The 54,928-nt window shown below is 42.5% G+C and overlaps 2 protein-coding genes across 4 annotated transcripts; both read right to left on the bottom strand.

Moving 5' to 3' along the window:
- Nucleotides 1-374: 374 nt before the first annotated feature.
- Nucleotides 375-9,219, bottom strand: mmaa (metabolism of cobalamin associated A). 3 transcript variants are annotated; one of them, XM_030092862.1, is made up of 7 exons: nt 9,190-9,219; nt 7,753-8,158; nt 6,887-7,009; nt 6,530-6,700; nt 5,714-5,799; nt 4,526-4,675; nt 375-1,456 (listed from the first exon to the last, which is right to left on the bottom strand). In XM_030092862.1, the coding sequence occupies exons 2-7, from the start codon at nt 8,156-8,158 to the stop codon at nt 1,172-1,174; spliced, it is 1,221 nt and encodes a 406-aa protein (XP_029948722.1). In that variant the 5' UTR covers nt 9,190-9,219; the 3' UTR covers nt 375-1,171. The 3 variants fall into 3 exon arrangements, with proteins under 3 accessions (XP_029948722.1, XP_029948723.1, XP_029948721.1); XM_030092863.1 differs by having other exon boundaries at nt 9,196-9,217; XM_030092861.1 differs by having other exon boundaries at nt 9,065-9,201.
- A 4,260-nt stretch (nt 9,220-13,479) lies between these two features.
- On the bottom strand, nt 13,480-31,296 carry smad1 (SMAD family member 1). The gene is made up of 7 exons (XM_030094611.1): nt 31,167-31,296; nt 22,385-22,932; nt 18,064-18,327; nt 17,851-17,967; nt 16,230-16,451; nt 15,803-16,059; nt 13,480-14,819 (listed from the first exon to the last, which is right to left on the bottom strand). Exons 2-7 carry the CDS (start codon nt 22,782-22,784, stop codon nt 14,676-14,678), a joined length of 1,404 nt encoding a protein of 467 aa, XP_029950471.1. The 5' UTR covers nt 22,785-22,932; nt 31,167-31,296; the 3' UTR covers nt 13,480-14,675.
- Nucleotides 31,297-54,928: the final 23,632 nt, after the last annotated feature.

Raw genomic sequence — 54,928 nt, 5'->3', positions numbered from 1 at the left:
GTCACACTGCAGCCTGCTTCACCCTGAACACAGCAGCCTGTCTCTTTAAAGTAATAAAGTAGCTGCGGTGGAGTTATGAGCGTGCCACTTGCCTTTGTCTTGGGTCCTCTGGTGGTGTCCGGGAGTGCAGTGCATTATGAAGTTAATTCTGAAAATATTAAAGTGTGTTTTGCCTGAATTAGAAGCAGGCGGCACAGCTGACTCATTCGGGGGATAGCTGCTACTGACATTTCTGGCTCCAGAGAGCAGAGGAGAAATTTCATTAAATCTTTGACAAATCTCAGGACTAATATTCGTAGAGGTAACATTAATCACTCCCCCCCATTTTTTTCATATTGCGAGCAAACACAAGGAGAAAGAAAAGACCGGCCAACTGCACTGACAGATTTAATGTTATTCACTTATCTTCTTCAGATCCACATCATTCTTCACCGTAAAATTGTGAACAGAAAAATGTCCTGTTGCTTTTCGAAGAAATTCGTTATTGGAACAACATCCATCCACAGACAAGTGAGCGTATTAAACCCAGCTCCCCAAATACCTGACCTATTCACTAATACTTGTGTTTGTGGGTCGTGTATAGCATGCATGTCCATAAAGACGGTGGGGGAGCTGATCGCAGGTCATACGTCCCGTCCGTACAATATTTATGGCACCACCTCACACTTTAATGAGCCCGTTCATAAAAGTGAAGGTTATTGTACAAACTATTCTCCGATTGTCACAACATGACCTTTACAGTCCTCTTCTGCTAATCTCATTAAAACAGTTCACGAGGGTCCGTCCTGCTCCCCTCCTTGAAAGCCGTCTCACAATGTGCTTCATAATACGCAGCATTTCATCTCTCCGGCCGCAGATGAAGTGTTTCATTCCTGCCAGGAGCTGAGAGCGTCTTGAAGGCGTGGAGGAGAACTGACGGCCGTCGGCACGCCCCCCCCCCTCTCTCTCTCTCTCTCTCGCGGATTGGATTAAAGTGTTCAGGAAGTGAAGTTCCTGCAGAGGTGTGACTTCTATCTGCTTTAAATTTTAAATCAACTGTAAAAAGAGCCGGGCCGCTTCTTTTTTTGCGCAGACCAAAGAGTCAAGGTCACAGACGCTCCGTCCTGCTTTCTTTGGCAGCGAGAGGCTCAGATCAGCGGAGATGTTTCATCTCAAACAGTCTCGGTGTGCGCTACGACGAGGAGAAGGCTCTGAGGAGCATGTCAGCGGCCAGGCCTGGAGAGACGACCCCCTGGGTGACCCTCTCCTCCAGGCGGGGCAGAGCCTCTCTGACCCCGGGGTGACTCTGGAAGTGGCTGAGGACGTTCTCCTGGATCAGGTTCCACATCCACACCTTCTGCTGGGCCCGCCGCCGGCGCTGCAGCTCCCCGCTGGCCAACATGCCGTCCCGGTACGACTCGATCTTAGCCCAGACCTCCGGGATGCCCTCGTTGGTGTGTGAGGAGGCGCGCACCACCTGAGGATGGATGGAGGAGGGGGAGGAGGGGGGAGGGGACAGGTGTAAACTCAGGCTCACTCGGACCAGATCCACTCCCACACTCCACTCCCGGTGTTTTATGGACTCATGTTCCATCCATGTGTGGAATTAAGTCCAGAGTAAGAAGGTTCTTCCTTTAAGATACTTTACAACTCATGCATAGTCGTGGAAAAATGTTCTATTAGGGGGAAAATCATGTGCAGTACTCTGGATGTTAAAGAGCAGCGCTGCAATAACCGTTACAGCCAAGATGCATGTGAAACGTGCCTTTTTAATAAGATCAATTTCAGTTTATAATCAAGAATATAAAGAATAAGGTATCTCAAAATGTTAGACTATTTCAAAGGATCAGTTGTTTTCAATATTTTTTTTCAAACCGGAGAACTCCCTTCATGCGTTCACAAGCTTTATTTTAATAAATGGGCAGATTGCATGTGGTGAGCTGCGGCTGAGTTTTACAGGTGGTACACTTTTATTTTTTTGATTTTTTTTGCAAGTGCTGTCACGTCACCGTGGCGAAGCGTCCGTCCCCCAAGTAACGCGGCGTTCACGCGAGCGATCTGGGGATAAATGTCACTTACGCGTTTAATGCTTCAACAAGTGACTGCGCGTCTGCCTGCGGAGCTGGCGACACGTTCAAGAACACATGATGAAATTCAGGGTAACGTTCCGTTTCAAAGCCGGCGCAGGCTGAGAGGAGCACAAAGGAACCGAGGCATCCATTCAGATGTGTGCCCATGAAAGAGCCGACTTAAAAGTTAAGCCAATGTATATATTTAATATGTCATTACACACAAGTGGATAAAGGAGAGAGAAAGGCAGTTTGAGGGAGGGAAGACAAGAAAAGACGACAGTGTTTTGTGTAAAATAAAGCCCTCTGATCCTCTGCTGGGAGATAACATGACAACTCAAGATGATATTTAGCAGCTTGTTAAAATATCAGGTCTGTGATCAGCGGCTAAGTGTAAATCCCACATTAAGAGAATTACAACTGGATCTGAAGTCTGATGCAAAAACTAATATTCGACCTTTCAGTGACTGATTGCAGTGAAATTGTTATTTTTAACTACTTTACACATTAAATATGTGTTAAACAGGAGGGGGGAGTGGTGGACACACAAGACTGCTTCCACAAAGCTATTAATTATTAGCTTGTCTTTACAAAATTATGCAAATTGAAAAGGAAACCAGGAGGAGGGGCCGACAGGGTGATGCAGAGGTTAGCACCGTCACCTCGAAGCCAGAACGTTCTCACTTCCTGTATGAGATTGTATGAGTCTGTGTGGGTTTTTTCTCCAGTACAGGAGTGTGCATGTGAAGTTAACCACAAATAAATAAATACAGAGATGCTGAATCTACTAACAACGATCACACATAGCATCCAGATTGTGTTGGATGGTGGACTTTCTTAGAAATTTTGCCTTGAAAGACTTAGTTGCTCAACATAGGAGATAAGAAACATTAATAGAGACAGTGTTTCACTTTGAAAGTGAAGGTAAGGTGGATAGATCCTTGAACTGCAAACATTATGGGGAATAAAAACTCATTTCATCCATTTTTGAATATGGCTGCAATATAATAGAATGTGGAAAAAGTGAAGCGCTTTGAATCCTTTCCAGATTCAGTCCGTACTTCAGTCATACAAATACGAGTTTCAGACTCTACTTAGGCTTTTCATACCACATCATTCATAATTACAAGCAAACGTTTCCTTCCTGGTTCGTTCAGAATTCACGCAAAAGCCAAAAGATTTCCTCCAGTATTTTAAATTCCTACAATCATGGCCTCTTAACTAAGAAGTCATCAAACTGCTTAACATCACGCCTCGTTTTTGAAACGACGTCAAAGTTCTCGAACAGAAAAACAGGAGAAGTATCCATTAAATGAAAGAGAGCAAAAATATCAATGGAAGGAAGAAACGGGATGAAGAAGTGTGTCAGGAATGCTTTTGGGAATAAAGCAGCTCTAATGCATTGTGTGTGAGTCACACACTGCCTGAATCATACTCTGACAGGTACAATTGGTTGAGTGCCCCTTTAAGACCGGGACTTTGGCAGAGAAACTTTTAGGGTTACTTGAGGTTAACTTGATTATGGGTGATTTGTAAGTGGCACTCGAAATTTGTTGGAACTTCGTAATCTTTTGGGGAGGAAAATCAATTTATCAAGGGACAGAAAATGAATCTGCCACTATTAATAGTCTTTCTGAAGCAAAAAAAAAACCCAAAAAACCTATGCTGATTCTTGCTCCTCTGCTGCGAGGTTTTGCTGTTCCTGCCTGAGAACATGATTTTATAATCAATGTTTCGGAGTTTTTATCTGTTAAACAAACAGCAAAACCTATTTAAAGAAGATGTGCTGTGTTTCTGGAACTTTGAATACTTTTTTAGAAGAGGCCAGGAGGAAACAAGAGGCTAAATCAAATCTGAGTGGTACTGTAGACCAAACAGACAGACTCTATGTGAACAAGAAAGGCGAGGGGAGGATAAATAGAGCGGGGGGGGGCGGCTATAAGAGAAACCTATCAGCTTTATGTGCATGTGCGGGTTTCTAATCAGTGAAATGCATGACGCAGCAGCCGAGCATTCAGAGCCGCGAAGGGGGGGGGGGGGGGGTTAATGAGGGGCGGGAGGTGGGGGTATTTCCTGGCGGCGTGCCCAGTGGGCAGATGCTCTACTGGGCTGGGAAAACAAAGGGACAAGGCCAGGCAGGCGAGTGGGTGAGACGGGACACGGGGGGTGGTGGGGTGGTGGTGTGGGGGGTGAGACACTGCAGCACGGAGGCCGTGACGGTATGACGACATCATCCTCATCCTCATCCTCATCCCTCCCCCTCTTCGTCCCCTGTCAGACGACCTCTCCGTGGGATGCTTGTCGGGTCCATGGAGCAATAAAACCTCCGCCGCCACGGCCCGCTGGGTCAAACTTCCAACACTGGTCAATCATCTTTTTTCCTTTTTTTTTGTTAAAGCAAAGAAATTCTTTTTCTGTTCCCTCGCCACACACACACACACACACACACACACACACACAAACAGAGACAGGCACACCTTTGGATTCCAGGCCTTGGATCTCTTGCGGAGCAGCTTCAGCGCGCTGGTGTACTCGGCCTGGATCCTCCTGGCCGGCACCACCAGGTCACCGTCAGACTTCGTCACCACCACCAAGTCGGCTCGCTCAATGATGCCCCTCTTGATCCCCTGGACAGAGATTGGAGAGGAAGGTCGTTAAGTGTTCAGAACACTGTAAATAAATGTGACGTCTGGACGCCCGGCGTCCGGGCGGATCTGCGTGTGGAGTGATGGATGGACGGCGCTGCAGGCAGGTGTCTTCGGGGCTGCCACTTTATTTGGAGCAAGCCAATGCAATCCTAAATTGGCGCCTCCTCTCCATTAATCACTAATGTCTCCTTCTGTCAGGTTCAAAACAAGAAAAATTGTTGAGCTCGAGCCACATTTCGCAACTTGGAAGGAGATGCAGTGATTTTTCTCTAATTAAGTCGTAGTAAATATATAAACATATGATATTAGTTACACTCCACATTGCTCATGGTTGGGAACCAAACTGTAAATCTGATCTGCTCATCTTCCATATATTCACTGAAATAATGATAGAAATCAGTGCAGTTTTTTGCAGTTGTTCCACAATGTGTTGAAAACAATTAGTATAATTAAAACAAATGCCACTTCAGCTACCTAATGCCCCACAATCATCCCCATAATATTAATCAAAATGAGTTATGCTAATGAAATCCATTAATTTAGCTAATTAATAAAGTGATTAGCATATGGGATTTGTCTGCATGTTTATCCTCATAAAAATGCAGCCATGAAAGCAAATCGGCTTGTTCTTCAAAATGTAGAGTCCAGTTTGATAATATATATGAACATTATGTTAATGAATAATATGACTGATTAACACCATTTATTTTAGGGAATCAAATGAGAAACGAAATCTGAATTTCCCTCAAATGAAACATTTTAATTTAAATTTTTACATACTTTTAAGCTCAAAATTAGATTTTCTTTTGAAATATATTGCTCTTATGACATCCTAACTCACAATAAAATTACATATTATTCTTCAATTTCAACAAATTCACATTGAATAATCTGAATATTATATATTCGATCTTTGAAAGTCATCACCCGGCCCTGCGAGTCTTTTTCTGGTTGCTGTTCATGATGAGGCTGGACTTTAATGGCCTTGTTGCTTCTTGTGATCTTTTATTCACTAACCTGGAGTTCATCGCCCCCTGCTGGTGGGATCAGCAGCACAAACATGTCGACCATGTCTGCCACTGCAAACTCTGACTGACCCACGCCTGAGAGGAACAGAAAACAGCATCAGTTTGATACGAAACCAAAAACAACTTAAAAATCCTCCTAATAAAACTGATTAATCACTTGAACACTGTGTTGCACAGTTCAATACAAAACGTGCTTTTTCTTTTTTACAACGCTGAATGAACAGTTTAAAGGTAAAAGAAATTAAAAGGTATTAAGAAAAATGTGGATAGAGATGTGCTCAATAGTTTAAAATGTCTTTGCTTGAGCTTTCATGAATGCAGAATTCCTCCCAGTGAAGCAGCGGTTAGCCTTGAGATGCAGAGCAGCAGCGGGAGGTTTCAGATCTCACACACCTCGACCAAATCACGTCTGTTTTCAGAGAAACTTACAGACTCAATGAGGACAGTCACTACAAATGACATGAAATAAAGACAAAAAAAAAATTAAGAAAAATGTATTCTCATATGTTTTCTATGCATTTAAATAGAGAAATGTATATTTGGTGCTACTGAGCAGGCATGACCTGATGTGGTTTAACTTGTTTTAGACTTTGTTTAATACGGATATCAAACCTTTCGGTTGAATATGCAGCTTTGTGGACGAACATAAAGAAAACGTTTCACTGCATAAAATTAACTTTTCGGAAGAAACAAGTGAAATTCCAGTTCTGATAATGTTTGAATAACAGAAAGTAAACTGCATGACTTCATCCAGAAAATATTTGGTCCAATCAGCCAAAACACCACGTCCATCATCCAGTCTTACCTACAGTCTCCACCAGCACAATGTCGTATCCTGCCCCCTCACAGAGGACGATGGCCTCACTGGTCGTTCTGGTGACACCACCGAGTGTTCCTGAAGCCGGTGATGGTCTGATAAAAGCGCTCATGTCTCTCGAGAGTTCAGTCATACGAGTCTTATCACCCATCAGAGACCCTGCAAACACAGCGATGAGTCAGTGTGTGGCATGAATTCAGAGTAACTATCCAATGACTTCAGCCCGGGTCGTATGTCAATAAATACAATGCAGATAATCAAAAATTACGTGTGTATGTGTGCGTGCGTGCGTGCGTGCGTGCGTGCGTGTGTGTGTGTGTGTGTGTGTGTGTGTGTGTGTGTTACCTCCTGTAGTGCAGGAGGACGGATCAACAGCCAGGACCGCCAACTTATGTCCACGTCCGGTCAGCATCTTTCCCACCACCTCAATGAAGGAGGACTTTCCTGCTCCGGGGGGGCCGGACAGGCCTGAGGAATCAGCCAGATTAGCAACACGTCACAATTATAGAAATATAACTTCATCAAGAAGACGTTCACAGATGTGGATAAAACCATGTTGAACAAAGATGGGCCATTCCCTTCTTGGACGATATTTGATGAATCAATTGCTCCAGCTCTGGAAGATGCATGAAAAAAGTATCGATGAGAAACTCACAGATAAATAATATTGTGTTGTGTGTGTGAGCAGACTGGCTTATCTAGTTGCTGCTTTCCATGTTTCCTGCCAAACTAAAAACTCAGTAAAGTTTAACACATTGTCAGTAAAACCACCAGAGTACGCCATCATGGAAGTTTGAGACAGAAAAGATTGTTCTTGTTTCTATAACATGTGTGTGCCGTATGTTTGTGCCATGTTTTAGTCAGCTCTGGAAATGCACACTAACTAGAAGTGCCTTTGTTTCTTTACAGGTTTTCAAAAGATTACAAAAACTGGAAAAATAAGTGTTTTTGGAGTTTACTGTTAGCAGTAATCCCAAAACTGTGAATATGAATGTTTCATTTTGTAAACCATATATATAAAGGTCTTAAAAGTCCTTCAAACTCTGGTATCATGGTTGTTTCCAAGACTGTATTTATGCACCGATGACATCTCTATGTTCCTCAGCCATGATCAGCTGCTGTACGTCTATCTACACACCAGAATTTAGAAAGACCAATCTACAAGCTCAGAAAAACAATCTTTGCAAGCTTTGTTTATGTTTTCCACACACCTACTCTGAAGGCCACGGGCTTCCCTCCGTTTCGGCCCTCCTGCTCCCTCCTGTAGGCCAGCACCCTCTGCAGCAGCACCTGGGCCAGCTCCTTCTTTCTGGGGTGCTGCGTCTCCACCAGGGTGATGGACTCAGCCAGAGACGCTCGCTGCCCTCCGATCAGCCCGTCGTACAGTTTGTTCAGCAGTCTCTGCTCCGGCCCGTTCAGCTCCTGGAAGTGCGGGCTGACGGCCGTGCTCACAGCCCTCCTGTGCTGGCAGCTGTGGCTCAGGACGATGCTCTGGTAGCCCCGCGCTCTGCAGCCCCGCTTGGTGACTGGGAAGGCAGTGATTGGAGAGGTGAAGGAAGAAATGTGGCGGAGGAGAGAAAGGCCGTCCCGTCCCATTTTGTGACAAACGTGAGACATCTAGATGGAAAAAACATAACAATCAATGAATTTGTTTTCTTTTTTTGTCACTGGTTATGTGTGGTATGACTGGAAATTGGTAAGTTTTGGCAAGAAAATGAGGATGGGTGGAATAGCACAAGTCCTGCTTGCACTGTCACATTAAATTATACAGCACATTGTGTTTCCTACAGCAGTCAGAGAGGATTCCAACAAGACTCTCCTGAAGTGAGACTATGCCGATTATGGCAGATTCCATGTTGTTAATCTGGAATTTTATATCTGTACTATTTCTGATCAGTTTGAATACTAAGCAGTCTGTTAGTAGTGTTCAAATCGTAGTCACTTAGCATGGAACAGTTTATTAACAAGTGGAAAACTCTAAAATAAAATATCTGTCACTTTGAATATTTGTTTAAAATTGGGTACGCATAACCATACCAGCACACGCTATCTCCCCAAAAAGAGAGTTACTGCTGCTATGGCAGGCTGGTAAAATTATGCTTTTCTCGCATAAACACTCAATACTATTGACTCCTTTTTACATGACCATTGCATTAGGCCTGTGTGCTAAAGAGTGACATGAAGACGGTGTCCAAAGAGTCAGTTTACAAAAGAAGTTACCAGCTGAGAGAGCAGCTGCAGGCAGAGTACATGCACTGAGGTAAACAAACAAACAAACAAAAAGACTATAGTTCTGCACATAATGCTGAGATCATGAACGACTGTTATTATATCGTTTTTATGCCTTAATGGGGCAACTATATGCAACACAAAGAGAAGGAATAACGCCAAAGTAAAGACGCAAACCGCGGATTTTACGGACTTCAGCTCTTTAGCATTAGCCGTTTCTCCAGCGGAGACATGCACAGTGATCTCTGCTCTGTCAAAGTTACAAGTGCTGCCGTTTGATCGGTGAAGTCTCACCTGCCGTCACGCGAACGTTTATATATATCAGGTAAGCCCGTAACCTCGCTTTTATGTCCACATGCCATGCAGGTGGGACAAAATATTAGCAGAAAAATATGATAAAGTTCATGCTGAACACTCACACTGACCTCCACTCGACTTCATTCATTCACTTCCGGTTTGCACTGACGTAACAACCATTGGGTAATAACACACGAGACACGTTTCCAAGATTAAAAATAAATAATAAGGTTGAATAGCTTCAGAAAATACCGAGCTTGATATATGAGTTGCTATGTTGAACCTATTTGGTCCAATATTTTATATAAATTAACATAAAAAAAGGAGAATCCTGCAGTGGTATTTGTTGACCAGCAGGTAGCAGCACCTCCACAGGAGGCTTACACTGTTCTGATTGAAAATAGGAAATGCATTTTTAAAACCTCATTTCAAATGTTCCTTCTTTAATTAACAGCCAGTTAGGTATATGAGGTACATAATAACATGGCACTTATGTGTAAATGTAAAGGTGATCCTTTGTAGCGTCCAGACTGCATCAAACAGTACAGGTGTAAATACTTTAATTCTATCACTTAACTCTCATGTTTATTGCATGGATTTAGCCTGCAGGATGAATCAGAGGTTAAAACTCTTGTCTCACATATGGAACATCTGTGGTTTTCATTATGCTGCTGGTGGAAAGACAATTTCTGCTTTAATATAGAATCAGAGGCGGAGCATGGGTCTCAGTACAGAGGGGGCGGAGCATTCTCGACGGGCCCTTACGATAGTAATTTTACCATTCAAACAATCCCTCATGCTACCATCAAACAACACACTAATGCTCACTTTTATTGAGCCAAGCAAACCTATATGCTTCAGAAAGCAGAATAAAGCCACAAACCAGTTCACAAACTTGTTCTGAAGAACAAATACACATACGCACGCAGATTGACGCCTGTCAATCTCAGAGCGTCCGCTGTCCATGGTGCTGAAAAATCAGATAAAAACTCACAGGCTAAATCTGTACCATCTTTGATACAGCTTAAATATAAAATGAACACAGCTGGTAAAAAATTACACAATCTATTCAGATAGATACAGACAGCTATCTATATGTTTTGGAATTCAAGTATATTAGAAAAAAAAATAGACTCAGCGGTCTCTTACAGTTGAGAGCAACACAAGGCACATTCAAATAGGCAGGTGTTTAAGACCACGGCATTCTGAAAAAGATAATATTTTTGAAGGTTTCACTGACTCACCAGTGGCTCCGATGTTAGGTTTTGGGTAGTACCGCTAGCGGCTAGCATAGTGTTTAGCATACTGTTTAACTTCCCTCCAAACAGTTCAGATCAAGTGCAAAGAAAAAAACTCGTTCATGCCGCACAGCCAATCAGCGCTGGCTTACAGCTCTGATGCGTTCATGGACAGTCGTAATGTAAGAACTGGCAAATTGGAGCCCACAATCATAAGCATATACCTTCTCGCACACACTGCACATTTTATTATAATAATTTATTTACGAGTAAATGTGAACACATCACATGAAACGGGGCCCTATGACCTTGTGGGCCCTGGGGCGACCGCCCCCTTGCCCCCACTCTGGCTCCGCTACAGTGTAGAATAGTATTCCAGGTTAACTCCTGGAAGAGAAACACCTTTATATTGTATATTAAGTCTCACTTTACGTGACTCCAAGCTGAACTGTCCTATTAAATTACATTTTTCTCCTCTCAACTTAAAAACCACTTGAATACAAACAGGTAGGCTTTTATTCTGAACCCGATGTAATATATCACATATTCCACTTTTTAAATATGTAATATCTGAACATTTTCAAGAGTAGAGTCATATGAATAATTCATTTTCACCTACCTGTGTGAAGCAAAACATAACTCTGAGGATGTATTGGTGACTAAACTGTGTGTATATGTTGTGAATGTGGGTCATTGTGTAGTGGTTAGCGTTCTCTCTGCACAGTAAATAATAATTGGTGGAAAATTTAAAAAAAAAAAACAACTAAAATACAGTTCTACACAAAATCATAAAACAACAAAAAAAAATAAGGCAGAGACTATTGACTATTGGCAGAACATGGACTAGCAGTCTTTCTAGGTTGAGCCTCTTTCAGATAGGATCGCCTCGACCAACCTTTGACCCTCAGTTGGATAAAGTGGGATAGAGGATGGAAGGATATTGAGAATATAAATGATGGGAGGATGCTCTGTCTGTGTCAGCCTTGAGATGGACCAGCAAACCTGACCAGAGTATCTGCCACTTTTGTCCTGGTATTGACCAAAATGAACTGCAGCTCTGGTCAGGATACAGCCAAGGTAAAACATAAGTGAGTGATCCGAATCGCTAAACCTTGAAACAAGACAGTTTGACCCTCTCTGTAGCTGGATGGTTAAGGCAGCACAACAGCAACAAAGGCGTGTAGTTTGCTGTGGATCAAGGCAGGATATCAGCGGAGAGTCAGTCTGAAATGACAATGCTCATTGTGCAGACAGAAAACATTCATCTTCATCCCCTCTTGGTTATATGAACATGATATCACCAGACTATTTCAAAGAATATTGTCTTTGAAGGCCGATCCAAAGAGTTTTAATTAAAAAGGTTCAAATTGATTGAGCACTGGCAAAACATTTAGTACAGCCATGAGACATGGACAGTCAATTCCAGTAATAAATAAAACCATAAAAAAAACAAGAATGACTGAAAATACATAAAATCCAAATCTATAAAAATAGATTTTATAATCAAAATGTCCCATGTTTATCTGTTCTATTTGTCAGGGCTATAAGGTAAAACGATTTGAGCATTTCCTGACAAATTAAACAAATTTATGACATGCATTTTTTTGACAAAGTGTGTCCTGTTGGATGAATCCCCCTCACAGAGCTTGAACTCACATTACACCACCAACACTCCAATGAAAAGCAATAATTTTTAGTTGAATGACACAATGATGTTATCAGCTGTTGGGCTTCATCAACAATAAAAACCACATATTATCTTCTGTAAGTTAAAGTTTAGCACGCAAGCTTTTTTTTTTTTTTGAACTGTTACTTCATTACATTTAAGATAAATCCAGTTCTGAGATTTTCAATGAATGAATAGTTTATAAAGGAGTGTCTGCAGCAGGGTTTCTGGAAGTTATTCGGTCTTCCAGGATCTCTGCTCCACCTGACATTTTGCTCTCTGGAATCTGGGAACAACGTGCAACCTCTTGGGAGGCAGCAGCACAAACCACTGTGCAACCGTACCACCCACGTCACACAGCCAACTGAAACTGCTGCACGCACAAACACACTCAATCCAGCCCGTGACTTCCAGGAGACCTTCTGGGAAGATGGTAATCATGGTTCCAGTTTTGTCACAGTGGGCTTCATAAAACAAAGGAAAGCCCATGGTTTTATGTATTTCCATGCAATTTACTGGAAAATACAGAGATTCTCAACACCAGAAGAGTTGGCTTTAACTTGCTCTTGTAATTGTTGGGCTCTTTAATTGAAGGTCTACATCAAAACACGCCGTTTTTCATGACTTCATAAGGAATTACACTGACTTATCTTCATTTCCTGGAGACTTACCCGAGCCGCTGACGGCAAAACTCTAAACTCAATTGCAAACAAGTCAGCCCATTTAAATAGGGTCCTTCAAATTTCCTTTTAGCCCCCAAAAGGAAGGTGCGTGTGCGCACATGCACACACAAAAGACGGAGAGAACTCATTTCCTTCTGGGGACACTGTATTGACTGTAAGTACACTTGCAGCCTTACTCCAAACCTCAGCCTGCAGTTCGGGTTATGACCCGCAGCCACTTTCAAACCAGAACTTTTCTGTTAATCTGGTATGTGCTTGAAAAACGTTTTCACATAAAAATTTGTACATCTCTCTGAGGCAAACATGCTTTTGTCCTGGTGCTATGTTGTGCTGATGGTTGAAGTATCAGGATCTGGCAGGTCACAGCCAGAACAAGTCACCGGTTCGTCACAAAGAGGCGGAAAATCATGCATTCACATTTCAACCTGCACAAAACCAGAGGCGCTGGAGAAAAGAGCAGTCACAGGATTAACATTTTTCGATCAATTTGTCAGAAATGACAGAGAAACATTGCAATTAATGAAAGAAATTTATTGAATCTTCCAGTAGAGACTTGATATTCATGGAATAAAACTGCTTTTCTGGGAGTTTTTCTTCTTTTTTTTTTACTGAGCAAAACAAAATAGGAGAAAACAAACACGAACAAAAAAAAATGCAACATGTAAAAGTGCAGACAAACAAAAAAAAAGTTCAAAATACAAAAAGAATGTAAAGAGTATACAAGTTTCATAGCAAAGAAGATTGCTCAAAGCATAAAAGAATTGAACGGCAAAATCTGCATTTTATTTAAAAAAAAAACATATCAGTAACTTCAGCAACTGATGCCTTTCTCAGTCAAGAATAAAAATTTTAATGCTCAACATTTTCCCATAAGAATCTTTTGATTTTTTTTTTTTTAAACAAGTTTTGCTCAGTCAATGTGATAAGAGAAAGAGGCACGGCTGAGGGAATATTTCTGTCCCGACTCTGACTCCAGATTTGACACATCTGATGGTTTACAGCGAAGGGACAAACAAACTCGCCTCTGCTTGACGTCCTGATCAGCTACCAGTCTTCAACGTGGAACACTACACTAACCAAACAATGCTTTGCAAAACCAGACTGCACAGCACATATTCTAATAGTGAATATATCTAAACACTATTCTTTTTATCATCTTAAAATTTATTTGAAACACAAGATGAGCAACACTTAGTCTTTTTTTTTTTTCTTTTCTTTTTGTCTGAAATGCCCTTTTAGTGCCATGCCCCCTCACTGGACCCCCGCCCTGAACGCTCAAACGCCCCATAATTCTGCCCTTGCTTCATTTATATGAAATTTGACTTTGATGTCAGAAATCCTTCACACTGCTTTACTTTATTAGTTGAAAGCTACTTTTTTTTGTGAAAGACATTTAAGTATGTAAAGATGATTAAAATCTGTCAGTCATACCGTCCTTGCTACCTTTCTGGTTTGTTAAGTGCATTTCATGCCAATCTCACTGTCGCCAGAAAAAATAATAAAAAAAAAAAACCCCAACAAACCAGCAGCTGACTGCAATCAGTGATGTGGAATGTCCCATAATTATTGTAACTACACACATTTTACAGGTGGACTTCCCAGGGAATATTTAGATGCAAACTACTTATGAGTCAGGATATTAGAACAATGAAGGGAGAAAAAAAAAAAAAACCAAAGTCATGGGAGCAAGATCAGAGAGGATGCTTGCGTCAGGATGAGTGTGATGGTCTAATTATTACAGTTGGTCACAAAGATCAAGTATCTTCCAGTTGCATCACGCTCACTTTGCTCACTCCTCTCTCCCAGTCTGTGAATGTGCCCAATTCAGACGTCCTTCAAGTAGAGAACAAACCTACTCGGTTAGCATCCTCGCGGCTCCCAGACCGCTTTGTGTTTCAGTCGCAACGCCCGTCAGTTCGGGACTGAAACACAAGCCGGTCTGGGACCGGCTCGCGCTATTTCTTGCTACTTAGACCGAAATGCTGGGGTGTGGACAGCCACGGGGCCGAGGACAGTGAGGCCTAGGAGACGGAGGAGATGGGGTTGTGGGGGGAGCCCATCTGGGTTAGCACCTTATCCAGCCACTGCAGCGGGCCGTGCAGGTGGATCTCGATCCAGCAGGGCGTGCTGGTCACATCTTGGCGGTGGTACTCTGCTCCCCATCCCTGAAACACAGGAAGATTGCCATTCATTCTGGTGTGTGTACATCAAAAACAAATGAAAATAGCAAGTAATGACCCAACGTACAGGTCTCAAAAAACCTGGAAAGATAATCACTTTATCAGATGCTTCTACTTTCATAACATTCAAAGTTTCTAGTGTATGAAATAATCTATTGTTTTGAGATACTGTCTTTTGGTTTTTCTGGATTTCTAAACAAACATTATAAACATAGAAAAAGCTCCGAAGAGAAGTTTATGTGTCATTAACCAGTAATATCTGAACATTTTCAGAAAGATTAATTTTCCATTCTATTACAATTATTTGACTTTGTTTCATCTTATTTAACATAATGACTTGACCAAAATAAGAAGTAATATCAAAATAAATGTGTAAACCAGTATAAAGACCTCGTATGAGAATATCAGGATATCTGAGCCTGTGTCAATTACATATGATCTTTTTATAATTTTATTTTATCTGTCGTCTCAAAATACTAAAATTGGAGTTAATAATTTTCTTTAATATTTTCTTTAAAATCTTCTTTAATTCTTTATTAATAATAACTGAATGGAAGTACAGCCACAAAAAACAGGTAGTCTGTATGCAGTCTGAACCTTTCACCATTGTTTTCCAAACATTTTTCACATTTCTTTACCTTTTCTGAGACTACTGGAGAAACACAGTAACATTTCTTTATTCGACCATTTAAAAAGTGACAGCATTGACTTTCTTCTGAAATCAGGCCGCACCAGGTCACTGAAACAGTGCTGTGAAATAATAACGCATTGATTTTTATATGTCTACAAGTTTTACCTCAGTGACCAACATTATCTTAATGTAACTTTTTTATGGAATAATTCTGCAGTCAGTAGCTTCTTGTTATAGGTGTGAGTTTTACTTGATACTCTGCAAAGTTAACAGTATTTCCAGAAGCATGAAGATGGATTTAAAAAAGCAGCTGGGGCAGCAGAGGGGACCAGATCACCTTGACAAAGCTCATGCGGATGGTGCACATCTTGGTGAGCTCGTAAACGGCCTCGAAGCCGTGGTTGACGGACTGGGCCAGCAGCTCGGCGAACTCCTGGTTGTTGAAAATCTTCAGGCTGCAGCCGCTGGGGATCTTGCAGACGGTTGTGGGATGGAAGCCGTGGTGGTAGTTACAGTTACGACTCTGGACGAAAATACTGCTGTCGCTCAGACACTCGGCGTAAACCTCGCCTCCCACGTAATACAGATGAACACCTGGACGCATGAGTAAGACGGCGTTAGGAGAGGCTGCTTTTAAAAAAAAACTGATAAACATCACAGTAGCTGGCCTAAAATCAATGGACTGAAATGTTTAGTCAATTGCTGTTATTGCTTTGCTCCCCTCTGACAGTGTGAATTGATTCATGACTGTCTGCGCGCCGTACCTTTGCCGATGTGCCGCCGGGTGTTCTCGATGGTGGAGTTGCGGTTGACGTTGGAGAGCAGGCCGAGGCAGAACCTGTTGCGGTTGTTGGAGGGGTCTGTGAAGCCGTCGACGAGCACGCTGGTGGAGGAAGCCTGGAACGCCTCTCCGACGCGATTGTTGAGCTCGTAGTAAACAATGGAGCACCAGTGCTTGGGTTCCTCGTAGGCGACGGGCTGCACATCTGCACAGGAAACGCATGAACGGGTCACACAAACACACACAGATATAGGACTCCTCTGAGTAGAACCACTGACGCTCGCAAACACAACTGTAAATCTTACTCATCCACACGATCACTGTCCCACCAAGCCCATAACCATGAACTGAATAAGCATACAAGGCCTTAGAGCTGCATTTGTGCACATCTCTGCTGAGCAAAATCAATTCAGACGCCTTCTGCAGCGTGCCGACTGTCTGTGGTCTGTGAGTTGGGGACAGAAAGCAGCTTGTCCATGTTCTTTGTACACAGAAATACAGATAGAATAAATCGTGTTGTTGCTCCATACGTCCTCTGCGGCGTGGCACAGGCTGGCAGGTGTGTTTTTTTCTGTCCTCTTCCCACAATAGAAACCTGCGCCCCTGTTACAGGATGCAGCTTGTGGAAAAAAAGATTGAAAAACTCCCCAAACTTCCACTTCCAGCTGACAAAACGTTCAACAGCTCTTCTCGCTGCTGCCGCTGCTGCTGCAGTCACCGTGCGTGGGCGCAATCTCTGATTGGCCTTGAGTGTGTGATGATAAAAAAATGTGCAAATATTTTCTGAGTCAGGTGTGGAAACCAACAATTCAGACAAGGGTCCTGCTATGATCCTGATGAGTGTGCAGACTAACAGCACTATGGCCGCTTTTTAATTAGCTTAAATAAATAAGGCAACATTTATGAGGATTATACTATTTTCAGGACTTTATGTGGTTAAAACATTTCTCTTCATCTGAAAACTCATAAAGCTTCTGAGCAACTCATTGTTTCATCACTGCTAAAAGTCGAGCTTTGTTTTGAGCCTGACATTTTTGAAATGGAAAACTTTGTCCGCTGTGACGTCCATTAGCTGTGGAGCGCTGATCCGTCTGTCTGGCACAACGAAATGGAAACCAAACAGGGGAGATTGCAGCAATTACTGCGCCACACATCATATTGGAAAGTTGGAGGTAATTAGTGAAGCTCATCGTTAAGGAGTTTCGAGTCATTACCACCAGCGGAGATGACACAGGCCGCAGCTTTTACAGACCTCGTAAAACTGAAGCCAGACCTTCATTTTCTGAGGCTTTGAGCTTCTCCTGAGCTCGCACCCACAAAGCCCTGCTGTAAATGGTCCGCAACACGGTGTTTTATCTGACAGGATATGGTGAAGCAACCGCACTGAGGATTTTATTTTAGTTTTTCTATTAGGGAGTTTGACTGTGAGAGGAAAAAAACTGAACAACTCAGTGAAAAACAACTACAACAAGGCTTCCCAGAAACCCTGGCACCTGCAGATCAAGGCGAGCAGGTGCAGACCGCTTCATGTGGGTGGAATGAGTGGACACAAGGACGTGTGTGTGCGTGTGTGCATGTGTGTGTGAGACAAAATGCCGCATCACCTGCCCGGTTGTTAGTCTCCAGGGGCAAGGGTGGAGCCAAGAGGTTGGTGTCCATTGGCTGAGGGCAATCCTGAGTCATCTGCTCCTCCGGGGGCATGTAGGCAGGAGGCGGGGTCTCTGCATGAGGACAGAGGCAGAAACAAGCTGGATGAGAGTTCATGTCACGGCGGAAAAAGTTGGAAGAATTCAAAGAAGGCTGGCGCGGGACGTCACCTGGCATCTGGAATGGGCTTCCGGGGTCGGAGCTGGATGGGGAGTGAGGGAAGGTGGCGCTGCTGCCGCTCCCGGGGGAGTTTGGGTAGCTGTTACCCGGCGAATGGGGAAAAGGCATGGTGTTGGCCTGGGCAAAGGATTCTGGGAAGGTTGCGTTCTGGGGCATGTGTGGCTCGTTCTGCTGCAGGGGGTTTCGGAAGCGAGGAAGCATTGTGTGCTTGGCATTGAACTCGCTGTTCCGCGGTACCAAGACAGGAGGCAGCACTGCGGAGAGGGGAGCAACAGGTGTGGGTTAAACAAAGCAGAAATAAAAAGACTTCTATTGGTGACGTCCACCACGGGTGGTCTGAACAGGGGGACAATCGGATTGTTCAATGAACAACTGGATTTTGATGAAGTTAAAATCACATCACTGACAACAGTGTAGATGCTGCAATGAAGCGAAAGCGCCCAGGTGGTCAGAACGACGCAGAGAGAGAACCTTCTTGTCATCCATCCAGTTTCAAGACGAGAGACAAAGAAAATAAACATGCTGCATGTGTTTGTTTTCATGGTGATAACATGGCAATATATGGAAACCGGCAAAATCATCAAGCTCGTTTTTATTTATCGTCCATTTAAGAGATTTATTGAATATTGTTCCAGGACTACTTGGACCCACTGCAACTGACACTTATTAAACCAGCTCCCAAAGTGGAAGTTTTGTTGAGATGCTGCTACTACGGATGTGCACCAGTGGCATGGTAAATACTTCTTCTGTGTTCGTGACAAATATGTTGGCCCCCACAGTGGCATGACTCCCACCTGAAAAGTTGTAGTGTAGACGAGGCCTCGCTATAAGCATTGAAACTACGTCTCTTTAAAGCTCCTGAAGCAGCACTGGGATACTATGAGGGTGAATGTGTAAAAACAGGCATGCTGAAGGTAATATTTGCCTCACCAAAAGAAAAAAAAAAACAATTAGCCAGTTTACATACACACTCTGTTGTCCAGTTCCTGCAGTGATCAGATTATTCAAGTGATCATTCAAACAGTGTAATTTGATATGCTTTGTGCTTCAAAGACAGTTATCTGATTATGACGAAGTGAATTAACACACCTAGAGTTATTTCCAATACTTGGATGTCTTGCCACGTGTACTCATTTGTCTGAATTATTTGTTGTAGGAAAGAACAGAAAAGAAGAAGTAATGCGGCCACAATGCTGACAGAAAACATGATTTGCAGCAGAAAGTCGACAAAGAGCCGTTGAGTAGTTTGACTTCTACGTCACTACTCTGTACTCAAAAAAAGGCTTAATAATGGACTGAAACAATGAAACTAGGTTTTTTTTCTGAATGATCATATTTCTGAAATGTATGGGAACACACCAGATACAATGATTATAATTATCTGATGACTCATATTTTCCAAATTGTTATGGCTATGTAAATGCTCATTTAACCAGAGAGGATTAGATCAGGACTGGCCGATTAGAACAGCTGGAAAATTGGATAATTGCATTTTTAGTTACAATAAAATTTTAAGAGAAATGATTTGGTGCAAAGGACATATTTTTTGGAGGAACAATTCACTGCATTTTTGCACTGGTAAGCATCATAATAAAAAGACATTTTGTTGAAATTTAACTTATATTTCTGAGTAATTTCATAAAGTTTTCTGAAATAAGATACCAAAAGACATTTGAACTGTTTGTACTAAAATAAAGTGGAAAAATTTACATTTGTACTGGATATGGTCAAAACAAAGTACAGCAACTCGCGAATAATTATCTAAGTGGTCAAGATAATAGATTCAATTTTTTGATGCACATTATAGGATATGGCATATTTTCATACATTATATGAAACCTCGAAAAGTCACATATCTGTTGCTTTTCTAGTAAGGAGCCATAAACTTCGCTATTGCCAGATCAGATTTGTGGTTTTCTGCTAGAATTGAGCTTAAAGTCAAACGATGAAGACAAAAGAAAGCGTCTCTGCGGCTCTCGATGATTCGACATTCTGAGCGCAGATGTCGCTGCATTTTTCAACTGTCAGCTTCCAGGCAGCCGGTCTTAGCCAGCAGTATTTGGCCGGGACTCTCAGATTTCTGCTCCGAAGAGACATTTTGAGGCGGGCCGCTCTCATGGAATTCATCACTTGGGGTAAATATCCTGGCTGAGGGGGCGTTCAGGTGCAGCGCCAACCACAGAGATCTGCTCCACTCGTGTCTATAAATACCTGTGCAGATAAATAAAGGAGCTGCTGAAATCTTAGATGAGGCTCAGGCCGTTGTCAGTATTCCTGCAGGTAGCCAGAGAATCAGCGTAACAGTTTATTTCAAAGGTTAGACGGGGAGCAGGCGGACAGCTGTGCTGCTACGGAGAATAGTGAGGAAAGATTGACAGGAAGCGTGAGTGTGGGCGGGGGGTGTCGAGGCAGGGAAAAATCAGGGTGTGTGGGGGTGTTTGAGCATGTGTATATGTGACGGTTTGGGGGGGGGGTAGACAGGTGCTGTGGGGTTGAGTCACCTCGGCCCTCTGCCTTCCACCCCGCTGCTGAAACAAAAAGTGTGCAAGGAAGGCAGCAAGTCTTTCCTCCCATTGTGTGTGGGTGACCGCCTTCCTGTTCCAGCCACCATCAGAGAAACTGCGCCTGCAGCCAAGTGTGTGTGCGCGTGTGCGAGTCCTAGGTTTTGTAAAACGTGTGCGAGTGTGTACATGTGTGCAAAAAAAAAAAAAAAAAATCAGGGCCTGCAGCACAGAGCATGCCCAAAACAAAGCCCTCATTCTCTCCCAGATGGAATTTCCTGCTCCATACACACACACGCACGTACGCGCACACACACACACACACACACACACACACACACACACACACACACACACACACACACACACACACACACACACACACAAACACACACACGGCCTTTTACACACTAAGCACCCTGCACACAGCTGTTTTTATCTGGTCAGCTGACCCTAATTTTCTGTTTAGCAGGAGGCCAAATAGTGTTTGATTTGTCTTATTTCTGCAGTCGAAGCTCAGACGCTCTGGAATGACCTGCCTGAGGAAATACGGCAAGTTGGGTCTCTATCTACGGCCACATCGCTTTTTAAAACAAGCTTGTATTGCTGCTTATTGTAGTTTTACTTGGGATTATTTTTGCTCAAGGTGTGTATCCGTTTCATTACAGTCCTCACTGAAATTTGCTTTATCTATTTTATTGCAGCCCATTTTTTTGTGCCTTCGCAATGAATTTAACCTGCTCTGCAATGAGTAAAAGCTTAGAAACAAAAACCTGGCAGTGATCAGAAAGATAATAGATGCAAGAGAAAAGTCAACTAGGAACATCTGCTGAAGTCGTTACAGTAAAGGAGAAGACAGGAAGTGCAGAATGGGGGTATTAGTCCACTTTCAGTATTATATGAGCATGAAACTCCTAAAAATGTCACAGAGAAGTGTTTTTAAGTTGATTAAATTCATTTGCAAATATGATAAAGAAATGAAAATTAGTATTATGAGTATTATTAGTATTATACATATAGTGGAAATTGATATATTGCTGTTATACTGTAGTTATATTATAATTATTCTGTTATATAGTATATATTTATGGGGATAAGTATATGGTATGTGTGGGTATATATTATGTATTTATAGGGATATCTGCACGGTATATGTATACATATATTATATTATGTGATGTCCTATGATGTATGATTTTAAAACTTGTTAATAGTTAAAAAGGGGTAGGAATCTCTAAAAAGTGTTTACTTCTTCCTACTCCTTTTTTCGAACGATGCTGTTATGTTGTTTTTTTTGTTTTGTTTGTTTTTGTTTGTTTTTTTTTTTCTTTTTTCTTTGATTCGCATTAACTTTCCTTTTTATCTTTTTTCTTTTTATACATGTTCGAAAAATAAATAAATTCATTCATTCATTCATTCATTCATTCAAAATGAAATAAGCACCAAATCCAACATTATTACTTCTGAATTAAAGCAACGTAAAAGAGCTACAGTGGAAAACAATTCAGCTTCAGTTTCCTTTTTGCATTTTGTGACGGGAGATGAAATCTTAAAAGTGCTCAGAATGTTTAATACCTCATCATTTGGTCTCAGACTGTAATATATTCATTTCTGCCTACTATCAGTCTTTTTTTCTCTGTAGTATCAGATCAGTTCCAATAAAAGCTGCACTCCCATCATGTTGAAGCTCATTAGATTCCACTGAAGGAAATGCTAAGTCAGAGGATTTGAAGTGCAGAAATGAATAATGACTTTTGCTGTGGATCAGCATTGGCTGTTAACCTCGATGTGGGCGTGTGGCGGCGCTCACCTGGACTGTCCACTCGTTTGTAGTGGTAGGGGTTGATGCACACGTCCTTCTGTTTGGAGCCGAAGGGGTACTCGCAGCACTCCAGCGCCTTCAGCTCGTGGTGGGACTGCAGGTCGGGCCAGCGCCACACCCGGCAGTAGATGACGTGCGGCAGCCCCTTCCGGTGGGACACCTGCAGCCGTCCGTCCAGCGAGCGAGGGATCGTCACACAGTTACTGGGCTGACCGGGGCAGCTGAGGGCGCGCTCCAGCTCCTCCATGGCTCCCTTCTTCTTCTTCAGTTTCTTGACCAGGGCGTCCACGGCCTTCTCGGCCCACTTCTCCTCTTCGTCGCCCTGCTTCCATCCCAGCAGCCGCTTGACGGCCGGGCTGGTGAAGGAGAAGAGCGAGGTGACGTTCATGGCGGATGAGCCGCCTTCCTCCCCTCTCCTGAAGGAAAAGTGGGCTGTGGTGGGAAGCTGTCCGGGCTCAGAAGGTCAGGGGTGAAACACTGTTCAGGAATTTGAAGTAATCCTCAAATTCCACTATGTGGGAGCTTCTTCTCTGTCACTGAGGAGGAAAAAAAAAACAAAATCTGTGTCAGTTAAAGTTGTTAAAACTCTCTCACAAGCTCCAGGTCACATTTATTATCTCCTTTCTTTCACAAGTTTCAACAAGTCTGAACATCGGCCTCGACTTCAGCCACTTTTCCTACAGCCGTGACGGCGCACAGCTGAGAGCTGAAAGAACGACCACCGAAAAGGCAACGCTGACTTCGCTGTTACAGCCGCCAGTCACGGCTTCTGGGAACATGGTGGCTGAGTAGAGGCGGATTCCCTCCTGTGAACGTCGGACCCCAGCAGACATTCTCCAGATAGCTTCCTGTCCGGCTTGTCACATTACCACCAATTACCGATGTCATTTCCAGCAACGGGTCTCACACACTGCATGCAGCCGACGCATCCTACAGAAAAAGACTGCTGAGGAATCCGTCCGTGGGCGTTAGACGCGCCGCTGCGGGGTTAAAGTGGGACTTTATTACTGACAAACCTCTGATGACTGATAAGGTTTGCTTCATGACACTGGGATCTGACAAGGAGGCTCTTGCGGTCCTGGAGGAAGGAGAATTCAAGTGAGCAGGCCGCCGAGGCAGATGGCCAGCAAACACTTGTTTTTTAGGGGCAGGAATGTGGCAAAGTGCAGGACAATTAAAAGGAAGTGCATGTGAACCCCAGGATAAATGTGCCCATTCACCGGCGTCCCTCAGGAGCAATTCGGTAGCCGGGAGGTGCGGGCGCTGGCTTTTAACAGGGAAAACAAGAACGCAGCGAGCACTACCACTTCCATCTCTTTTTTTTTTTTTTTCCAAGTTATGTCCGAATGCAATTAGAGAGATAAAACGTAGTTATGGTGGAGGTTTGGCCGCGGATAAATGTTCAGATGCAAACCCGGAATTGAATAAACAGCATGTGAGAAATCCAGCAGCAGTTATCCGCACTGACTCAGGGCTGAGGATGCATCACTCTCTGACAGTAAAGCCTGCAGTATATTGGATTTCCTACCAGCAGGAACAAATACATCATTAGGACTGCTCTGGAGTTATTCCTGGCCTTTCAGATTATGGGATGAATAACAATTTCTATCTTTGTCAGCCACTGCATGTGTACTTCATGCTGGCTGTCGGGCAGGGAAGTTTGAGGCGAACAGGTGCTGTTTACAACTGCGGGTGTGTGTGTGTGTGTGTGTGTGTGTGTGTGTGTGTGTGTGCGCGTAGGCCGTGAAAACATTTAACTCTTGCCAACCAGACTGACTGGAAAACCACAAGATGCGACTATAATTAGCAGTTTGAGTAACGCTGGCTGATCTAAAAAGTGACACAGAACTACAAACACAGGAGGGAGGGGACACACACACACACAGGGGCGGAGCACCATGTGTGTGAGATGAGGGCAAAAATGCATCTCCTGCGGTTCGAGTTCTCCCCTCACACCCTGCAGGCATCTGAGGAGAGTATCTCGGCAGCAGCATCGTCCCTGGCCGTTATCTCCACTTCCTCGCGGTTGCTGTGAATTCTGCGCTGAATGTGATGAAACTGTATGAAAGGACGAGGAGAGGGCGGGGTCTCTGCCTCCCTGATCTGCACTCGACCTTCAGACACACTGACAATGGCCTCTGAGATGATCTTCTGACACACGCTGATTTATTTTTTAAACAACTAGATCTCATTAAATATTGAAAAATTGAAAGGCTTTCAGTCAGTTTGATGGATCGGATGACTGAGGGCAGATCTTTCCGGTGTTTGTTTCTTCTTCTTGACACATTTTTTGACAGATGCAACTTATATCCAGGTGTGACTTGTAGTCCAGACAGTACAGTGAATAATCTTTTGCCAAGATTCTTGTCAAAATGTTAACATTATTTATACTGCAGCAGAGTAATTTTTACATTAGCCTGAACACTTACCAGTTTCACACATGATGTAATGAAATGCAAACTTACTAAACATCCCACCTATTCTAAGGCTAGTACCATAAAAGCATGTTGGTATTGTTAACTCTCACAATCATTCATAAAATAGAACAATACAAGAAGTTGAATATTGTTAGAAAATGTCTGTGACTAACAATGTAAATATTTGGTGCAGAAACCAAAAACTGATCTGATTATTTAAAAGACTCACCTAGAAGTATATTTAAATTACTCTAAAGCTTGCTTTAGATGTCAATAAATATATTTATTCATTCGCTGTGTCATCTATTGGCCTGATGGAGATGGCACACTTGATGTAAATCAAAAGATTTCCCAGAAGTCACGACCAGGCGTCTCGATATACGGCTCCGGACTTCACTCGAGTTCCTCAAACCCTTTCCTCAAAGCTACACTACATATACAGCTCTTATACAATACGTACTCATGGCTGCGTCTGTTCAGCATCAGAGGAAGAAACGAGATGAAACACTCACAAAGAAATGTCTGTGTAGTTTTAAACGATCGCACACCGATGGGTTACAGATCAATCATCAACACTGTTGGAGGGGAATGACTGCTGTTGTTCTGATTCAAAGTCTAGTAGATTTTAAAACAAGCATTTCTAATAAATGTCTAAAAGTATCTCCAGATTGTGACCTTGTAAGTGTCTGATGCTGAACTGACTCAGCACATCTGTAAAAGGCAAAACACACTCGGAGCTGAGGCTAACAATAAAACACACCGCTCAAAAGACGCAAACAGCAGCATCGTATTTGTGTCAGGGTCACAACCCAGACACACAACGAGTCATTCTGATCCACATCTCACCACAGAGCCGCTTTGATGGCCTTTGGGTAACGGCCCACGCTATCAGCACACGTTCAGCTCGAGACGAACTTTAATCCACTTCAGATGGGAGAATCCAGAAAGCGGCGCGCTCCAACATCTGCAGCAGACTTAACAATCCTCCACTGTCATTCAGCTGCAGCTGGAGGCCACATCTTCAGGATATTTCCAGCCCAAACCGTCAATAATATCTGAGTGCCAGCCTGACCACATGCTTATTTAAGAGGTCTGATATGGCGATGCGTGTTGCCTCTTTGGACAATGCTTGCCTGGAGTTGTCTGCGAAGCAGTCAAAATATAAAGGCGCCAATGTGCTTCGCTCTTCCTAAATCTATGTATAGACAAGGGTGTGTGTGTGTGTGTGTGTGTGTGTGTGTGTGTGTGTGTGTGTGTGTGTGTGTGTGATGTAACAGTGTTTTGTGCATCAACTTTTTCAACAATTCACACAAAACTCTCTCTTTTTTTATGTGTGCACTTTGTGTGAAATATTTTGTCACTGGGACAGATCTTGATATTTTCCACTTTTCACTTCGAGGAAAGTTTAAGTCACAATGTTTTCTTTTTTAATCACATTCACTGAGATTTACAGTCAACTTCACTGGTTTCAAAAAAGAGGAGCACATAAAATCTCCGGGTTGGTGACAGACAGACAAGCATCTGTCACCATTTTGCTGTATAAAACAGCGTATCGAGTAAAAAATGATCAGAGTTTATCATCGTTATCGACTCACTTTTCATCACAAACATATTTCGTCATGGTTTTAATGTGCAGCCCTAATATTTATACACAGAAAATAAAGATCTCGTAAATAAATCTGAACTCACTGGAAGAGTAAAAGAGATGATAAATTAAGGTTTTGTGCAAAAACATCACAGCAAAAGTTGCAAACTATTACCAGGTTATACCAAATTAAACACAGGTAACCAGGGTGAGGATGTTTTCCTACCTATATATCTTAACGTTTGTAACAATAGGAAGAAAAAAAAAATCAAGAAATCTGGCAACAGATCACTGCTGTGGTGTGGAGTTTATCAAGTGACTGAAGCTCTGTCCCGCTTTGAAAACTCCTGGTACAAAAGTTGGTATTTCACTCTAAAAACTGGCTGGACTGATGAAAATATAATTAATTTGAATGACCTAGTAATTAGGGCTGAACGATAAGGCAAAATTTCATATCTCGATATCCATTCCAGATATCTCGATATCGATACGATATATTACAATGGATTCAGTAAAAGTTAAGCATTTTTCAGAAAAATAAAAACATCATAATACAAAAGGATGTAAAAAAAAAAATGCAGTTTTATTCATGAGAACTCACTGCCACGACCACCAAACTGGTTTGTGCAGATTCTGCAACCGCCCTCTGCCATCAGCTGTCAACCAGTAAACGAGGTTTGTGGCTGGCTGGCCTTACCTGTGCATGGACAAGCTTACACACAGGGCAAGCAGGGGAAATCTTGATATCGTTGATTTTGAGAAACTAATGTCCTGAATGTTCATATCGCGATATCGATATGATAACGATATATTGTTCAGCCCTACTAGTAATAAATGATTTGGTAGACGTGAAAGACACCAGTTACAACTTGCAAGAGGCAAACATTTCTTTGTCCAATTACAAATGTATTCAGCTTAAAATAAATTAAAAAAAGAAAAAAGCAACTCTTCACTCATGAAAGCCTGAAACAGGTGAAAAAGAAGCCAGATTAAATAATCTTTACTTTTATTCTAATAAGTCAAACGTGGTCTATTTATGTGAGAAACGACGGCCATAAAAACAAACATCTGAATTTGCTTAACCTTGCATTGACATCTGAAAACATTACAATTTGACCAGTTTCCAGCCAGATGAGACTGATCCGTTTGAGAAGCTGGAGCTTAATGAATTACTGGTGAAAAAAATTCCAAAAACCTCAGTATTTTCACTGTTAAGTCTGATTATTGTGATCAATTGTTTCAGTTTAAATTGATTTTTAGAAATAAGCCTCTGTCCTGATTAAAAGTCCAAAGTTGCTCTATTATGATGTATGTAATGCATTAAATGTCTGTAAGTGGCCATCAAACTTTGAGTTTCCTCCTGCCGGTCTGACGCGGGGCATGGAGGAGACGTGCGGATGCCTGCAGTGGCGTTGGCCGCCGCTCTCTCCCTCCTATAAGGGCCGAAACACACGCCATCATTTACACAACGGCTCCATAAAAACCACTCCGACATTCCCCACAGCCGGGTCGGAGCGATGCGCTCCTGCGCTATTGTGTTAGCGGCGGCTTGTTATGGCCATCAGTTAGCCCAGCGGACAGAGAGCGATGCTAATGGGAGCGCAGAGTGGGATCATGCGACACTGACAGGCGGAGGCTTTGACCCACCTGGTGCGAGCTGTTAGCCACTACACCAGCCCCATGGATCATTTTGCAGCGCTCCAGTGTCTGTTAATCAATTTAGGCCTGGGCTGTGTAGGATGAGGAGGCAGTAATGATGCTCTCTGGACCCTCCCCGGGGACGCAGCATTATAAAGAAGCTACATTATTTATCAGTAGGGTCCTGGATGGGGCCTCCATTAACCCCCGCTCAATGGAGTCACAGGCAATAAACAGAGGAGTGCAGGAAGAGCGAGGGTGATAGATAAGGAGGAAGGGAGAGGAAGAAAAGGGGGATGATGCAAAGAAAGAGGGCAAGAAAAGTGAGAGTGATGTTGAAGGTGGAGATTTAAGACAGACCGAGTGTTTCAGAGTTCGAAAACACTCGAATATCTGGTCTCTTCATTGAGCCTTAGAAGATTAAGAGCCGTCGAGAGTCACTACAGGGAGAATTTTGTCACTGCCAGGATGCAAAATAAGCTTTTTCACACAATGTAAGAATGAATTTGTCATGCAAATTAAAAGAAAAGAGCAAGGAAGTCAAAATCTGTGACCAAATTCACAGACCAGGCAGAGAGCCTCATGTCTGAATTACTGAGCAGTTACAAAGAAGATATTTCAGAAATATTAACTTTGAACCTGAATCAAAAAAATAGCAACAATCATGTCAGCTGACGAGCATGATCAATTGCTGCCGCTCTGGAATCCAAATCTGTCTAACTAGAACGCAATTGGACAGAACGCAGTCTGAAGATGCTACTCTGCAAAAAGGGTTTTGTCATTCTGTCACGGACTGAATGATTCAGCTAGCACACTATTCACATTCATAAAAAGTGGCCTAAATTGGCTTTTCTGATAATTAATTATAACACACTAAGCGAGCACGACATTTGTCGGATCTGAAAGTGAGCTTGTGTGTAGCGGCAACACGCGATTAGTGTGTCTGCACTGTATTTTCATTCTAAACGAAGGTCCAATGTGTACAATAATACATCTGTCTGGAGCATCAGCTGGCCCTGTTTGTCTGTCATGCTCAACAATAACTCTTCTCCTTGCTTCCAAAAAGCACTGAGGTTAAATGGCTAACCCTTGCAGCCAGCAAATGCAGATTTTTTTTTGGCCACAGCCTCTCCAGTCAATACAATAGTCTACGAGTGGCAGCTTGAAATAACCACAGTCAGACATGAGGTGCTGCCCTTACTGACTAGACATGGCATTGACCCGGGAGGCTCCTTTAACTCACCGGGGTCACTTTTCACCTCTCACCCACACCGAGGCACACGCAACTGATGCCCCGCCAAGACTGAAGCGTGGGGGGGGGGGGGCGCGACACCCGGCCAGCCCGTCACTTCCAGCACGCCACGGAAAAACGCCCGAAAAAGTTGCGGCGCAGTTGTCGGTACGGTGGAGACTTTGAGGGGCTGAAGTGGGATCAGATTCTTTATGTCCCAGACACAGCAGTCCCCGCACACACCACCGCTGCAGACATAACCGGCAAACACATGGGTTTTCCAGCAGCTATCTCAAACATGCTTGGCACTCAGTGTTGGGTTTGTGTTGTGTTAGGGTGGACACCTCATCCCGACACATGGCAGGCTGTGTTATCCACACTCTGTGCAGACACGCATGCGAAGGGCTGCCACAGACAATTACTTTATCGACTGGTTTTGTTGAACATTTCCAAGTGCAAATTGTTTAAATGTTCAGGTCAACAAACAAGGAGGAATATAATCGAAAAGGCCAATGAATGTAAAACTGTTGCCTCAAAAATGCAAAATTTTGACAAAAGAGAACAAATGTGGACAAACAGCACCTTAGTGCGCATGCAAACAGTTTTCTCTGCCACGCCACACCACACACACACCACACACACACCACACAATCAGACCTGCATTTACATTCAAGAGAATTTCTTCAATGCTGTAAAGAAAACAAACAAAAAAAAAACAAACTCTGGGTTGATTTACAAACAATCTTGAAGCAGCACAGTGCAAGAAAGCAGAACAATAAAACAATTGGAGGTCTATTACAGACAAGGACAAATTCCTGTCCTTTGGGTAATCTGATATGTCATCTTCAATAATGTCAGGAGATCTAGCCTTAGTTGCTGTGGGTCTCTGTCCTTCTCTCTCTTTCCTTTCCTTCTGCCTCACATAGACTCGTCTGCAGACACACACTCATAAACACATGGACATAACTTCCACACATGGGACAGAAGAGCACCAGCAGTGAACACATCTCAGCAGGTCTGCACCCATCAGAAGAAAGTACGAGAAGCAGAAACTTATGAAATGTCAAGGTGCTGCAGTGTGTAATAGAGTTTTTCAGACATCAGTGTGTGATCCTGCATGTCACATGAAGGAACAACTCATCTTGTGGACCCATAACATGAGTCATAACACCATCATGTGTAGCGGGGCTGCAATACTTCACCAATCAATGAACACAACACAGCATGAACACTTTTTACAACAATTCAAGTATGCAAGTGAATCATGAAGACAACAAAAATGGAGAAGGAAAAAAAAGACATTCAAAGGATTTTCTGCTTTTCTCAGCTTCTCACCATCGTCAGTGGAATATCTGAGGATTTTAGAGAGTCAGTCAAACAGATCAAGTCATTTAAAGACATCATCCTGGGCTTTTGCACAGATGAAACTGTGCAGAGATTATTGAAGATGATAAATATGATTCAGGACCACCCACTTATTAGAATAGTGTAGCTTATCATATCAACACACCCTCTTATGTGTTTAAAGCAGCAAAAAGACTTAAAGAAGTGCCTGCTGGAAAAGCAGCAAATAGTGTATATGCAAATGAAGCATGCCTTGGTGTAATTTAAATTAATGCTACTTAAAGAATACATGCACATTTTTTGCAGCTACTCTTCAGCTTCAAGTGATAAATAAATTGAACTAAATTGCACACATGCTGGTAAATGTTGCTATATTTCAAACTCTTGACAATGTGACGAAAAGGAAAGGAAAAAAAAAAAGTTTCAAGCTGCCAAATGACACACTGCTGGGCTGATAGCTGCTGGGGTCTACTTCCTCACAAACTCAGACGTGCACCGTGTAACAAGTGACAAAGTTTTCATTCCAGCACGTTTGTGAAAAAAAGTTTACGGTACCTTGTAGTGTCGGTGCAGCCCCGGGCCGTGTCGGTGCGTCTGTCCGCGGTTCCCCCGGTGCCGTGCGATGCTGTGCGGTGCGGCGCGGCTCCTCCGGCGGCGGTGCGCTCCCTCTCTGCCTCGCTGCGCTCCGCTCTGCCCGGCCTGGCGTCACTCAGTCGCGGAGCCGCCTCACCCTCCGCTGAGCGCCAGTATCACGCCGCGGGATGCAGCCCCGAGACAACAAGAAGACCTACTTTTTACACATCCAACATCTTCATTCAGTGTGTGTAAAATGGATTATGTAAGTGTGGAGCAATGCGGGGATTTTTTTCTTCTTCTCCTCCACAAGTGGCACTTACCAGTGGGAGAGTTTCATATCTGATGTGAGAGTTTGCGCCTGCAAAGCGTGTCTGTTGAAGAAGGTGAAATGTTGCAGTTCCATGTGAGAAAGCAGGAAAGACGCATGCACAGTAACTTGTTACGCGAACAGTGGATGCGTTTAGTTTATATACATTGTGAAAGTGGCCATGAAAACGTAGTTTTATTCACGTTTTCCCTTTAAATACTGGACAGAGGTCTTTTGCATAAGTGCAAGTGATGTTATGGTTGATGTGTTTTGTGATCTTCTGAAATGCACTTTGTTAAGCCTCCCTCTTGTTTCGAGTGTGATATGATAAGCACTGATCTGTCAAGAACAAGAGCGTCTAAGAGGATAAGGATCGCAACATGCTTACACATGCACCCATGGAGAGATCTCTGTACAAATTGAAAAATATCACGAATGTGAACTTCTAACAGTTTGTCGGAGGATCTTATTAATATTGCATGATAATGCATTGAAATAGACCTGCTGCAGAGGACACGCACTGTGAGCAGTGAGGCAGAATGAAAAGATGATTTAATCTCAGTCTTACCAGTAATTGTTAAACTTTCACAAAAACTCATACTTGCTCCTGATATAAAAACACTTACTAATGAATTTAAAATATTAGTGTTTATTTGCTCAAATGTTCTAAATGATTCCAAACAGTAAGAAAGAAAGAAATCATAGTTAACCTTTTATTACTGAGATATAATAGAACAGTGTAGTGACGGGGGGGAGGGGGGGACTCTGTTGGCGGAGTTCAGAGATGCCGCGTCGAGCAGGGACTAGATTATCTGGGAGACAGGCGGAGGGAAACGCTTCAGAGCGGAGGAGGCTCCTGGTGCAGGTGACGTCACGGCGCTGGCGACAGAATGTCTGAGTGAGGCGGGAGCGAGCTGCACGTGAATAAATCTGGGAAAACAGCGCGAGGAAGGGGGGAGGGAGAGGGGCCGAGGCGATGATGATGATGACGGCGATGATGAACAGAGGAGGAAGACTCCCTGAACTTTTAGTTCACGCAGAAAGAGAGAGAGAGAAGAAGAATAAGCCGCTGCACGCTCATTAGACCACATATGCTTGTAGTGCTTTTACAGAGGGGAGCCCACTGAGTTTATACCAACTCTACCAAGCTTTATGGAGTTTTCATCTCATTATGCCTGCTATCAACCTGTAATGTTCTAATTGAGATAATTTCACCTCTCTACTTGCACAGCACCCACACTAACTTCAAAAATGACATGTGCTCTACTTCCTCTCTGCAGTCATTTTTAGTAGTAGGTGAACTACTTTATCCCCTTTAGATTTCTTTTTCTTTTTTCTTTTTTTGTATTAGTGCGTGTCTGAGAGCTGCAGTAACCTAACTTAAAACACACACACACACACACACACACACACACACGCTCAGTCTTGTATTTCTATCCTTGTGGGGACCGTCCATTGACTCCCATTCATGTCTAGCCCCTAACCCTGACCCTTACCCTAACCCTAACCCACACCACAACAAAGCCTAACCCTAAAGAAATGTTTTTGCACTTTTACTTTTTTCAGTAACAACAACATGGTCAAGAAAACACTGTTTCTCCTACTTAGGACCGGAAAAAGGTCCCCACAAGGCACGTCGTTCCACGTTTTGCTATCCTTGTGGGGACATTTGGCCCCAACAAGGATAGAAATACGAGAACACACACACACACACACACACACACAAGACAGGCCAGCTCACTGCTCAGCACTGGTGTATAAACAGGAGCAGTGATCTGCAAGTATGAATGAAGTTGAATGGAGTGTTTTTCATGATTACTTAGATAAAGTATCTGAATGGGCTACAAAGTTAAGCAGTGGTTTGCACTTTTGACTCAGTGAAAATGTATAAGTCTAAATTTGGAGCTTTTCTGTGCAGAGTTTGCATGTTCATCCTGTGGACTAAGATTTCACTTTGGTGATTTCCCTTAAGCATTCCGTCAATGGAAATTGATTATACTAAGGCCCTGTTTACACTCCAAAATTGAAATTACATTGTGTTTTAGAAAAGTTCCATGTTTACAGCTCCATATTTTGAAAACAATGCCCATTGGAGTCATGCCACTCTGTAGGCCTTCATTATTATTTTTATTATTATTATCGATTTCTGCTTCATGTGCAGAAGAACTATTACCGTGGTGCACATGCACAGTAGCAGCATTTCTGACATCTATGGAGCCCCACCCTTTTTCAAATAGTTTTGTTCTTTCCTTTTTACATGACAGCAGAGTCGGAGCGTTTTCATAAAGTTTAGCCTTGGGAGCCTTTCTTGTCTTTATATAAAATATGCCACTGTTGTAATTGTTACACTTCTGGTTTTTTCACTCAGATCAATAGTTGAATTATTAATCGTAAAGTATAATTGAGTTGAATTAATTTATGACAATAGATAAAAGTTGTTCTCAAAATGTGTGTTAATGAAAACCATCTCTGTCAGTTTTGATCCCATAGTGTTCTTCTGTTGACTCAGTTTTCTCTGATACTTTAGCTTTCATTACAGAAACCTCAACATTTAAAGAAAAAGCATAAAAGATATTGCAGCAAATGCCATCAGAAGTCTTCACAGGCTCTATTCACTCCTGAACCTTATTTGGGAACCACAGGGAGAAACAAGATCCTTCAGATGCTCAAAAGACTTGTTGGTAAATGTAATTACTTGACTACAGAGCAGTACCTTCATGCAGCACGAGGCAGGCCTGGTGCAAATATTTGCATTTTGAAGTGGCTAAACTACATTTTACATCATACAAATTGACTCGTCCAGTTCCTGGGACTGAGAGCACTAAAATGAAAATCAATTACCACTGCTTGCCGACCTTGCTGGTGTACTTACATAAGTGGCAAGGAAACCGCTCAAATGTTTACAGAGATCACCTCTTGTCCTTACAATGGCTCTGCCAGTCTTCACGGCGATGGCTACATCTCTCTTTGATTATTCTCATGTAACATTCAGCTCATACATATTCTGCACAGACACAAAGAGGCTGCTGTTGTTTCTGCTCTGTGGACTGGCTCTGTAGTGCTAAGAAGTTAATGTGGATTCAATTAGATGACAATCTCTATTGTTGAGCTGTCACACAGCAGGACACCAAACTGATGGAGACGAGGAAAGGACATCAGAGAGATCCGCTTGGTCTCGTCTCTCCGCTGTCTCACACTCACTTGTACATATCAATTGTTGAGTCTGCCGTATGTCGTCTGTATCTGCAGACACAGGACCCCCTCCCGAAGGTAAATCCATCTCAAAACATGAGGAACATCTTATAGCATTTTAACTGCTGCCAAAGAGAAGACTCCAGAAATCTACAAGATTTCAATCTGGACTCTGGAGGTCGTGTGATGTGGCTGCAGTTTGGAGAGAGCAAGTCATCCTAAACTCCTGCTATAATGCCCATAAAGGTTCCAAGGACATGTGAGGAGCCGTAGGTAAATGTTCATTACTTTGTCATAATGAGGATGAATTAGCATCGTCATGGGCTCCTCGATTGTTTTTAATTGGTTGCCGAAGGGAAAAAAAAAACAAACAAATAAGATGAGGAAGAGATGAATGCAAAGAGCCACATTCACTCAGGAGGGACATGCTTGTTATTCTTTCCCTTCCTCTCCGCAAGTTTTTCTGTCAGGTTCTCATCTTCATGTGTTCAATATGTATGGAGAGATAGTTTACTTGTTAGCTCAAAAGAAATGAGGCTATGTCGGCATTACCAGAAGAAGTCTGGATCACGGGTAAAATTACAACTCTCACAAATGTCTGAGCAATCGTATAAGATAATTTTCTATTTAAAAACGACACAAACAATCATAATTTATGGAAAAATTAAATTGCAATAAGGAAGACCTAAGAAAAACTGTTTTGCTAACTTTAGAAATAGTAAATAGAAAAATAATATTTAAGTAAAATAAGCTTACTATAAACATTCAAATTAAAGAATGACAATTTTAAGTGCATAATGCTCAATTTTGTTTGTCAATATAACTGTAATAACTCGTTACACAAGACAGCACCAGATTTATTTTGTTCAGTTCATTTTAAAACCACCATGAATAGACCGCTGAAGCTAAATTATGTTATGAACGATCCAAAAGCTCAAAAGAGTAAAACGTTATCCCATACCTAGTCACCTTAATATTTACTTTGAGTTTAGTGATGAATGTATAAGTGGCATATGTACAAAAGGCAGGATTACGATGAACGACCCAGTAGTTATATGTTTGTATCTTGGCTACAAAGGCAGCAGGCAGTCTTTAAAATGTGTAAACAGGACATGAACATTGGAATCGCTAAGTAGTCTGCTCTATTAGGTCAGGGTTCGCACTGAGCGAGAGCCATTTAGAAACCTTGGAGAGCTGCCTGTCTCTACCCAGACGGAGTAAGAGGGGACTCGTGGGTTAGGATTGATTACAGCATTAGCTCCATAGACTTCCATGAATTAGCGCAGTGGCTGAAATGCTTAACGGTGACTGACACACATGTGTAGACGACACTCCTTCACGCATGCAATTCATTTCATCGTCCGAGCGGCTCTTGGCAGGCCAGTCGAATTTCTCACAGCAATGCGAGGCATGGCAGCAGTGCATCAGGCTGGCTCACATTTCAAACGGGGGGTTTCATTTGGCGCGGCTTTTTTGCAAGTACTTCTAGAAATAATGTCTAGGGAGGTAATATTTGAATGCTGTCTCCAGGGGCTCTTGGTTTACCTCGCCAACCTCCGCTGCTCAGAGACAGACGATGCACCAATCAGAGAGGGGCATGAGCTGTAGCCCTGCCAGCTTAGCCCCTTTTTTTCAAAATTTCCTGGTCTAAATGCACATTTCAATACTCTGCGGTGCATTGATATGTATTCTCAGTGGGCTTGTATCTTATCTGGACCTGGGAGGTTTGACCATTGTTATGCTCTAGAGACAATAGAGTTTCTAAAGTGAAACCACCATGTAAAATGACTCCTTGCCAAACCCCCCACCTTCAAAAATGCACACACACACACACACACACACACACGCAACTCTCTTCTCTCGCTTTGGAGTGGGGGTCTTCTCTGGTTTATTGAGCAGAGGTGTGGGAGTCTGACAGCAGCTGTCACAGTCACTTGTTAGGTGGGACAGTTAACCCTGGATCGCACAGTTGTCAGTCAAAGCAGTCACAGCTCATTTAGCACAAGGAGGGTGGCGACACACTGAACTCTGTCCAACTGCTGACACGAGCTTATTCGGGGTTCGGCGCACAACGGCGCACCTGTATCTTACCCAGCTGTCGCTCACTGTACAGGTGCACTCACACAAGTTGTTTTTCTTTCGTTCTGATTTACAAAAGCAAAATCTCTAAGCCAAAATAATGCATTTTTTGTGATGAGTTGTTTGCATTGTAGCTCAATGTGTAAAGACGTAAAGTCACGTGATTTGAAGGGGCCAAGTTCCCCGGAGGCATTCTGCTTTACAGCTGGAGCTGAAAAGGCCGGGGCGTTTCCTCTTTGATTAATGAATTTGGGCTTGACATGTTATACCTTTGAAGATCCTTCTGAGCTCAGCTGCTGTGTGAAGACTTGCTGTAACCTGCTTGGTGCTCACTTACATTTTCTAAGACACTTTTTGTAAAAAAAAAAAAAAAAATCTTAATTTTTCAGCAATTGTGACAAAAATTTAAAATGATTCAAACAGAGGTCTACAACAAGACACAGCTCTACACTTATCAAAGCAGAATGTCTGTGTTATTACAGCGGAGGTGGTTGGTTTAAAACCAGAACAACCAGGAAACTGTTATACAAAGCACTGGCCCTCACACAAAGCACACTGGGACTAATTTGACTAATCTTCGCCTCTGCAGTGCACTTCATCTTCAGGTCCATGTGCACACAAATCAGCATTTTATCACTTAAACAATGCCAGAGATAGTCCATAAACTCTCTGAGCAACATGGAAATACTAATGCAGGCCTTTGTAACTCACAGGTTATCTCTGCAATGCTCTTTTTTTTTTTTACAGTCTACCAAGAAATACAATTATTTTAAGTAAAACAGGTAAGTTTGTCAACATTTAGCTGGAGGCAGCATACTGCAGTCTTCCAATAACTACCTGCTGCCACTGAGTACATTTACAATATGGCTGTTGGTACATTTATGGTACAAACTGAATCTGCAGTGGCTTAACCATTTTTAAGCCACTAAAAACATGTAGAATTCCACTACAATGATACAGCAAGGACTAACTCAGCAGTTAAAATTTAAAAGGGGTGAAAAATCAGTTTTATTTACACTACTGTTTTGTTTTTTGTTTTTTTTTTTTTGTTCTGCTACTGAGAAAAAGTTCTTATTTCATGAAACGTGTCAATACAGTAATTTTACATTGAAAAGCAAAGCCCGGCTCTCTTTATCACCCACATTCACACTTTAAACCCAAAGGAAAAGCACCTTACAATACACTGCACACACACCGCTCTCATATTGAACAAAATACAATACCCATGGCTCATATCCATCTACCAGTCTGATGACTTCTCCATTTAACACTCACTAAGGATGGAGAGGATACACCCTGGACAGGTCGCCAGTCCATCACAGTTCAAACGAAAAGACTGACAGCCACACACACAATGACACCTAAAGACGGTTCAGGGTAATCAGAGTACACATGCATGTTTCATTTGAACTGTGAGAGGAAATTAAGTTATCTGGACTAAACCCAAGCTGAAATGACGAAAATGATTAAATTTTTCTTGCATCTTGCGACCAGGTGAATTTCATACATGCAACAGAAATCAGTGAATGAAGTTGCGTGTATGATCACACGTTGCTATCAAAACACACACAAGCCTTTTAACTAGTTCTCTTGTTCATCTGGTTACTGTTGTTTTCCTCAAATCATACAACAAGCCTCGTAAGTCTTGCATCAGATCAGACCTGATTCCCGCTAACCAGATCATGGAGCAGATGTTCGCCGTGTACACCCAGGCTGAGGTCATACCTCAGGAGAGAAGGAGGCCTGTACATCTGCAGCTGGCTGCAGCATTGTAAGCGATAGCCATCATGACATCACCTCTTCCTGGTTTGGCCTCCAAAAGCAGAGCCGCGGGGCAAAAATAGAAAGCCCGTCAAACAAAGCAGATGACTGATTGTTCGCGGCGAAAATGATTACTTCAGTGGATAAACTGCAAGGACACGCGAGGTCAAGTGTCACAGAGCAAAGAGAGGAGCTGTAAAGGGATAATGAGATTCAAGTCAATCGAGTCAGTGCCAGATGGATCAAACGTGGAACAAGGCGCAGTAATTTACATTAAAACTGGTCAATGAAAGTGTCAGGAAGAGGTTTGGGATACTTTATCTTATGTCATGTGTACATGAGACCACTGATGTGTACACACACACACACACACACACACACACACACACCACTCATTTTATTAGGTACACTCTAATAATTACGTGTTACTGGACAACAGCTCTGCAATAAATTCTGCTTTTAGGAAGGTAATAATGTTCTGAAGGTCATCAGAGGTTGTCCCTCATACTATTCATAAAAAAAGCAGAATAGAATAGCTGTAAGAAACAACAAGACGTCAGTAATTATAGCTGACAGTGAAGAATGAATTGTGGCATGGCCCAAAATATAAGAAACACAGCATAAAAACTGTGCAGGTGAAAAAACTGCTTCCTAAATAGTTCAGATATGGCTAAATTAAAAGTTTAGCAATCACAGCATGTTCATGCAAATGTCTTAATTGTTTCCTTTTGATAATGAACACTTTGAAAAAGGAAATTAAAAATGGTTGTTAAATGTAGTCACAGAAGAATTGCTGGCTAAAAATAAAATTGTGGAGGAAATTATATTAACTGGCATGTCAGCCATCTGGTACTCACCTGAGTGTGTGTGTCGAGTTTAGCAAATACCAATATGTTTTATTGGCCCTGATTAAGGTAAAGGAAGTGAAACTAATTTTATTTTTTCACAATGTAGAGTCCTCCTTTTTCGCTCAACCAAAAAAAACAAAAAACCCTCCAGTTTCTCTACATTTTATCAGTTCTTTTCTGAGTATACTCAGTTTTATTGACATTTAGCAGCAGCAAATCATGTGAACTGATTTAGTGCATATTTCTGGGTGCACACACATGCAACCATCTCAAAAGATATTTAGGTCAAATCAGATACTGTCAAGCTTTCAAAAAAACCATGAACACAGATGGTGCTCATCTTAGTCATAACTGAGATCTTTTTTAGGAATTATTTTTTTTATGCCAGTACTTCTCTGAGTGTTGGCAGGAAATTATCATTACTAACTGTCTGCACTGGAGAGATTGTGATTCTTAAAGCTTCTTTTTAAGGAACATTTTGATATTTTGTGCAACACAGATACAGTTATTGGTGAATGCAAACGACCGGTGCAATCAGTATTAAACACTTTTTTGCTTCAATGCACACACTGCGGGACACAGTTTTTAATCGTGTGTACAGGTCTTGGCATAACACCGGTTCTTTAAAGGAATGAGGATGAGAAGAAGCAGCAACAAAGCAGACATGCAGACTGCAGCGGGCTACCTTTAATAAACTAAGCTAATGTTTATAGGTTGACAGATATATTTCACCAACCTCAACTGCAGAATTTTATGGCCCACTTGAAAATAATAAACGCTTCTGACCCCCAGGACACAGTAATTCAGTGTGGACATACGCTGATGAACAAAAATGTGTTCGCACATCTTTCAACACAATCATGATACTTTTATTAGACTTAATCACAGCTGGGAAATTGACATGAACATTTCAAGAATCTGAAGTTGCAAAACAAAGAAAAAGGTATATAGAAGTGTTATGTTGAAGCCTGTTTTTCACTCTATGTACTTTAAGGTAACTGGACAGCATGCCTTTCAATGGGAAACAAACTTTACAAAGTAATGTTGTATATATCAGATTAAATATTAATGTTTGTCATGACATTATTCGAACATTTCTATTTACATATTTTTTAGTATTACCAAATTGAATTTATTCACTCAAGCTAACAGAGAGGCAGCAGCTCCACAACTGTTTTCAAGTTGGATAGAATAACTTAGTTGGATGAAAGAAACTTCAGTAATTGTCACAGCTTTATTTAATCCGTACTAGTTATCAATTAGCTTTTTTCACTGACTAAATGAATGGCGTTACATGCTGTAGCAAAGACGAGTGGCAAATTTCATTGATTCCACTTGCAATGAAATTGAAAAATAACTCACCTCTGTGTGATTTCACTGTTTCTACTGTCCACCTTCAGATATTACACAAATGCCCTGCTTTCTACAACTCTTATATACATATTTACACCATTATAGGCACATATGTCAACACCTACTGCAAATGTTTTCATTACTCTTGCATAGTTTACTTTAACATACCTTCATATGCACAATATTCATATTATATGATATTATATGATATTATATGATATTATATGATATTATATTATATTATATTATACTATATTATATTATATTATATTATATTATATTATATTATATTATATTATATTATATTATATTATATTATATTATATTATACTTTTACATCCTTCTTTTCCCTTTTGTATTACACAGTAATTATTACTGTATGGGATCTATCTATCTATCTATCTGTCTGTCTGTCTGTCTGTCTGTCTGTCTGTCTGTCTGTCTATCTATCTATCTATCTATCAAGTGTCATTGCACACCTCACTCACACAGCAAGACATTAAAAAACATGCTAACCTTTTCCTCGGGAGGTTTGCCTGCTGTGTTTAATCTGATATTTGAGAAAATGTGCCTGTTGGAGCTTCCGGCTGCAGTGAGACTTTCCTTGTCTTGAGTACATTTGATTTATTGTGCATGCATGAATATAAACTATATCTGTACCACTGGATTTGGCATTTGAATGGATATGACAGAATGGTGCTGATTGAGGACAAGCAACACAGATGATGAAGCTTCCAACAGGACATTTAATGAATGAAGGTTAGTGGGCAGATTGGTATGGAACCACTGCAGTCTGATGCAACATGGAAACTCAAACTGCAGCAGTTGCAGGAGCAGTAAATGGAGAGCACACACGTTCATCTTGGGAATTGATTCTTCATTCGCGCTCTGGGACAGAAACCATAGCAGACGCTGGGATGATGTCACCAATCCTTAATTGATCCCTGAGGTTACAGCTGTCATGTGACGCCACGCACGTGTATGTCACCGTTTAATGGAGACACGAGGGGACTGATGTGCTTCAGTAAGACTTCATATTTAATGGGACTTATGGCGAACAAACCCACTTATCTGTGTGACAAGATCTGATAAGCTGTCGTTTTAACTCCTATTTACTATTTAAATCATTATTTGACCGTTTCTGTGGAAATATTCAAGAAAATGTTTTGTTTTACTGTAATGACACAGGTTGGGATTGATTTTTTAGTAACAGGCTACCCCTGCTGTACAATTGGTGATGCGTGAGACTTTCTCAGAGTTTTACTTTTTCTTTGTTTCAGGGAACACATTTTGTTAGTTATTGCAATCGAATTAAGGAAAATTCATAGATTGGCTCACAGCACCATCTTGTGGTACAAAATGTTTTTACAAGGTTGAGCAGAATGGGTTGTCTTTTTATTTTTATTTTTTTAAGCTTCTTAATTTTGGCAAACTCTGCAAAGTCATTTTAGTTTTTGACTAAACTGTCTTTTTGTCGGTATAGAACTCATGCTGCTCTGTCCTGTATACAATCTGGAGGTTCACATTCAAACTGCAAACAAATACACCAACCTGTAGCGGAGCCAGAGTGGGGGCAAGGGGGCCGTCGCCCCAGGGCCCACAAGATCATAGGGCGTTTCATGTGATGTGTTCACATTTACTCGTAAATAAATTATTATAATAAAATGTGCAGTGTGTTCGAGAAGGTATACGCATATGATTGTGGGCTCCAGTTTGCCAATTCTTACATTACGACTGTCTATGAATGCATCAGAGCTGTAAGCCAGCGCTGATTGGCTGTGCGGCATGAACGAGTTTTTTCTTTTGCACTTGATCTGAACTCTTTGGAGGGAACTTAAACAGTATGCTAAACACTATGCTAGCCGCTAGCGGTACTACCCAAAACCTAACATCGGAGCCATTGGTGAGTCAGTGAAACCTTCAAAAATATTATCTTGATCAGAATGCTGTGGTCTTAAACACCTGCCTATTTGAATGTGCCTTGTGTTGCCCTCAACTATAAGAGACCGCCGAGTCTATTTTTTTCTAATATACAGTACATGAATTCCAAAAGATAGAGATTGCTGTTTCTATATCTATCTGAATAGAATGTGTAATTTTAGACCAGCTGTGTTCATTTTATATTTAAGCTGTATCAAAGATGGTACAGATTTAGCTAGTGAGTTTCTGTTTGAGTTTTCAGCACCATGGACAGCGGCCGCTCTGGGATTGACAGCTGTCACTCAGGCTGCATTTGTGTGTGTACGTGCGTATGTGTATTTGTTCTTCAGAACAAGTTTGTGAACTGGTTTGTGACTTTATTCTGCTTTCTGAGACATATAGGTTTGCTTGGCTCAATAAAAGTGAACATTAGTGTGTTGTTTGATGGTAGGATGAGGTATTGTTTGAATGGTGAAATTACTATCGTAAGGGCCCATCGAGAATGCTCCGCCCCCTCTGTACTGAGACCCACGCTCCGCCTCTGCCACCAACATTATTTGTTTAAATCATGGAAGAAACTTCGAACATCTATCTCCAGGGGCGGGGTGGCCATCGGCAGGTTCGGGAGGTTTCCCGAACGGCCGGTGTATTCCGGGCCGGTGGGGTGTATTTAAGCCCCGGTCACACCGCCCGAACTTTGCCAGAGCGTCCCTGGAGCGGTGAAAAAAATCCATCACCGCTCATAACCGTTCACCACCGTTTAACAGAAGTTGGCCTCCGTTAAAGCAACGCCGTAAACGCTCAGCCACGGCTGATGTTACACCCCCTCCAAAGGCTGCAACGATCAGCCAGACCATCATACATTTTTTCGTGTTTTTGCGCAGGAGCACAGCAGCAGGTTGTTTTTCTGTAATCTAATGTATTAGAAATTAACATAAATAAACAAAATATTAAGTCAAGAGGATCAGCAAACCTTTTAATGCCTCATATCTGCTCTATTAATGCCTCAAATCAGGTTTTAAAATGTATTTAACTTTTTACAGTGCGCATTTGCGCAGCGTCACCTCTCACACTCCGCACACTCGTTTCCTTGATAAACACGCACACACACACCAACACACACAAAACAGTTGTGTTATTAACCGTCAATAATAATCAAGAACATATTAAAATTTGTAAAATAAGTCTCCCCGGCTGCGCACCAGGACGGACACCTTCCCACACGGTACCGTCCTGACTCTGCTCATTTGATTCTGGGACTGCAGGCTCGACAGGACAAAGGTATTTATTCAGAAAATATGTTCGTTCTCAAATTAATTTTTGGAAACGAAAAACACTTGGTTTGCTGTACTTTGATGGAGGATATAATATTTTACCCGAATCTGTAACTGGCACATCTGGAGACGCTGCAGTGCTCCAACTACCGTGTTCACTGTTGTGCAGAGATTTATCACATTAGTTTATTTATTTTTTTCACACCATTTTATGTTATTATTATTTAGTTGTAAACTGACAGCAGCCTACAGTAATTCTCTATACCTGGAGGTGACGCGTGAGCGCTTCATGCGCCGCTGCAGGTTCTGCTGGACTGTCCGACACGTCTCCGCCATCCGATTCCCCCTCACTGACCTCCTGTATCATTGCTGAAGCTTCTGTTATGCCTCTTTTTATTGTCTTTTTTTTTTTTTTTTGGGAGGGGGGGGGGGGGGGGGGATTTGGTTGATATTTTTGGCCGATTGTCTGATGTCAGAGCTAGCTCCCTGTTCAGATGCGCGCATATGAACCACAACAAATCAATCGCAGAAAAAAAGCAACGCAAAGTGCTTCTTCTTTATCTTTTGGAGGTATAAATGCTTTGTAATATTATGTGTGTCATTGTTAGGACCTTATTTGCTTCAGAAACCTTATTTGCTTCAGAAAAACATACAAGACACATATTTAGGAAAGTCAAAGAATTAGAGGACAGGGGAATTATTTTAACAGATTTATTTGAATTATAAAAACCCAAAAGGTCTGTCAGAACGTCTTGGCTGTTCTGGTGTTAACAACTGTGAAAAAAATACTGTTTTATATATATTACTTCAACCTTTTTCATTTATTATTCCATTCCACTATTCCACCAACCCCGTGTCCGCTCGGAGAACGCTTCCCACCGCTCCACCGACGTTTGTGCAACGTTTAATCGCCGCCCGGGCAGCGCAGCGAAGCAGCGGCGGTCCAGCGTCCCAGATTGCGTTGGCCTGGCGGACCCGAGCGTCCACGAATTTGCGTCTAGCGGTGCCAAACTTGGACTGGGCGTTGGTGGAGCGGGGGTGAACGTTGCCGGGGCGGAAAATTCAACGCTCCTCACCGCTCGGAATATTTTGTGCAGCTCAAAACTTTTGGAGCGGTGGGAGGGCCCCTCCGGTAACATCAGCGGTGGCCGAGCGTACATGGCGTTGCTTTAACGGAGGCCATTCTTCTGTTAAACGGTGGTGAACGGTGGTGAACGGTTATGAGCGGTGATGAATTTTTTTCACCGCTCCAGGAACGCTCCAGCAAAGTTCGGGCGGTGTGACCGGCCTTAACATCAGCGGTGGCCGAGCGTTTACGGCGTTGCTTTAACGGAGGCCAAATTCTGTTAAACGGTGGTGAACGGTGGTGAACGGTTACGAGCGGTGATGGATTTTTTTCACCGCTCCAGGGACGCTCCGGCAAAGTTCGGGCTGTGTGACCGGGCCCTTAGATCTGCCTTTGCATCCTGGTGCTTTGCTGCTACTTTTGTTTTCAGCCATGATAATCCAGTAGATTTTGGCCTTTAAGCATACATCAGGGACTGGAACTGGTGTTGCCGGTTCTCCTCTCTTTCTGACTGATCCTGGGAGTGGAGGAGTTGGACAGCCTCTTTCCTCTTTTCCATGAATTCCCTGCGATGTACGAAAGCTTAATCTTTGCTTGTCTTGCCATTTTGTCGATGTAATCTTTCCTGTACAACAACCAGACGGTCACAATCATCATGTCAATAAGTTAGAACACAAGCTGATGGTCCTACTTCTTGATCTGATTTTGTTGCTGTACAGTGCAGGGATCAAGTCCAGCAAATCCACCCCACCCATATTTCTTCTGTTATCTCTCACTACAGCAGGACACGAGCCACTAACAGCTTTCGTCCTCTTGTGGTCCCATCTGTTAACCTCAGTGTCCGGATACACACCAATCTAATTCCGGTGCAGGGTTGTCCTGATGGCTTCCCATCTATTCAGATTCATGATGTTAGCTACCTGGGACACTTGATTAGCTTCATGCCAAAACATGCAGGTGACTGGTAACCCATACAGTGACATGTAGACCACAGAACCCGGGGAATGCTCCACTTATCTAGCTGTTAGGTTCATGGGTCTGTCAGGGTTACACTGTAAAGCATACAGATTTGACTGCTCTGAAATTAATTCAAGACCCAATTAATTAATTAATTAATTTAAGAATATCTTTATACATAAAAAAAGCAGCTTGATAGGGGAATAGGCCTACAATATCTGTTTATCTTGGAAAGCTTCCCTGCCATTCTGGATATTCATTTGGGTTGGAATGACCCTAACTTGCATGGTGATTGGCCATAAAATGTAGCTGCGTCCATTTCCCATTATCAATAGTCAGAGATACATATTGTCTAAACATTTGTATTGTTCTTGACAAATAACCCCCCCCCCCCCCACTATTTTAGTATACAAAGATTACATTTATCTAAACCATCAGACGTGCTTCTTTACATGTCTGCACCTCCACATATTTTTTCAACAACTTATTTCTATCTAACAAAGTAGAAGAATAGACTCAGTCTTTTGCCGCCACTGAGTAACATGACCTCCATCCCTCAGCAACATTTACATAACAGGATACAGAATAAAGGAAGAAAAAAAGGGACAGTGTCAGGGTGATAAATGTGTGTTGTCGGAGAGCAACATGCTGCAGAGAAGGTCAGCAGCATCAAGCTTCAATGCCTATTATATATGTTTAATTAATTCACTGATAACAAGTGTCAAAATTTGTCAATAAATGATGGTAACCTCCCCAATAAAGCTATTGCAAAAAAGCCAAGGATACCTGGAACCCATATATAAGTTTAGATGAGGAGAGTCTCCGCACTGGATTTCAAAAAAATCTTCATATCTTCAGTTGGTTTGAAATTCTAGGACAGATTATGAAATTTGCACATCTTCTGGTTGTCCATAAGATGTCAGTGTTGCACTATAAAACGTGACCACGGTTGACTCAATGAGGCCTTTGAGAGCCTCTTGGCAGCACCTGCCTCTTAGTTAAACACAGCTACATTAGGATGGAAAATCAGACTCAAATTCAGGCTTCGAGAAACATTCCACGTCAAATTATTTAAACTTTACCGTCAAAATAGACTACTTTTTTTCCCCCTTCTTTCTTTCGATCCTTTTCAAACTGAACTCGTTTGCCAGTAAGTCATGAAACTAGCATGAAGGCCATTGTTGATTTCTGTGGTGCCAAAATAGACAAAGCAAAGCCTAAAGTAAAACAATATCTCAACCGATCATTTACAACATCTCAGCGACGAGGTGGACTGCCAGCGGCTGTTGTGGTGCGGTCAGGTTGAGGTGAGGTTTTGAGGTTTGTCGGTTCCTCCTCGAGTTTAACTTAAGTGGACGCTGAGGTTTGGTTTGGTCTCATTTGTGTGGCTTTCGAAATGAAGCGGGAAATGGGGAGGCCTCTTGAGCAACACGCCGTTCCTTTGCATTGTCAAGAGGACGGCGAGCTCTGTGTGTCTAAATAGTGTAAATCCTGGACCATGCCTTGATTCTGCATGTCAGAACAGTTCAGCTGGACATAAAAATCAAGTGAATAAAAACATGCAATTTGAGCACTGAAGTAATAAAATGATTTCCATCCATTGAAGTTTTTGAGCAGTACACCATGTTTTCATTTGTCAGTTCCCCTCTGAGCGTTGGGAGTTCGTCCCTTTGGGCAGGGTGGAGCGGTGGCAACGCACAATGAATGGGAAGGTATTACACAGCATGACTACAGTCTGTCTCCCTGCCTCTGCGTCTATCCTCTCCCGACTGCTGCCCTTGTGAGCTCACCGGCCACTGACAGGGAATTGGCTGCAGTTTGCTCTCACTGAGTGATTCCCCAGCGGGACAACCTGCCAAGCTGCGGGCCTTGCCAGTAAGCCCTCTCATACATTTCTGAACACAGCGGCTGCTGCCAAGTCGGCGAGTCTGGGTGGGTGCCACCCAGTGCTTCCTTAGCTGCCCCAGACACCTGAACTAGCACAGGAGTGAAAGAGAAAGAAGAAGGAATTGGGGAAAACTGGGAGGCTGCGCTGGTCGGAGGGAGAACTGACTTTAAGGGCCAGCAAACAGCCACCGCAGCTGTTGTGGCCTCCCTCCGTCTGGGAGAGCAGACTGCGGTCGGTCAAGCTGGGCCTGGTCCTCCTCTTCTAAGAGTTTTGCTAAAACACATACACACATGCTATTGATGCGCTCTTTCAGCTATACGTATACGTAAATGTTCAGTGCCCAGGCCGTGAATATTCAGGCCTTGACTGACAGCACTGAGATGTTTCAGGACCAGAAAACAACTCTAACTGTATGTTTGCTGTTGAAGGCTGGATGAGCACGTTAGATATGGACAGTTTTAACAAGTACATGGAAATTAAGTAGGACATAGTAAAGCAAAACTGCAACATAAGAGCCTCAACATAACAGAAATGGATGCCAAAATGTAAAAAAAAGTTTCTTTTTTGTTCTCTATTCCTACAAAACTTGGGAATTTTGCTTTTAAAACATTTTAAGCAAAAACTGATTATTCTATTCTATTCTATTCTATTCTATGTGTGCAGAAAACTGCATTTTCTTAAGATTTGTATTTGAAAATTTTGATTTAAAATGTGCCCCATGCAGCGAGAGCCAAACCTAGATCGGCCTGGAACATGTTTAAAATATTAAAGCTGTGTAATAAATATCACTGTAGATCTAATTTCAAAAGACTATTTGTTCCTCTGTTCACATTTTTTATTCAAAATGTTGCAAGAAGATTTGTAACTTGATTTTGGGTCAAAGTGCATGCAGATAATGGTTAAAACCCACAATGAGTGTGAAATCAAAAAATATTTCACATTTGGCTCATTCACATGCAACAGGTCTTTTGGTAAGCTGGTACAAATGCTGTAACAAAGAGAAATACGCAGCTTTTTAAGGTAACTGGACCCTTGTTGTTGCACAGTCTTCTGGCTTTGAGGAGATCTCTTTGGTCCCCACCACTTCCCTTCACCTTCTCCAGAGTGGGCATTCCAATCTAGATTAGCTGGAAATCTTTCCTGTTCTATGGTGGATAATCCCCTGAACAAGGCCGCTGGGCTCTCATATTAAGAATGATTTAGGCACAGTGAATTCCGGTCAGGTCAAGTTCTCGCTTTCATGTTATGATGTGGCTGTTCCAGTTATTATACGTACCTCGCAGAGAGAATAGGAACAGACAGAAGAAAGGAGAAAGGAAAAGGCCAGTTTTTCTGTTTTTTTTTTTCTTTTTAACTCGGCTATTCAAACAGAGTTCAAAGTCATCATGTAGATCTGAAACATGTCACTGGTACGTTTTTGTGTGTGTGTGTGTGTGTGTGTGTGTGTGTGTGTGTGTGTGTGTGTGTGTGTGTGTGTGTGTGTTTGTGCGCGTGTGCATGCGTGTGGGCTTGTGTGTAGAGTGTCTGCGAGGATGTTTGAGGTCTTCGGGATATTTCCACATCAGGTTTTCCTCCAGCCTCACACTGTGTGGGGCTCTAGACAGTGTGAGTCACACACACTTACACACTCACACACACTACCCGGCACATAGCACAACATTCATCAGGGCTGTGTTAGTATGAATGGGAATTACAAGAAAGCGCGGGTGCACGTAAGCTTTTCTTCCCCCTGCTGGGGTCACACAGCAGAGAGTGACTCACATGTATTTACTCCACATAATGTGATTTAAAAGTGACAGAGAGGACAGTGCTGCCTTTAAGATAACAGGAAGATTGAATTATCCCCATGGCCAAATCGGGTATCGTGGGTTAGTTAAGCTGCTGTGACGTGGGTCTATTTTCATTTCATTTCAAGCGAAACAAATGAAGAGGGGTTCATTTCTTCCTCACGTCGTGCTTTTTGCACAAATTCATGAATATGGGAAACGATACGGAGCCAACATGCTCTGCTTTATTTAGTTCGGCTCGTTTTAGTCAAATTTGACGGAGTATTAAAGAAACGTGGGGAGATTGCTGTTGGCAGCGAGCTGCCACACTCATTCTCTTCTCCACTGCAGATTTTGTAGGCAAAGGCAGGCGGGAGAAAATGTCCTCCCTTACAAGATTTATAATTTTACGCCAGGATTTCAAGCTTTGGCTTGCTCCTCAGAGTGGGGATTGGTCAGCATTTCGAATTCTAATTCATTCATGGAAACCCTGCTCTGTGTATCTGCTTGGAGCGACTGTGTCAGAGGAGATGGGCGCAATAAGAGCATAATACCAGAATTAGCTGTGGAAAAGCCTCCCCTGACGGAGCACGGGGAAAAAACCCTGGCTTATTTCAGACTAAAGTGAAAAGGACAGTATGGGGAAGACAGGGGTTTTAGTGGTTTTACAGTTCAGTGGTAGTGTTTGAAAGCACGGCCTTTCAGCAACGTGGGTGGCATGGTTGTTCCTCGCATCTCTGCTAATGTATTGTCATTGGCTCTTTGCACTTGTCAGCATCATTGCTCACTTTCTCAGGATAAATGTTGATTTTGCTTTATAGAAGGTAAGCCCGGGCAGCAGCGCTTTGATTCGTGAAATTGCCATGGCCTCGGTGTGAGAGCTTGTGTCGCCGCAGATGTCCAAATTCCTCTGACATGTTTATTGTTTTCTATTATTTTGTGGAGGTCATTTTGCTCTCCTCCAGCGCCACTGTTCCCGCAGCTACTCCTCCATGCAGAATCTTGTGTGTGTCGTGTAAACACAGGACCAGAAAATAACAAGCACAAGAAAAGGGAAAATTTCCACCCCGGCGTCATCCTCCTTTTTCCTCCTTCGCCCCCTTCAGTGTACCCACCACTTGTTGTCCTTTATTTGTAGCCTAAGTGCTTTGGCATTAAATCTTATTATTTTTTGGTAAATAAACCAGTTTCTGGTAGGAATTACACACAACTTGGTGTGAGGTCCTTTTCAGAAAGGGGGCCTGGATCCTTTTATCTAAAATGTTTTCTATTTCTGCTTTTGTAAGACACTTTTGACTGCTTTGAAAGAGAGAAACCAGGTTTTCCTTGCGTTTCTGGGGGTGAGGTTGGGGATTTTTCTCAGCATTGTGGTGAGATTTATTCTAAGAGGCTGCATTTTTCCCTGATTTCCCTCTTTGTTCTCTGTAAGTAGTTCCAGGTCCTCTCTCTCTCTCTCTCTCTCTCTCTCTCTCTCTCTCTCTCTCTCTCTCTCTCTCTCTCTCTCTCTCTCTCTCTCTCTCTCTCCCCCTCCCTCTCTCTCTCTCAGAAACACACACTCATCCGTGCGTGTGTGTGGTTAAACGTGCACGGGGCCATGCGATTCTTCACATGAGGGTATGTGTAAATGTATGCGTGTGAGGGAGAGGCGGGGACTTGATGTGACACCTGCTGCTGGGATGAATAGGGTCAGTGGCAGGGCCCTTCAGCAGGCAGCAGCTGCTTGTTCTCACTGCGGACTCGACTCCCTCAGTGCATCAAAGCCTCCAGGACTTTGACCGAGGCCCTGACACAACACACAGTGCCCCCTACCACCGTCGATTCCCATTACAGTTATTATCCTCAAGTATTGCAATCCTCCCCCCTCCCAGGGTCACGATCTTAATCGTTCGGAAGGAAACTTGAAATTGACCTGAGAAAAACATCAAAAACAAACTTCAATTTCCATTCTTGCACCCTCTGAACGCAGGAAGAGGTTTCCAGACAGCTGCTGACAGACAAGGATTCTTGGTATGTTGTTGGTCTGACCTGTCTATGCTCTCTTGCTGTGTGGTAGTCTGCCCTGCGTGTGACTTAGTGGGTCTGAAAACATTCCCTGTGGCATAACAAAGGGAGAAGGCAAGAAGATAAACAGTAAGGTATGAAAACACCAGTCTGCGTTTCAGCGGCTTTTTAAAATGCACTCAAAACTGAATCGGTCATTTCTTGTCTTGATGAATATTTATTTGGAAATGAAGGGGGAAAAAAACAGCATCATTATCACTCACAATCAAATGATGGACTTGCAAAGTACACATCCCTCCCCAGCAGTTTGTCTCAGCAGATTTCTCTGCAGTTCACCAGACGCTGTATGTGTTTCCTTGTCTTTCCACCAGAGGTCAGCCTTTCATCACCAAATTCGAAAGTCTCACAAAACTTGCATTTTTCATCACAGAACTAACATCATAGGGCGAATTTAATCACTTACTGATGATGCACATGCACTGTTTTTACATATTTTGTGCAGCACTGTGTGGGCCAGAGAGGGATCCACATGCAGTAACAGGGGTGGTGTTGGTGTGACGGCAGTGATGACAGCACATGAAAAACCCTCCTGTCCTTCATCTGGCCTTCGAGTTCAGCGTCTGCTCCTACATCTGTGCATTTGTTAACTAAAAGGGTTTTTTTTTTGTGTGCCTGTGTGTGTGCCTGACACCAAACAGCAGATCATCAGTGGAGATGGGGGAATAGGGTTTTTGTCTTTGTGACCAAAATAAGAAAAAGTGTGATAACAACATGGTTTGTGTCTTTCTGGGTGATTATTAACTAAATACTTAAATTTACAACAAGAGCAGACAGTTTTTTTTCTACTTTTGCCAGACAGCATTTCAGATAGCATGCATGCGTGTGTCCATTCGTGCGAGTCTTCCTGCGTTGAGAGAGCGACACTAAAATGAGGGCTTGGTTCTTCTGTAGAGTTTGTAATTGAAATACATGAAAGCCTTGGACCTCGGGGCTCTCCTGGGCCAGCAGGTGCGTCCGTTACCAAAGTAGTCCTCCAGACACAGACAGGTGTAGGAACCATCTGTGTTGACGCACTGAGCGTGTGGGCTGCACTGGTGAGTCCCGGTTAAACATTCATCCACATCTTTAAAGGAAAAGAGAAGGAGATGTGGTTATGAGGTGTTGGTAAATACATTTAACTGTTTATTCTGCAGCTGCTTCACAGCTTAGTCACATCAGAGAGCAGAAAGCAGAGGGTTTGGGGACCCTTTTTTTTTTTTTCTTTTTTTTTTTCTTAGTGCTCATCACACAGATGAAAACAAAAAACAGCTTGTGGGTGAGCCCACAGCTGAGTGGGTGAGTTACAAGTGCTCATCAAATAAACATGGTCTCGGAATTCACTGCTGCCAAAGCACATCTTCACATGATCCCTCTCTCTGCCAATTAGCAGGAACGAGGAGAACATGTGGGGATGCTCTGCGATTCATTCGGTCACTTCGAGGAACAGATTTGAGTGTGGCAGGGTGGTCATCGTCACATTCCTGCTTCCACTTCACAATATCTGTTGACGTCTTATCCCATGTGTTTTTTTCCCCTCCAAAAAATAAAATCTCATTGAAATGGATTAAAAAAAGAAGACCTTCTGATTGACCTCAACAATACATTAAAATATGGAAGCAGTGTGATCGTCAGTGAAGATTAATGCAGCATTTGTTTTTAAAAATGTGTTTGTTTTTTTACCTCGGCATTTCACTGATCCCCGCCGAGTTCCCATCACAAAGCCATCCTGGCACACGCAGACAAAGCTGCCAAAAGTGTTCTTGCACGTCCGCCGCGGTGGACACACGTCGGCATCCTGCTGGCATTCGTCAACATCTGCAAACCAACACAAACATGTGTCACCAGTCACACCTTTGGCCGGCTTCCCTGCACGACGGCTGAAATGTTTGGCCTTCTGGCCAACGCAACACAACCCTCTCCTCACCCCTTTCAAAGCATGCACACACTCTTCGAACCTTTCAAGGACGAGGTCTGAATGTTTCTTCTTGCCTTTACTCAAAACAGCAATTACCTTCGGAAAAGACACAAATAGGCACCTTGACCTTGCGACTGCCTTTTTGTGCCGAAGCTTTGTAAAGTGGACAGCTGTTAAAAGAAACAAAGAGTAACCTAAACATGCATATGTTTAATTTCAGGTGTGAGGTATAAAGTTCTTTGGGGGATTCCACACACAGGGACACACAAATGGGAGGCCAATGGATTTTTGAAAAGTCCGAATCAGAGAAATAACGTCAGATTGCGCTCAATAAACTTGATGAAAGGAACAGTGAAACTTTCAGGAGGGAGCCAGGAAGTCTTTCTTTACCTCTATGACAGCAGGTATATCAACATGTAGCTTTTTGATTTAAGGATTAAAAACAAACTTTTGTACAGAATTTTTTTTCTTTGTTCTTGATTGATTATTAAAGAAACATATAGACAAAAAAAAGACTCATATATAATATAGTGAAGTGCACGTACATGTACATGTACACAGTTCATGGTGCACATAAAAATTCTCCTCAAATATTTACTGATTCAAATGAAGTTGTGCAAATATGATAAATAAAAAAACTGCCAATATCTCTCCACTGTGAACAGTCAATAAGTTTCACCTGAAAGTTCTGCACTGACGTGTGAGAATGTGTCCCCAGCAGCCGTGAGAGAGGCCGGCTTCATTACAGGACAGGAGCCGTCAGGAGCGATCAACCCAGACTGGGGTCATAAAGCAGTTTGACACTGAGGAGAGAGTCCAGCAGGTTTAATTAAAGGCTCCTGACCGCTGAGGCCAGCACATCACACCAGACGTGCCACTGCTGACCACGGGGTCGGCAGCCAACGTGACGCACGAGAGAAGATTTGAACTTCACAAAGACATGCAATGTGATAACAGATTACAGAAATACAGATGTCGCTGAAGTTTTGGGTGTTTTCTCTACAAACTCCTGATTAAAAACAACAAATCGCCTGCTCAGTGCCTCAGGCACTAGTTTTACCAAAAGGCCACATGAAAAATCAGCTCTCCTGTTGAGGGCCGAGACATAAATTGTCTTGAGTTTTTCCTCAATAAGAATTATGGATAAAGAATTAAAATAAAGAGCGTTGGTTTTTTTTCTTTTTACTGGACTTTCATGAGCTACTGTTTCTCTGCATCGCCTTTTTTCTGAATCTTTCCCAGTTTTTGAAAATCATGATTCAATTTTTCTAACTTTCCAGTTTAGGAATTAAAAATAAATATAATTTTATTCATTAGTAATTCTCAGTTGTTATTTCTGTTGGATGCCCATCCTGCTGGAGCTGGGCTAAAATGT

Source organism: Salarias fasciatus, chromosome 6, assembly GCF_902148845.1.
Source record: "Salarias fasciatus chromosome 6, fSalaFa1.1, whole genome shotgun sequence".
In the NCBI taxonomy this organism is placed as follows: domain Eukaryota; kingdom Metazoa; phylum Chordata; class Actinopteri; order Blenniiformes; family Blenniidae; genus Salarias; species Salarias fasciatus.
The sequence above is the reverse complement of the archived record's forward strand: the minus strand, read 5'-3'. Positions and strand labels throughout refer to the sequence as shown.

Coding starts and splice junctions, on each gene's coding strand:
- smad1 (XM_030094611.1), bottom strand. CDS start 22,784: ATGAACGTCACCTCGCTCTTCTCCTTCACCAGCCCGGCCGTCAAGCGG. Junction 18,328..22,384: donor CAAACGAGTGGACAGTCCAG/GTGAGCGCCGCC, acceptor CCCTCTCCGCAG/TGCTGCCTCCTGTCTTGGTA. Junction 16,060..16,229: donor CCGGCGGCACATCGGCAAAG/GTACGGCGCGCA, acceptor TCATGCGTCCAG/GTGTTCATCTGTATTACGTG.
- mmaa (XM_030092862.1), bottom strand. CDS start 8,158: ATGTCTCACGTTTGTCACAAAATGGGACGGGACGGCCTTTCTCTCCTC. Junction 7,010..7,752: donor GCCCGTGGCCTTCAGAGTAG/GTGTGTGGAAAA, acceptor CTGATTCCTCAG/GCCTGTCCGGCCCCCCCGGA. Junction 5,800..6,529: donor TGTGCTGGTGGAGACTGTAG/GTAAGACTGGAT, acceptor TGTTCCTCTCAG/GCGTGGGTCAGTCAGAGTTT.